The sequence below is a fragment of the Cyprinus carpio genome, chromosome B21 (assembly GCF_018340385.1).
Source record: "Cyprinus carpio isolate SPL01 chromosome B21, ASM1834038v1, whole genome shotgun sequence".
NCBI classification, from domain to species: domain Eukaryota; kingdom Metazoa; phylum Chordata; class Actinopteri; order Cypriniformes; family Cyprinidae; genus Cyprinus; species Cyprinus carpio.
In genome coordinates, this window is record NC_056617.1 from 20592129 (window position 1) to 20664217 (window position 72089).

Consider the following 72089-nt stretch of genomic DNA (forward strand, 5'->3'; position numbering starts at 1 on the left):
ACAGGAACTCACATGTACACACAATTCTTAGCTGAATTTTCTTTTCTGATATTACACATTAATGTAAGCTGAGCATTTTCTTTGATGTTCTTGTGTTTAACACAGTCAGGTTCAAATGTGGGTGCAAAAATTCCATTAAAACTCTAGCAGAGGTTTGTCAGAGCGTTGCCATTGTGCGCAAGTGAGAAATGTTAAATAAAGAAACATGGTAAAAAGATGAAAATTACTTGATTTTACTTTCAATTCCTTTTACATTCTCCAAGGTATTAACATTAAAATTTTTCATAACTTCATGTAGGACATTTCTGTACATAAATGTAAGCACTGTGGCAGTAGAAATGCAATATTTAGAAAATGTACTCTTGTACTCTTGATACTCAAGTACTTTTAAAAACAAGTACTTCAGTACTTTTACTTAAGTAGACATCTGACTGTAGTACTTTGTAGTAAAATTTAGCAAGGGGTATCTGTACTTTTACTCAAGTAATGAAGCTGTGTACTCTGTCCACCTCTGACTAAGAGACGAGTATGCTTCTTGAGCCCTGCCTGAAAAAAATACATTGCAACATCAAAGTACGTTCGTCATCTGGCCAATTTCTTGCCTCAGCAACACGTTCAAATAATACAAAAAAAGGTTCCACATATTTTTCATCAAATTTTGGAATCAGTCTCAAATTACTCACTACATCAAATTTACGCAAATCATGCTCACTTCCTGACCCATTTGTGGCTGAAATTCTTCCATCTTTTATCAAATCCAAATGATAACGTTCAAGGTCCAATTGTTGTTGTTGCAACTGAACCTTAGATAATTCGAGACGATTTGTTCTTCTAATATTTTCTCTGTAGTCGCAGCTTCAATTAACAACAGTTCTTTTTGCTGTTCAAACATCAAATGAGACATTTTAGATGTAACATTAGCAAAAGGTTCTACAAATGGTTGCGACTTTAACACATCACGTTCATTCAACTCTGCCTTTATGACAGTTTTAATATTATCTTTTAAACTCTTATCTTGGACAGATAACCTAATTTCTTAATGATCTGCAATTTCTAAAAGTTGGTCTTTAGAAAAGACATCCAAGAGATCCTCTGACGGAGCTTTAATAAACTCCTCGACAGAGGCCATAACAAAACAAGGTAAGCTTATATTTAATACATAGGTAACAAAATTTAAGTGCAATTCCCCCTGACTAAATTATAAACTAACTAAACTGAACCCTAGTCTTCATATAGTTACTTGCAGTGGGTATTTACACACTATAAACCGGACCGTCTCCTCCTGATGAGTCAGCTACAGAATCGTGTCTCCAGCAGTGCTGCTTGCTCAGGAATGGCAGCAGGTTGGTGTGAGAGCATCTGCACACACAGTGAGGACAAGACTTTTGGACAACAGCCTGGTGTCAAGAAGAGCAGCAAAGAAGCCACTTCTCTCCGAGAAAAACTTCAAGAACAGGCTATTATTCTGCAGGAAGTACAATTTTTGGACATCAGAAGATTGGTGCAAAGTCATTTTCTCTGATGAAGCTCCCTTCCGACTGTTTGGGACATCTGGAAAATCGACTGTTCGGAGAAGAAAAGCTGAACGCCTCTATGAGTCCTGTGTTGTGCCAACAGTGAAGCATACTGAGACCATCCATGTGTGGGGTTGCTTTTCAACCGAGGGAGTGGGCTCTCTCATAATTCTGCCCAAAAACACTGCCACGAATAAAGAATGGTATCAAAACATCCTGCAAGAACGACTTCTTCCAATGATCCATGATCAATTTGGTGATGGTCCGTGCATTTTCTAGCATGATGGAGCACCATGTCACAAAGCAAGAGTGATAAAGAAGTAAAATATTGATATTTTACCTCTTTAATTATTTATTTATTTTTTGCCAATAAAAGCCTTTAAAACTTATGATATGCTATACATAGTATATGCATAGTATACCCATAGAAACGTGGAAAAATAATCTACAAATACTGAAGCAGCACACTTTGCAAAACACAATTTGTGACTTTTGGCCATGATTGTTATGTATATGTGTATATACAGGTGCTGGTCATATAATTAGAATATCATCAAAAAGTTGATTTATTTCACTAATTCCATTCAAAAAGTGAAACTTGTATATTATATTTATTCATTACACACAGACTGATATATTTCAAATGTGTATTTCTTTTAATTTTGATGATTACAACTGACAACTAAGGAAAATCCCAAATTCAGTATCTCAGAAAATTTTAATATTACTTAAGACCAATACAAAGAAAGAATTTTTAGAAATCTTGGCCAACTGAAAAGTATAAACATGAAAAGTATGAGCATGTACAGCACTCAATACTTAGATGGAGCTCCTGTTGCCTGAATTACTGCAGCAATGCGGCGTGGCATGGAGTCGATCAGTCTGTGGCACTGCTCAGGTGTTATGAGAGCCCAGGTTGCTCTGATAGTGGCCTTCAGCTCTTCTGCATTCTTGAGTCTGGCATATCACATCTTCCTCTTCACAATACCCCATAGATTTTCTATGGGGTGAAGGTCAGGCGAGTTTGCTGGCCAATTAAGAACAGGGATACCATGGTCCTTAAACCAGTTACTGGAAGCTTTGGCACTGTGTGCAGGTGCCAAGTCCTGTTGGAAAATGAAATCTGCATCTCCATAAAGTTGGTCAGCAGCAGGAAGCATGAAGTGCTCTAAAACTTCCTGGTATACGGCTGCGTTGACCTTGGACCTCAGGAAACACAGTGGACCAACACCAGCAGATGACATGGCACCCCAAACCATCACTGACTGTGGAAACTTTACACTGGACCTCAAGCAACGTGGATTGTGTGCCTCTCCTCTCTTCCTCCAGACTCTGGGACCCTGATATCCAAAGGAAATGCAAAATTTACTTTCATCAGAGAACATAACTTTGGACCAATCAGCAGCAGTCCAGTCCTTTTTGAAGCGAGACTCTTCTGACGCTGTCTGTTGTTCAAGAGTGGCTTGACACAAGGAATGCTCAGCTGAAACCAATGTCTTGCATACGTCTGTGTGTAGTGGTTCTTGAAGCACTGACTCCAGCTGCAGTCCACTCTTTGTGAATCTCCCCCACATTTTTTAATGGGTTTTGTTTTCACAATCCTCTCCAGGGTGCGGTTATCCCTATTGCTTGTACATTTTTTTCTGTCACATCTTTTCCTTCCCTTCGCCTCTCTATTAATGTGCTTGGACACAGAGCTCTGTGAACAGCCAGCCTCTTTTGCAATGAACTTTTCTGTTTTCCCCTTCTTGTGCAAGGTGTCAATGGTCGTCTTTTGGACAACTGTCAAGTCAGTAGTCTTCCCCATGATTGTGTAGCCTACAGAACTAGACTGAGAGACCATTTAAAGGCTTTGCAGGTGTTTTGAGTTAATTAACTGATTAGAGTGTGGCACCAGGTGTCTTCAATATTGAACCTTTTCACAATATTCTAATTTTCTGAGATACTGAATTTGGGATTTTTCTTCGTTATTAGTTATAATCATCAAAATTAAAAGAAATAAACATTTGAAATATATCAGTCTGTGTGTAATGAATGAATATAATATACAAGTTTCTCTTTTTGACAGAAAAAATTTAAACAAACAAACCTCACCTTACACTCCAATAACATAGTCTTCTACTGTATGTATATATATATATATACATATATATATATATATATATATATATATATATATATATATACACATACAGGTATATATATATATATATATATATATATATATATATATATATATATATACATACAGGTATATATATATATATATATGCACATATACAGTGCTGGGTAGTAACTGATTACATTTAATCTTAATTCGATTCCAAAAATTAAGTACTTGTAATTAGATGATATTACATTTTAAAATACCTGTAATCAGACTACAGTTACGTTTTATTGGATACATGATTATTCACGATCACATGACATGCAGGACAACAGTCATATCTTTATTTGATTGTTGTCATTTTAAAAAGGTTTATTTTCATTTTACATTTTTATGATTCAATTATTAGCTTTTCATTTAACTCACAAACCCCCTGCAGTTCCTTTATGAACTCCAGTTTGGGAAACTTTGACAATTTAATGTTTAATGCACTTCAGTAGCACCAAATGGAATAAATTTATATATTTCCATTCTTTGTATTATTATATCAATATGGTACAAGATTATCCTATTTAAATTAATGTGATAAATGAGCCAAAAATAGTCAACAAGTAGTCTGATTATGTAAAGGATTACGTTACTAACTACTACCATTTTTGCCATGTGATTTGTAATCAGTAACGGCTACAAATGTTATCTGCCCAGCACTACACACACACACACACACACACACACACACACACACACATACTGGCATATGTGGTTTATGAGGTCATTGTGACTTTTTGATGGTTTACGGGGACACACCTTTCCCAACATCCAATCGACATGAAAGTCGTGTCAAAAAATTTCATTTGATCTACAAAAGACAAATCATGCTTCAAAAAAACAATTTCACTTTCATAACACACAGATATTAAATATGTGACATTTCACAGGCTTGCGGGGTCGGGCCAAACTGTGGTTTATGAGGACACCTGGTTTATGAGGCCACTTTTACACACAACACACAAACCTAGCCTCAATCCTGGGTTAAGGGGACTGACAAACATTAGTAACATTAGTTTGCTCTGCTACTGAAAGAAGGGTCTTCATGACAATAGCACAGCTCCTGGCTTTCCCCAACTAAACTCCTGCATAAACCAGATCAATTATAAAAAAAAAAAAAAAAAAATTTCACAAGTCATTTGTAGCCTAATTATGCAGTAAAATATTATATATGATCTGGGATTATTAAAAGAAACTGTACCTTTGAAGAACAATGTAAATGCTTGGAAATATTTAACATCTTTAATTCCATTCATTATTTGTAGCATGCCTGCCGTCCAATAATCACACATAAGTTTTGTGTTTTGTTACTTTTAATCAGAAATAAAATATCAGCTTTCAAATTCTATCAGTTTTATCACAAAATTCAAAATGTTTTTTTTTTTTTTTTCAGCCACAGAGAGACGTCAGCAAAACAGTGTCACATAAAGCTTCATTTTTAATGTTTGTTTGAAGAAATTGGTCATGGGAATGAGCAAGGAGACATGCGGAAATGCAGACTTAGAAAATGTGTACTCAATGAAATCATGATGTGGGGTGGCTTATCTTGTTACAATGTCTTGAGCAATTCAGTTCATTATTATTAGTAATTGTAGCCATTGCAGTGTGAATGTCATTGCGTGTCAGCGTGGACACCCATTGTCTACACCAGGCATAGTTCTGCCTCGTTGTAGTTTTAGTTGATGCAACAGGTGTAAATATTTATTGTAAAGTTGGACGTTGCAAAGTCTGAGATCTTTTCGTTTTAACTAATTTAATGTATTCTATTTAAAAGTGTAAGTCACTTATTGCAACTATTCATTGATTAAATTAATACAATCAATGTCAAATCTGCAATTGTGCTGATATTCAAGAAACAACACTACTGGTAGTCTCATGTTGCTTAACTAGGCTATATCAAACTATTAATTTAAAAACTCAATTTTTAATGCAGTGTTTGTTGTATATATTTCTCAGAACAAATGGTGTGACTGTTACCTGTTACTGTCACATTATTCATGATCAACTGAGGCAGTTCAGGTGTTTTTTTTTTTTGTTTGTTTTTTTTACATTGCTGATTGCTTTTTTCTCGATGCTTAACAAAACCTTAAAACCATAAAATAAAATAAAAAATCAACAGTATTAGTAAGAGAGTAAAAAACATGTTTAATAAAAATCTTTTTGATTGGGTAAAAAAAAAAAAAATTTTCACTCACAGGAATTAAAAACTTTACTTTTAAAAACAGTAAATCATTTAAGAAGACTCACTCGATGACAAAACGTTACTTGTAAAAACACAATAAGATTACATTCTAGTGCTGTCAAAAGACTAATCACGATTAATCGCATCCAAAATAAGTTTTTGTTTACATAATGAATGAGTGCGTACTGTGTATATTTATTGTGTGTGTGTGTGTATATATATATATATATATATATATATATATATATATATATACATATATACATATATGTGTATAAACATATATACAAACACGTATGTATATATAAGAAAAATAATAAAACCAAGTATATAAAAAAATGTGAAATCCTAATATAAATATATAAATGTAAATACATGTAAATATTTTCAAAATATATACTGTATCTGTGTGTATAAAGTATGTAAAAAACGTATTTTGGAATGCGATTAATTGTGATTAATCTTTTGACAGCACTTTACATTAAATTGCATTCAGAATATTGTCACTTGTGACTGGAGTAACAAAACTTTACTTCTAAAAATGTAAAGTAATTTAAATACTAATTAATAAAACTCCATGCGTTTTAAGGTTACCCCTCGGTTACGGACAAAGTCTCTAATATTTTGGACCGTCCGGTGTTGTAGGACTGGATTCTCTAAATTTTTGCAGACCTCACACTCCCTCATCGATGCCAAGCAACCTTTAGTTATGTGTTGTCTGAAGTGTCGCATAACAGCATTCACCTCAGATTTTTTCCATGGCCTTTTGGCTGTCCGTTTTCCTCTGCTAGAGACTGAAAAGAAAACAATGATAAATTGTTAGCATTACTGCCTACCATTTTTTGTGCCTTTTTGTTTAACCAGACCTGCTTCCCTGGCTGAACTAACACAAAGATTTGTGTAATTAAGTAATGTTTACTCAAATTGAGAATGATTGTGTTTGTATTTAAGAACAGGTAAGCCAACTCAAAATTAAATGGGATTGTATGCCCATATGGCTACTTCAAATGTGAAATTATGACCCGGTTTCATAGACAGGGCTTAGCCTAAACCAGGATTAGGCCACAGTTCAATTAGGACATTTAAGTCATTTTTATTAACATGCCTTAGAAAAAAACATTACTGTTGTGCATCTTAAGACAAAACAAAGACACTGACATGTTTTAGAATCAATCAGTGAAAGTTTCTTTCAGCTGAATTAGCTCAGATTTACATTTTAGTCTAGGACTAGGCTTAAGCCTTGTCTGTGAAATGGGGGATATACCTATAAACAGTTTTAAGTGTTTTTTTCCCCCATTTTTCTTTATAATTCTTTTTATTTATATGTCTAGGTCAGAGGTCACCAACTGGCGGACTCCAGTCTGAATCCGGACCGCAAAATATGTCCATGTGGACCGTGAATGCTTTTGACATAATGAAATAAATACCAAACACTAATTTCTAATAAATCAAATTTATATCAAGCATCGGTAGTTAACGTCAGCTCGGTAGAGCCGTTTGGGTGCAGTCATGCGTGCAGAGATGAGAGCAGAGAACAGTGTGCTGCGCACAGAGAGATGAAATAGATCATTACTGGAACTCAAGCCGTTTTAGTTGAAGAACCCTGATCTAGATATTACATTAATAAAATTCAAATTAAATTAGAATTTAAACCCAACTTTACCATACCATTGTTTTCAGAGAGATTTCTTTCAGTGTTTGGTCCATCAGATGTGTCCTTCGGGCACAGTTTCCTCCTTTTCAAAGGCTCTGTGGATATGGATAGGCAAATCATCGTTTTACAATGCTTTGAGGTGTATACCACTGGGCAATACTGCAGTTGTAAGATGAATGAATGGCCACTCTAAAACAATAGTCTATTGACGCTTTCCCCCGCCATTGACAAGCTATCTCATATTGCATGAGAAAACACGGGTTAGCCTATTACAGGTTACTGTGTTGTAGGTATATTACAGGGCATCTCAATAAATTAGAATGTCGTGGAAAATTTCATTTATTTCAGTAATTCAACTCAAATTGTGAAACTTGTGTATTAAATAAATTCAATGCACACAGACTGAAGTAGTTTAAGTCTTTGGTTCTTTTAATTGTGATGATTTTGGCTCACATTTAACAAAAACCCACCAATTCACTATCACAACAAATTAGAATACTTCATAAGACCAAAAAAAAAAAAAAAAACATTTTTTGTGAATTGTTGGTCTTCTGGAGAGTATGTTCATTTACTGTACATGTAGTCAATACTTGGTAGGGGCTCCTTTTGCTTTAATTACTGCCTCAATTCGGCGTGGCATGGAGGTGATCAGTTTGAGGCACTGCTGAGGTGGTATGAAGCCCAGATTTCTTTGACAGTGGCCTTCAGTTCATCTGCATTGTTTGGTCTCTTGTTTCTCATTTTCCTCTTGACAATACTCCATAGATTCTCTCTGGTGTTTAGGTCTGGTGAGTTTGCTGGCCAGTCAAGCACACCAACACCACGGTCATTTAACAACTTTTGGTGCTTTTGGCAGTGTGGGCAGGTGCCAAATCCTGCTGGAAAATGAAATCAGCATCTTCAAAAAGCTGGTCAGAAGAAGGAAGAATGAAGTGGTCCAAAATTTCTTGGTAAACACTTGCAGTGACTTTGGTTTTCAAAAAACACAATGGACCAACACCAGCAGATGACATTGCACCCCAAATCATCACAGACTGTGGAAACTTAACACTGGACTTCAAGCAACTTGGGCTATGAGCTTCTCCACCCTTCCTCCAGACTCTAGGACCTGGGTTTCCAAATGAAATACTAAACTTGCTCTCATCTGAAAAGAGGACTTTGGACAACTGGGCAACAGTCCAGTTCTTCTCCTTAGCCCAGGTAAGACGCCTCAGGAGTGGTCCATGTGGAATGATAGCACATGGGCATCTGGGGTACAGGACAGAGACTTGGGCTTACCGCACAGTGGAGTCACTACAGGTCAAGTCTAAAAGTCTATAGATCCCTACATAAGCCATGGACTTTCTTTCTCTCACTGCCGAGTATTGTATAGTGTATATCACACTCCTTGTGATAGCTACTCTTTTGCCTGTGTCATACCAGTCTGCTACTGTTTCGATCCAACCCTTGTTTTGACCATGTTTTACAATAAAGCCTTGCGAATGGATCCTGTATCAATTTTGAAGAATGTTTGTAACCAAGCAGTTTTCGGGTAACTTTAACTTGCATAGTATTTTTCCTCCTATGGAAGTCAATTGTGCCTAAACCTGCTTGGTTCTTCAAAATATATTTTGTGCTCAGCAGAACAAAGAAATGTATAAAAGGTTGAAGGCCACTGCACACATTCCGAAATTTTTGCATGCGTTTTTCCGTTTTTTCGCATTCGTCATCCTTTCCTATTAAAATGCATGCTACGGATGCGAAACTGCAGAAAATCAAACCCGATTAGGGCTGGGCTATATGGCTGAAAACTGTATCACGATATAAGTGTTTCATATCGGTCGATATTGATAATTATTGATATTTTTATGACCTATTTCAATTAAGGAGCAGGAGAAAAATAAATTACATTTAAACATTTTTATTTTAAACTTAAAGAATTAGTTCACCTCAAAACGAAAATTTCCTAATCATTTACTCACCCCCAATGCCACCCAAGATATCCATGTCTTTCTTTCTTCAGTGGAAAAGAAATTAAGTTTTTTGAGGAATCCATTTAAGTCCATTATATGACGAAAAAAAACCTGAAATGTTTTCATCAAAAAACTTAATTTCTTTATGCGACTCAGCAGAAGAATATAGTTTAATAACACAAGTGTGTGTTTACTCGTGGTTTATGAGGACACACATGACTATTGTATGCGACTCAGCAGAAGAATATAGTTTAATAACACAAGTGTGTGTTTACTCGTGGTTTTATGAGGACACACATGACTATTGTATGCGACTCAGCAGTAGACTATATTTTAATAACACAAGTGTGTGTTCACTCGTGGTGGTTTATGAGGACACACATGACTATTGTATGCGACTCAGCAGTAGACTATAGTTTAATAACACAAGTGTGTGTTTACTCGTGGTTTATGAGGACACACATGACTATTGTATGCGACTCAGCAGTAAACTATAGTTTAATAACACAAGTGTGTGTTTACTCGTGGTTTATGAGGACACACATGACTATTGTATGAGACTCAGCAGAAGAATATAGTTTAATAACACAAGTGTGTGTTTTACTCGTGGTTTATGAGGACACACATGACTATTGTATGCGACTCAGCAGTAAACTATAGTTTAATAACACAAGTGTGTGTTTACTCGTGGTTTATGAGGACACACATGACTATTGTATGCGACTCAGCAGTAGACTATAGTTTAATAACACAAGTGTGTGTTTTACTCGTGGTTCATGAGGACACATGACTATTGTATGAGACTCAGCAGTAGACTATAGTTTAATAACACAAGTGTGTGTTTTACTCGTGGTTTATGAGGACACACATGACTATTGTATGTGACTCAGCAGTAGACTATAGTTTAATAACACAAGTGTGTGTTTTACTCGTGGTTTATGAGGACACACATGACTATTGTATGTGACTCAGCAGTAGACTATAGTTTAATAACACAAGTGTGTGTTTACTCGTGGTTTATGAGGACACACATGACTATTGTATGTGACTCAGCAGTAGACTATAGTTTAATAACACAAGTGTGTGTTTACTCGTGGTTTATGAGGACACACATGACTATTGTATGCGACTCAGCAGTAGACTATAGTTTAATAACACAAGTGTGTGTTCACTCGTGGTTTATGAGGACACACATGACTATTGCATGCGGCTCAGCAGTAAACTATAGTTTAATAACACAAGTGTGTGTTTACTCCGTGGTTTATGAGGACACACATGACTATTGTATGTGACTCAGCAGTAGACTATAGTTTAATAACACAAGTGTGTGTTTACTCGTGGTTTATGAGGACACACATGACTATTGTATGCGACTCAGCAGTAAACTATAGTTTAATAACACAAGTGTGTGTTTACTCGTGGTTTATGAGGACACACATGACTATTGTATGCGACTCAGCAGAAGAATATAGTTTAATAACACAAGTGTGTGTTTACTCGTGGTTTATGAGGACACACATGACTATTGTATGCGACTCAGCAGTAGACTATAGTTTAATAACACAAGTGTGTGTTTACTCGTGGTTTATGAGGACACACATGACTATTGTATGCGACTCAGCAGTAAACTATAGTTTAATAACACAAGTGTATGTTTACTCGTGGTTTATGAGGACACACATGACTATTGTATGCGACTCAGTAGACTATAGTTTAATAACACAAGTGTGTGTGTTACTCGTGGTTTATGAGGACACACATGACTATTGTATGCGACTCAGCAGTAAACTATAGTTTAATAACACAAGTGTGTGTTTTACTCGTGGTTTATGAGGACACACATGACTATTGTATGCGACTCAGCAGTAAACTATAGTTTAATAACACAAGTGTGTGTTTACTCGTGGTTTATGAGGACACACATGACTATTGTATGAGACTCAGCAGTAGACTATAGTTTAATAACACAAGTGTGTGTTTACTCGTGGTTTATGAGGACACACATGACTATTGTATGCGACTCAGCAATAGACTATAGTTTAATAACACAAGTGTGTGTGTTTACTCGTGGTTTATGAGGACACACATGACTATTGTATGCGACTCAGCAGTAAACTATAGTTTAATAACACAAGTGTGTGTTTACTCGTGGTTTATGAAGACACACATGACTATTGTATGCGACTCAGCAGTAGACTATAGTTTAATAACACAAGTGTGTGTTTTACTCGTGGTTTATGAGGACACACATGACTATTGTATGCGACTCAGCAGTAAACTATAGTTTAATAACACAAGTGTGTGTTTACTCGTGGTTCATGAGGACACACATGACTATTGTATGAGACTCAGCAGAAGAATATAGTTTAATAACACAAGTGTGTGTTTACTCGTGGTTCATGAGGACACACATGACTATTGTATGAGACTCAGCAGTAAACTATAGTTTAATAACACAAGTGTGTGTTCACTCGTGGTTTATGAGGACACACATGACTATTGTATGCGACTCAGCAGTAGACTATAGTTTAATAACACAAGTGTGTGTTTACTCGTGGTTTATGAGGACACACATGATTATTGTATGCGACTCAGCAGCAGAAACTATAGTTTAATAACACAAGTGTGTGTTTTACTCGTGGTTTATGAGGACACACATGACTATTGTATGAGACTCAGCAGTAAACTATAGTTTAATAACACAAGTGTGTGTTTACTCGTGGTTTATGAGGACACACATGACTATTGTATGCGACTCAGCAGTAAACTATAGTTTAATAACACAAGTGTGTGTTTACTCGTGGTTTATGAGGACACACATAACTATTGTATGCGACTCAACAGTAGACTATAGTTTAATAACACAAGTGTGTGTTTACTCGTGGTTTATGAGGACACACATGACTACTGTATGCGACTCAGCAGTAAACTATAGTTTAATAACACAAGTGTGTGTTTTACTCGTGGTTTATGAGGACACACATGACTATTGTATGAGACTCAGCAGTAAACTATAGTTTAATAACACAAGTGTGTGTTTACTCGTGGTTTATGAGGACACACATGACTATTGTATGCGACTCAGCAGTAAACTATAGTTTAATAACACAAGTGTGTGTTTACTCGTGGTTTATGAGGACACACATGACTATTGTATGCGACTCAGCAGTAAACTATAGTTTAATAACACAAGTGTGTGTTCACTCGTGGTTTATGAGGACACACATGACTATTGTATGCGACTCAGCAGTAGACTATAGTTTAATAACATAAGTGTGTGTTTACTCGTGGTTTATGAGGACACACATGACTATTGTATGCCACTCAGCAGTAGACTATAGTTTAATAACACAAGTGTGTGTTTACTCGTGGTTTATGAGGACACACATGACTATTGTATGCGACTCAGCAGTAAACTATAGTTTAATAACACAAGTGTGTGTTTACTCGTGGTTTATGAGGACACACATGACTATTGTATGCGACTCAGCAGTAGACTATAGTTTAATAACACAAGTGTGTGTTTACTCGTGGTTTATGAGGACACACATGACTATTGTATGCGACACATCAAAATAATATACTTTAATAACACAAGTGTGTGTTTACTCGTGGTTTATGAGGACACACATGACTATTGTATGCGACTCAGCAGCAGTAAACTATAGTTTAATAACACAAGTGTGTGTTTACTCGTGGTTTATGAGGACACACATGACTATTGTATGCGACTCAGCAGTAGACTATAGTTTAATAACACAAGTGTGTGTTTACTCGTGGTTTATGAGGACACACATGACTATTGTAGGAGACTCAGCAATAAACTATAGTTTAATAACACAAGTGTGTGTTTACTCGTGGTTTATGAGGACACACATGACTATTGTATGCGACTCAGCAGTAGACTATAGTTTAATAACACAAGTGTGTGTTTACTCGTGGTTTATGAGGACACACATGACTATTGTATGCGACTCAGCAGTAGACTATAGTTTAATAACACAAGTGTGTGTTTACTCGTGGTTTATGAGGACACACATGACTATTGTATGTGACTCAGCAGTAGACTATAGTTTAATAACACAAGTGTGTGTGTTTACTCGTGGTTTATGAGGACACACATGACTATTGTATGCGACTCAGCAGTAGGCTATAGTTTAATAACACAAGTGTGTGTTTACTCGTGGTTTATGAGGACACACATGACTATTGTATGCGACTCAGCAGTAAACTATAGTTTAATAACACAAGTGTGTGTTTACTCGTGGTTTATGAGGACACACATGACTATTGTATGCGACTCAGCAGTAAACTATAGTTTAATAACACAAGTGTGTGTCTTACTCGTGGTTTATGAGGACACACATGACTATTGTATGCGACTCAGCAGTAGACTTTAGTTTAATAACACAAGTGTGTGTTTACTCGTGGTTTATGAGACTCAGCAGTAGACTATACACATGACTATTGTATGCGACTCAGCAGTAGCAGTAAACTATAGTTTAATAACACAAGTGTGTGTTTACTCGTGGTTTATGAGGACACAAATGACTATTGTATGTGACTCAGCAGTAGACTATAGTTTAATAACACAAGTGTGTGTTTACTCGTGGTTTATGAGGACACACATGACTATTGTATGAGACTCAGCAGTAGACTATAGTTTAATAACACAAGTGTGTGTTTTACTCGTGGTTCATGAGGACACACATGACTATTGTATGCGTCTCAGCAGTAAACTATAGTTTAATAACACAAGTGTGTGTTTTACTCGTGGTTTATGAGGACACACATGACTATTGTATGCGACTCAGCAGTAGAATATAGTTTAATAACACAAGTGTGTGTTTACTCGTGGTTCATGAGGACACACATGACTATTGTATGTGACTCAGCAGTAGACTATAGTTTAATAACACAAGTGTGTGTTTACTCGTGGTTTATGAGGACACACATGACTATTGTATGCAACTCAGCAGTAGACTATAGTTTAATAACACAAGTGTGTGTTTACTCGTGGTTTATGAGGACACACATGACTATTGTATGTGACTCAGCAGTAGACTATAGTTTAATAACACAAGTGTGTGTGTTAACTCGTGGTTTATGAGGACACAAATGACTATTGTATGCGACTCAGCAGTAGACTTTAGTTTAATAACACAAGTGTGTGTGTTTACTCGTGGTTTATGAGGACACACATGACTATTGTATGCGACTCAGCAGTAAACTATAGTTTAATAACACAAGTGTGTGTTTAACTCGTGGTTTATGAGGACACACATGACTATTGTATGAGACTCAGCAGTAGACTTTAGTTTAATAACACATTACTCGGTTTTACTCGTGGTTTATGAGGACACACATGACTATTGTATGCGACTCAGCAGTAAACTATAGTTTAATAACACAGGTGTGTGTTTACTCGTGGTTCATGAGGACACACATGACTATTGTATGTGACTCAGCAGTAAACTATAGTTTAATAACACAAGTGTGTGTTTACTCGTGTTTTATGAGGACACACATGACCTATTGCATGAGACTCAGCAGTAAACTATAGTTTAATAACACAAGTGTGTGTTTACTCGTGGTTTATGAGGACACACATGACTATTGTATGCGACTCAGCAGTAGACTATAGTTTAATAACACAAGTGTGTGTGTTAACTCGTGGTTTATGAGGACAAACATGACTATTGTATGCGACTCAGCAGTAGACTATAGTTTAATAACACAAGTGTGTGTTTACTCGTGGTTTATGAGGACACACATGACTATTGTATGAGACTCAACAGTAGACTATAGTTTAATAACACAAGTGTGTGTTACTCGTGGTTTATGAGGACACACATGACTATTGTATGTGACTCAGCAGTAAACTATAGTTTAATAACACAAGTGTGTTTGTTTACTCGTGGTTTATGAGGACACACATGACTATTGTATGTGACTCAGCAGTAGACTATAGTTTAATAACACAAGTGTGTGTTTTACTCGTGGTTTATGAGGACAAACATGACTATTGTATGTGACTCAGCAGTAGACTATAGTTTAATAACACAAGTGTGTGTTTACTCGTGGTTTATGAGGACACACATGACTATTGTATGAGACTCAGCAGAAGACTATAGTTTAATAACACAAGTGTGTGTTTACTCGTGGTTTATGAGGACACACATGACTATTGTATGCGACTCAGCAGTAAACTATAGTTTAATAACACAAGTGTGTGTTTACTCGTGGTTTATGAGGACACACATGACTATTGTATGTGACTCAGCAATAGACTATAGTTTAATAACACAAGTGTGTGTTTACTCGTGGTTTATGAGGACACACATGACTATTGTTAGCGACTCAGCAGTAGACTATAGTTTAATAACACAAGTGTGTGTTTACTCGTGGTTTATGAGGACACACATGACTATTGTATGTGACTCAGCAGTAGACTATAGTTTTAATAACACAAGTGTGTGTTTACTCGTGGTTTATGAGGACACACATGACTATTGTATGAGACTCAGCAGTAAACTATAGTTTAATAACACAAGTGTGTGTTTACTCGTGGTTTATTAAAACAAAAATGAAAATCGTAACATACTCAAAATAAGACAACACATAAATAACACAAGTGTGTGTTTACTCGTGGTTTATGAGGACACACATCACTATTGTATGCGACTCAGCAGTAAACTATAGTTTAATAACACAAGTGTGTGTTTACTCGTGGTTTATGAGGACACACATGACTATTGTATGTGACTCAGCAGTAGACTATAGTTTAATAACACAAGTGTGTGTTTACTCGTGGTTCATGAGGACACACATGACTATTGTATGCGACTCAGCAGTAGACTATAGTTTAATAACACAAGTGTGTGTTTTACTCGTGGTTTTATGAGGACACACATGACTATTGTATGTGACTCAGCAGTAGACTATAGTTTAATAACACAAGTGTTTGTTTACTCGTGGTTTATGAGGACACACATGACTATTGTATGTGACTCAGCAGTAGACTATAGTTTAATAACACAAGTGTGTGTTTACTGGTGGTTTATGAGGACACACATCACTATTGTATGCGACTCAGCAGTAGACTATAGTTTAATAACACAAGTGTGTGTTTACTCGTGGTTTATGAGGACACATGACTATTGTATGAGACTCAGCAGTAGACTATAGTTTAATAACACAAGTGTGTGTTTACTCGTGGTTTATGAGGACACACATGACTATTGTATGTGACTCAGCAGTAGACTATAGTTTAATAACACAAGTGTGTGTTTTACTCGTGTGGTTTATGAGGACACACATGACTATTGTATGAGACTCAGCAGTAAACTATAGTTTAATAACACAAGTGTGTGTTTACTCGTGGTTTTATGAGGACACACATGACTATTGTATGCGACTCAGCAGTAGACTATAGTTTAATAACACAATTGTGTGTTTACTCGTGGTTTATGAGGACACACATGACTATTGTATGCGACTCAGCAGTAGACTTTAGTTTAATAACACAAGTGTGTGTGTTTACTCGTGGTTTATGAGGACACACATGACTATTGTATGAGACTCAAGCAGTAGACTATAGTTTAATAACACAAGTGTGTGTTTACTGGTGGTTTATGAGGACACACATCACTATTGTATGCGACTCAGCAGTAGACTATAGTTTAATAACACAAGTGTGTGTGACACTCGTGGTTTATGAGGACACACATGACTATTGTATGCGACTCAGCAGTAAACTATAGTTTAATAACACAAGTGTGTGTTTACTCGTGGTTTATGAGGACACACATGACTATTGTATGCGACTCAGCAATAGACTATAGTTTAATAACACAAGTGTGTGTTTTACTCTCGTGGTTTATGAGGACACACATGACTACTGTATGTGACTCAGCAGTAGACTATAGTTTAATAACACAAGTGTGTGTTTACTCGTGGTTTATGAGGACACACATGACTATTGTATGCGACTCAGCAGTAGACTATAGTTTAATAACACAAGTGTGTGTTTACTCGTGGTTTATGAGGACACACATGACTATTGTATGAGACTCAGCAGTAAACTATAGTTTAATAACACAAGTGTGTGTTTACTCGTGGTTTATGAGGACACACATGACTATTGTATGCGACTCAGCAGTAGACTATAGTTTAATAACACAAGTGTGTGTTTACTCGTGGTTTATGAGGACACACATGACTATTGTATGCGACTCAGCAGTAGACTATAGTTTAATAACACAAGTGTGTGTTTACTCGTGGTTTATGAGGACACACATGACTATTGTATGCGACTCAGCAGTAGACTATAGTTTAATAACACAAGTGTGTGTTTTACTCGTGGTTTAAGAGGACACACATGACTATTGTATGAGACTCAGCAGAAGACTATAGTTTAATAACACAAGTGTGTGTTTACTCGTGGTTTATGAGGACACACATGACTATTGCATGCGACTCAGCAGTAGACTATAGTTTAATAACACAAGTGTGTGTTTACTCGTGGTTTATGAGGACACACATGACTATTGTATGAGACTCAGCAGTAAACTATAGTTTAATAACACAAGTGTGTGTTTACTCGTGGTTTATGAGGACACACATGACTATTGTATGCGACTCAGCAGTAAACTATAGTTTAATAACACAAGTGTGTGTTTTTACTCGTGGTTTATGAGAACACACATGACTATTGTATGTGACTCAGCAGTAGACTATAGTTTAATAACACAAGTGTGTGTTTACTCGTGGTTTATGAGGACACACATGACTACTGTATGAGACTCAGCAGTAGACTATAGTTTAATAACACAAGTGTGTGTTTACTCGTGGTTTATGAGGACACACATGACTATTGTATGTGACTCAGCAGTAGACTATAGTTTAATAACACAAGTGTGTGTTTACTCGTGGTTTATGAGGACACACATGACTATTGTATGCGACTCAGCAGAAGAATATAGTTTAATAACACAAGTGTGTGTTTACTCGTGGTTTATGAGGACACACATGACTATTGTATGTGACTCAGCAGTAAACTATAGTTTAATAACACAAGTGTGTGTTTACTCGTGGTTTATGAGGACACACATGCCTACTGTATGCGACTCATAGACTGTTAACACACAAGTGTTTTTAACAATAGTGTTTATGCTGAATCACATTTTGTAGCAATAAGAGAATTTCACTCCAGGTCATGTTATAACGAGTGAAAAACTAAATTGACAAAAGTGTTAACAAACCTCTTTAGCAGAAGTGACTTCACTTCCCGTAATGGCTGGAGCGACAGGCTCATGGACAAACTGGAAGACAAAAAAAAGAGAAAGCAGAATTAATGTGACTCAGCAGAAGAATATAGTTTAATAACACAAGTGTGTGTTTACTCGTGGTTTATGAGGACACACATGACTATTGTATGAGACTCAGCAGTAGACTATAGTTTAATAACAAAAGTGTGTGTTTACTCGTGGGTTATGAGGACACACATGACTATTGTATGCGACTCAGCAGTAGACTATAGTTTAATAACACAAGTGTGTGTTTACTCGTGGTTTATGAGGACACACATGACTATTGTATGCGACTCAGCAGTAAACTATAGTTTAATAACACAAGTGTGTGTTTACTCGTGGTTTATGAGGACACACATGACTATTGTATGTGACTCAGCAGTAAACTATAGTTTAATAACACAAGTGTGTCTTTACTCGTGGTTTATGAGGACACACATGACTATTGTATGCGGCTCAGCAGTAGACTATAGTTTAATAACACAAGTGTGTGTGTGTTTACTCGTGGTTTATGAGGACACACATGACTATTGTATGCGACTCAGCAGTAGACTATAGTTTAATAACACAAGTGTGTGTTTACTCGTGGTTTATGAGGACACACATGACTATTGTATGCGGCTCAGCAGTAAACTATAGTTTTAATAACACAAGTGTGTGTTTACTCGTGGTTTATGAGGACACACACATGACTATTGTATGTGACTCAGCAGTAGACTATAGTTTAATAACACAAGTGTGTGTTTACTGGTGGTTTATGAGGACACACATGACTATTGTATGAGACTCAGCAGTAGACTTTAGTTTAATAACACAAGTGTGTGTGTTAACTCGTGGTTTATGAGGACACACATGACTATTGTATGCGACTCAGCAGTAGACTATAGTTTAATAACACAAGTGTGTGTTTACTGGTGGTTTATGAGGACACACATGACTATTGTATGAGACTCAGCAGTAGACTATAGTTTAATAACACAAGTGTGTGTTTACTCGTGGTTTATGAGGACACACATGACTATTGTATGCGACTCAGCAATAGACTATAGTTTAATAACACAAATGTGTGTTTTTACTCGTGGTTTATGAGGACACACATGACTATTGTATGCGACTGAGCAGTAAACTATAGTTTAATAACACAAGTGTGTGTTTTACTCGTGGTTTATGAGGACACACATGACTATTGTATGTGACTCAGCAGTAGACTATAGTTTAATAACACAAGTGTGTGTTTACTCGTGGTTTATGAGGACACACATGACTATTGTATGCGACTCAGCAGTAGACTATAGTTTTAATAACACAAGTGTGTGTTTACTCGTGGTTTATGAGGACACACATGACTATTGTATGCGACTCAGCAGTAAACTATAGTTTAATAACACAAGTGTGTGTTTTACTCGTGGTTTATGAGGACACACATGACTATTGTATGAGACTCAGCAGTAAACTATAGTTTAAATAACAAAAGTGTGTTTTTACTCGTGGTTTATGAGGACACACATGACTATTGTATGCGACTCAGCAGTAGACTATAGTTTAATAACACAAGTGTGTGTTTACTCGTGGTTTATGAGGACACACATGACTATTGTATGCGACTCAGCAGTAAACTATAGTTTAATAACACAAGTGTGTGTTTTACTCGTGGTTTATGAGGACACACATAACTATTGTATGCGACTCAACAGTAGACTATAGTTTAATAACACAAGTGTGTGTTTACTCGTGGTTTATGAGGACACACATGACTATTGTATGAGACTCAGCAGTAGACTATAGTTTAATAACACAAGTGTGTGTTTACTCGTGGTTTATGAGGACACACATGACTATTGTATGCGACTCAGCAGAAGAATATAGTTTAATAACACAAGTGTGTGTTTAACTCGTGGTTTATGAGGACACACATGACTATTGTATGAGACTCAGCAGTAAACTATAGTTTAATAACACAAGTGTGTGTTTACTCGTGGTTCATGAGGACACATGACTATTGTATGAGACTCAGCAGTAAACTATAGTTTAATAACACAAGTGTGTGTTTACTCGTGGTTTATGAGGACACACATGACTATTGTATGTGACTCAGCAGTAGACTATAGTTTAATAACACAAGTGTGTGTTTTACTCGTGGTTTATGAGGACACACATGACTATTGTATGTGACTCAGCAGTAGACTATAGTTTAATAACACAAGTGTGTGTTTACTCGTGGTTTATGAGGACACACATGACTACTGTATGAGACGCAGCATTAAACTATAGTTTAATAACACAAGGTGTGTTTTTACTCGTGGTTTATGAGGACACACATGACTATTGTATGTGACTCAGCAGTAGACTATAGTTTAATAACACAAGTGTGTGTTTTACTCGTGGTTTATGAGGACACACATGACTATTGTATGCGACTCAGCAGTAAACTATAGTTTAATAACACAAGTGTGTGTTTACTCGTGGTTTATGAGGACACACATGACTATTGTATGCGACTCAGCAGTAAACTATAGTTTAATAACACAAGTGTGTGTTTACTCGTGGTTTATGAGGACACACATGACTATTGTATGTGACTCAGCAGTAAACTATAGTTTAATAACACAAGTGTGTGTTTACTGGTGGTTTATGAGGACACACATAACTATGTATGTACTGACTATTGTTTAATAACACAAGTGTGTACTGCACTCAGTAGCAATAAGAGAACATATACTAGGTCATATCACAGTGAAAAACTAAATGTGTGTTAACAAACCTCTTTAGCAGAACACATGACTTTACTTGTAGGAGGACACATGGTACGACAGGCTCATGGAATAACACAAGTGTGTGTGACTCGTGGTTTTATGAGGACACAGCATGACTATTGTATGTGACTCAGCAGTAGACTATAGTTTAATAACACAAGTGTGTGTTCACTCGTGGTTTATGAGGACACACATGACTATTGTATGCAACTCAGCAGTAGACTATAGTTTAATAACACAAGTGTGTGTTTACTCGTGGTTTATGAGGACACACATGACTATTGTATGAGACTCAGCAGTAAACTATAGTTTAATAACACAAGTGTTTGTTTACTCGTGGTTCATGAGGACACACATGACTATTGTATGTGACTCAGCAGTAGACTATAGTTTAATAACACCAGTGTGTGTTAACTCGTGGTTTATGAGGACACACATGACTATTGTATGTGACTCAGCAGTAGACTATAGTTTAATAACACAAGTGTGTGTGTTACTCGTGGTTTATGAGGACACACATGACTATTGTATGTGACTCAGCAGTAGACTATAGTTTAATAACACAAGTGTGTGTTTACTCGTGGTTTATGAGGACACACATGACTATTGTATGTGACTCAGCAGTAGACTATAGTTTAATAACACAAGTGTGTGTTTACTCGTGGTTTATGAGGACACACATGACTATTGTATGTGACTCAGCAGTAGACTATAGTTAAATAACACAAGTGTGTGTTTACTCGTGGTTTATGAGGACACACATGACTATTGTATGTGACTCAGCAGTAGACTATAGTTTAATAACACAAGTGTGTGTTTACTCGTGGTTTATGAGGACACACATGACTATTGTATGTGACTCAGCAGTAGACTATAGTTTAATAACACAAGTGTGTGTTTTACTCGTGGTTTATGAGGACACACATGACTATTGTATGCGACTCAGCAGTAGACTATAGTTTAATAACACAAGTGTGTGTGTTTACTCGTGGTTTATGAGGACACACATGACTATTGTATGTGACTCAGCAGTAGACTATAGTTTAATAACACAAGTGTGTGTTTACTCGTGGTTTATGAGGACACACATGACTATTGTATGTGACTCAGCAGTAGACTATAGTTTAATAACACAAGTGTGTGTTAACTCGTGGTTTATGAGGACACACATGACTATTGTATGTGACTCAGCAGTAGACTATAGTTTAATAACACAAGTGTGTGTTTACTCGTGGTTTATGAGGACACACATGACTATTGTATGCGACTCAGCAGTAGACTATAGTTTAATAACACAAGTGTGTGTTTACTCGTGGTTTAAGAGGACACACATGACTATTGTATGAGACTCAGCAGAAGACTATAGTTTAATAACACAAGTGTGTGTTTACTCGTGGTTTATGAGGACACACATGACTATTGTATGAGACTCAGCAGTAAACTATAGTTTAATAACACAAGTGTGTGTTTACTCGTGGTTTATGAGGACACACATGACTATTGTATGAGACTCAGCAGTAGACTATAGTTTAATAACACAAGTGTGTGTTTTACTCGTGGTTTATGAGGACACACATGACTATTGTATGAGACTCAGCAGTAAACTATAGTTTAATAACACAAGTGTGTGTTTACTCGTGGTTTATGAGGACACACATGACTACTGTATGAGACTCAGCAGTAAACTATAGTTTAATAACACAAGTGTGTGTTTACTCGTGGTTTATGAGGACACACATGACTATTGTATGCGACTCAGCAGTAGACTTTAGTTTAATAACACACAAGTGTGTGTTTACTCGTGGTTTATGAGGACACACATGACTATTGTATGCGACTCAGCAGTAAACTATAGTTTAATAACACAAGTGTGTGTTTACTCGTGGTTTATGAGGACACACATGACTATTGTATGTGACTCAGCAGTAGACTATAGTTTAATAACACAAGTGTGTACGACCCCGTGGTTTATGTGTTTACTCGTGGTTTATGAGGACACACATGACTATTGTATGCGACTCAGCAGTAGACTATAGTTTAATAACACAAGTGTGTGTTTACTCGTGGTTTATGAGGACACACATGACTATTGTATGTGACTCAGCAGTAAACTATAGTTTAATAACACAAGTGTGTGTTTACTCGTGGTTTATGAGGACACACATGACTATTGTATGAGACTCAGCAGTAGACTATAGTTTAATAACACAAGTGTGTGTTTACTCGTGGTTTATGAGGACACACATGACTATTGTATGCGACTCAGCAGTAGACTATAGTTTAATAACACAAGTGTGTGTTTAACTCGTGGTTTATGAGGACACACATGACTATTGTATGCGACTCAGCAGTAAACTATAGTTTAATAACACAAGTGTGTGTTTACTCGTGGTTTATGAGGACACACATGACTATTGTATGTGACTCAGCAGTAGACTATAGTTTAATAACACAAGTGTGTGTTTACTCGTGGTTTTATGAGGACACACATGATTATTGCATGCGACTCAGCAGTAAACTATAGTTTAATAACACAAGTGTGTGTTTACTCGTGGGTTTATGAGGACACACATGACTATTGTATGAGACTCAACAGTAAACTATAGTTTAATAACACAAGTGTGTGTGTTTACTCGTGGTTTATGAGGACACACATGACTATTGTATGTGACTCAGCAGAAGAATATAGTTTAATAACACAAGTGTGTGTTTACTCGTGGTTTATGAGGACACACATGACTATTGTATGAGACTCAGCAGTAAACTATAGTTTAATAACACAAGTGTGTGTTTACTCGTGGTTTATGAGGACACACATGACTATTGTATGCAACTCAGCAGAAGAATATAGTTTAATAACACAAGTGTGTGTTTACTCGTGGTTTATGAGGACACACATGACTATTGTATGTGACTCAGCAGTAAACTATAGTTTAATAACACAAGTGTGTGTTTACTCGTGGTTTATGAGGACACACATGACTATTGTATGCGACTCAGCAGTAGACTATAGTTTAATAACACAAGTGTGTGTTCACTCGTGGTTTATGAGGACACACATGACTATTGTATGAGACTCAGCAGTAGACTATAGTTTAATAACACAAGTGTGTGTTTACTCGTGGTTCATGAGGACACATGACTATTGTATGTGACTCAGCAGTAGACTATAGTTTAATAACACAAGTGTGTGTTTACTCGTGGTTCATGAGGACACACATGACTATTGTATGTGACTCAGCAGTAGACTATAGTTTAATAACACAAGTGTTTGTTTACTCGTGGTTCATGAGGACACACATGACTATTGTATGTGACCAAAAATTAGACTATAGTCTAATAACACAAGTGTGTGTTTACTCGTGGTTTATGAGGACACACATGACTATTGTATGTGACTCAGCAGTAGACTATAGTTTAATAACACAAGTGTGTGTTTACTCGTGGTTTATGAGGACACACATGACTATTGTATGTGACTCAGCAGTAAACTATAGTTTAATAACACAAGTGTGTGTTTACTCGTGGTTTATGAGGACACACATGACTATTGTATGTGACTCAGCAGTAAACTATAGTTTAATAAAACAAGTGTGTGTTTACTCGTGGTTTATGAGGACACACATGACTATTGTATGAGACTCAGCAGTAAACTATAGTTTAATAACACAAGTGTGTGTTTACTCGTGGTTTATGAGGACACACATGACTATTGTATGTGACTCAGCAGTAGACTATAGTTTAATAACACAAGTGTGTGTTTACTCGTGGTTTATGAGGACACACATGACTATTGTATGTGACTCAGCAGTAGACTATAGTTTAATAACACAAGTGTGTGTTTACTCGTGGTTTATGAGGACACACATGACTATTGTATGCGACTCAGCAGTAAACTATAGTTTAATAACACAAGTGTGTGTTTACTCGTGGTTTATGAGGACACACATGACTATTGTATGTGACTCAGCAGTAGACTATAGTTTAATAACACAAGTGTGTGTTTACTCGTGGTTTATGAGGACAAACATGACTATTGTATGAGACCCAGCAGAAGACTATAGTTTAATAACACAAGTGGTGTGTTTACTCGTGGTTTATGAGGACACACATGACTATTGTATGCGACTCAGCAATAGACTATAGTTTAATAACACAAGTGTGTGTTTTACTCGTGGTTTATGAGGACACACATGACTATTGTATGTGACTCAGCAGTAGACTATAGTTTAATAACACAAGTGTGTGTTTACTCGTGGTTTATGAGGACACACATGACTATTGTATGAGACTCAGCAGTAAACTATAGTTTAATAACACAAGTGTGTGTTTACTCGTGGTTTATGAGGACACACATGACTATTGTATGCGACTCAGCAGTAAACTATAGTTTAAATAACACAAGTGTGTGTTTACTCGTGGTTTATGAGGACACACATGACTATTGTATGAGACTCAGCAGTAGACTATAGTTTAATAACACAAGTGTGTGTTTACTCGTGGTTTATGAGGACACACATGACTATTGTATGTGACTCAGCAGTAGACTATAGTTTAATAACACAAGTGTGTGTTTTACTCGTGGTTTATGAGGACACACATGACTATTGTATGAGACTCAGCAGAAGAATATAGTTTAATAACACAAGTGTGTGTTTACTCGTGGTTTATGAGGACACACATGACTATTGTATGCGACTCAGCAGTAGACTATAGTTTAATAACACAAGTGTGTGTGTTTACTCGTGGTTTATGAGGACACACATGACTATTGTATGCGACTCAGCAGTAAACTATAGTTTAATAACACAAGTGTGTGTTTACTCGTGGTTTATGAGGACACACATGATTATTGTATGCGACTCAGCAGAAGAATATAGTTTAATAACACAAGTGTGTGTTTTTACTCGTGGTTTATGAGGACACACATGACTATTGTATGAGACTCAGCAGTAAACTATAGTTTAATAACACAAGTGTGTGTTTTACTCGTGGTTTATGAGGACACACATGACTATTGTATGCGACTCAGCAGTAAACTATAGTTTAATAACACAAGTGTGTGTTTTTACGTGGTTTATGAGGACACACATGACTATTGTATGCGACTCAGCAGTAAACTATAGTTTAATAACACCAAGTGTGTGTTGACTCGTGGTTTATGAGGACACACATGACTATTGTATGCGACTCAGCAGTAGACTATAGTTTAATAACACAAGTGTGTGTTTACTCGTGGTTTATGAGGACACACATGACTATTGTATGAGACTCAGCAGTAGACTATAGTTTAATAACACAAGTGTGTGTTTTACTCGTGGTTTATGAGGACACACATGACTATTGTATGTGACTCAGCAGTAGAATATAGTTTAATAACACAAGTGTGTGTTTTTACTCGTGGTTTATGAGGACACACATGACTATTGTATGTGACTCAGCAGTAGACTATAGTTTAATAACACAAGTGTGTGTTTACTCGTGGTTTATGAGGACACACATGACTATTGTATGAGACTCAGCAGTAAACTATAGTTTAATAACACAAGTGTGTGTTTACTCGTGGTTTATGAGGACACACATGACTATTGTATGCGACTCAGCAGTAAACTATAGTTTAATAACACAAGTGTGTGTTTACTCGTGGTTTATGAGGACACAAATGACTATTGTATGAGACTCAGCAGAAGACTATAGTTTAATAACCACAAGTGTGTGTTTACTCGTGGTTTATGAGGACACACATGATTATTGTATGCGACTCAGCAGTAGACTATAGTTTAATAACACAAGTGTGTGTTTACTCGTGGTTTATGAGGACACACATGACTATTGTATGAGACTCAGCAGAAGAATATAGTTTAATAACACAAGTGTGTGTTTACTCGTGGTTTATGAGGACACACATGACTATTTTATGTGACTCAGCAGTAGAATATAGTTTAATAACACAAGTGTGTGTTTTACTCGTGGTTTATGAGGACACACATGACTATTGTATGCGACTCAGCAGTAAACTATAGTTTAATAACACAAGTGTGTGTTTACTCGTGGTTTATGAGGACACACATGACTATTGTATGTGACTCAGCAGTAGAATATAGTTTAATAACACAAGTGTGTGTGTTTACTCGTGGTTTGAGGACACACATGAGGACACACATGACTATTGTATGTGACTCAGCAGTAGACTATGAGTTTAATAACACAAGTGTGTGTTTACTCGTGGTTTATGAGGACACACACGTAACTATTGTATGCGACTCAGCAGTAAACTATAGTTTAATAACACAAGTGTGTGTTTACTCGTGGTTTATGAGGACACACATGACTATTGTATGAGACTCAGCAGTAGACTATAGTTTAATAACATAAGTGTGTGTTTACTCGTGGTTTATGAGGACACACATGACTATTGTATGCGACTCAGCAGTAGACTATAGTTTAATAACACAAGTGTGTGTGTTTACTCGTGGTTTATGAGGACACACATGACTATTGTATGTGACTCAGCAGTAGACTATAGTTTAATAACACAAGTGTGTGTGTTTACTCGTGGTTTATGAGGACACACATGACTATTGTATGTGACTCAGCAGTAGACTATAGTTTAATAACACAAGTGTGTGTTTACTCGTGGTTTATGAGGACACACATGACTATTGTATGTGACTCAGCAGTAGACTATAGTTTAATAACACAAGTGTGTGTTTACTCGTGGTTTATGAGGACACACATGACTATTGTATGAGACTCAGCAGGAGACTATAGTTTAATAACACAAGAGTTTGTTTACTCGTGGTTTATGAGGACACACATGACTATTGTATGCGACTCAGCAGTAGACTATAGTTTAATAACACAAGTGTGTGTGTTAACTCGTGGTTTATGAGGACACACATGACTATTGTATGTGACTCAGCAGTAGACTATAGTTTAATAAACACAAGTGTGTGTTTACTCGTGGTTTATGAGGACACACATGACTATTGTATGTGACTCAGCAGTAGACTATAGTTTAATAACACAAGTGTGTGTTCACTCGTGGTTTATGAGGACACACATGACTATTGTATGTGACTCAGCAGTAGACTATAGTTTAATAACACAAGTGTGTGTTTTACTCGTGGTTTATGAGGACACACATGACTATTGTATGAGACTCAGCAGTAAACTATAGTTTAATAACACAAGTGTGTGTTTTACTCGTGGTTTATGAGGACACACATGACTATTGTATGTGACTCAGCAGTAGACTATAGTTTAATAACACAAGTGTGTGTTTACTCGTGGTTTATGAGGACACACATGACTATTGTATGCGACTCAGCAGTAAACTATAGTTTAATAACACAAGTGTGTGTTTACTCGTGGTTTATGAGGACACACATGACTATTGTATGCGACTCAGCAGTAGACTATAGTTTAATAACACAAGTGTGTGTTTACTCGTGGTTTATGAGGACAAACATGACTATTGTATGTGACTCAGCAGTAGACTATAGTGGTTAATAACACAAGTGTGTGTGTTTACTCGTGTTTAATAACACAAGTGGACACACATGTTTACTCGATGTATTGTATGAGACTCAGCAGTAAACTATAGTTTTAATAACACAAGTGTGTGTTCACTCGTGGTTTATGAGGACACACATGACTATTGTATACGACTCAGCAGTAAACTATAGTTTAATAACACAAGTGTGTGTGACACTCGTGGTTTATGAGGACACACATGACTATTGTATGCGACTCAGCAATAGACTATAGTTTAATAACACAAGTGTGTGTGTTTCACGCGTGGTTTATGAGGACACACATGACTATTGTATGCGACTCAGCAGTAGACTATAGTTTAATAACACAAGTGTGTGTTTACTCATGGTTTATGAGGACACACATGACTATTGTATGAGACTCAGCAGTAGACTATAGTTTAATAACACAAGTGTGTGTTTACTCGTGGTTTATGAGGACACAAGGCTTTCAGTATACTGTTAACACACAAGTGTTTTTAACAATAGTGTACTGCTGAATCACATTTTGTAGCAATAAGAGAATTTCACTCCAGGTCATGTTATAACGAGTGAAAAACTAAATTGACAAAAGTGTTAACAAACCTCTTTAGCAGAAGTGACTTCACTTCCCGTAATGGCTGGAGCGACAGGCTCATGGACAAACTGGAAGACAGAAAAAAAACTGAAATAACTGGGCTATTAGTATAAATACTTGAATATCATTTGGAAATATTCTACCTTGCACAGTTCCTGCCCACAGTAAGAACGCCATGGCAAGTCTTGTCCTCCATAATTATATGTAATCTCGTCATCTTTATTTATGTCTTTTATAGCAAATAAACAAAGATGAGGCTTTCCGCCCAGTTCAATTTTTTTTATTTTGCCATTTGACTTTTGACTGTCGTTTACTAGTCTCCCAAGAGAGCCGTCATCTAAGGAGGCATCGATGCTATATGGGAAAAAAATTTAATGTTACAAATGTTCACTAAAGTTATGCTCTAGAAATGAATACATCATTAGTAATCACTTTAACCTGCCCCAAAACTGTGTGATACTTAGTTTCAGGGTTAAGAAACACATTTTAAAAACAATCCACAGGGGTTTACATACAGTCAAATACAGGCTACTCACCAGCAGTCACGCGCCCTCCGTGTTTGAAAAAGTATGCATAATTATTATTATTAATTTTTCCCAATTTCCCTTTTTCCACTAAAGTTCCTCTGTACTCGAGAATAAAGGAACCTTGTAAGATAGGGGTTTTTGCAAACACACCCCGACCTGAATGAAATAAAAATCAACAGGAAACTGTTAAACAATTTAAACTACATAAAGGTAGGGTAGGCGATTTCATAAAGGCTAGCAATAGCAAGCTAGCTTTAAAAGCATAAGATTCCCACCCTCCCAGTATAATAATATATATAAATAAATATAGACCACTTAACTTATTGTTTGCTATCGGGATGTGAGGACACTTTCAACAAGCATATCAATGTTTTTGAACCAAATCACCTACCCTGCCTTTGACCAAAACACATTTGAAAAGTACCACTAATACAGACTAGGGCTGCACAATAAATCGAAATCACGATTTGACAGAAGCTGCAATTGTCATGTGTATTTTTCAGTGAAGCAGGGTTCTGAGATCAGCAGTAAATCTCCATCCGAAGACCAAATAAACTCCAAATACGCCCCGCAGAACAAACCCATTAAAATAATTTCAATTAAAATAAATTAAAACATTTAACTGCTTTCATTGATTCAACATTACTAATAAACACACGACTATGGCAATATATGATTTATCTGAGTTCTTATTATAATTTTCATTATAATAAAGTATATCTATAATGCAGTGATAATCGACATAGACTTTATCACTGCTTAGAATACTATGAAATATTGTGTGTCTTATTCTGTTTAAGAAGCCACATCATCTCACAGAAGGATTTATTTCAAACACTCAATTGACGTTATGAAGTGAGTTTGGAGTAAAAAACATGCTATTAAATGTGGTATTTTCAGATGGAGCAGCATTTACTACACAGAGCCACTGAGAAGCTACGCAAACAGCTGTCATTATCGCAAATGATTTCATAATCACATGATTATATCATCTGAGATTCTTTGTTTGTAGCTTGTCAGTGATCTATGGTTCTGTGTAGTAAATGCTGCTCCATTTGAAAGCAGGTGATGGAGATTTACTAGTAATCACAGAACCACTTTACTGACGAGATGTGCATGACAATCACATTCGATTAATCGTGCGGCTCAAATACAAACATACACACATCTTTTTTTTTCCACACCATTTTTTCTTTTATATATTATGAAACAAAAACAGAAAAAAACACCAACCTAATTATAAGTAATAAATTAATTTAATTAGGACTAACATTTGAGGGCAGTAGTGCCTGTGCACCTGGAGTCCTGCATTTAGATGAAACTTATGGTGTACCCACACTAGGCTGGAGCACACTTAAAGGATAAATTCACTTCCAGAACAAAAATTTTCTTATAATTTACTCACGCTCATGTCATTCAAGATGTTCATGTGTTTCTTTCTTTAGTCGCAAAGAAATTAAGGTTTTTGAGGTTAAGATTTTTTCTCCATATTGTGACTTCACTGGTGGCCAACGATCACTGCATGTGGCCAACAGATGTTTATTCTGGAAATGAAGTAGGGTCATTATGATGTGACTGGAGGGCTGGATGTAATGGCCAAAATTTATATCACAATATATTTCTTAATTTCGGTCAATACAATATTATTCCAATATCGATATAAACACTATCTGAAATTTTTTAACATTATAAATTTCTTTATCATGACTTTTGATTAATTTTAAGCATCCTCGCTAAATAAAAGTACTAATTTCTTTCCCCACAAAATAATGAAAATTATACTGACTCCAAACAACAAAAGCTTTTTATTTCAGATAAATACTGATCTTTGGATCTTTTTATTTATCAAAGAATCCTGAAAAAGAATGTACTCAACTGTTTTAAATATTGATAATCAGCAAATCAGCATATCAGCATATCAAGTGACACTGAAGACTGGAATAATGATGCTGAAAATTCAGCTGGGCATCACAGAAATAAATTATAGTTCAAAATCTATTCAAATAGAAAGCTATTTTAAATAGTACAAATATTTCAAAATTTTACTGTTTATGCTGAACTAAACATCAAAAAAAAAAAAATCTTTTATATAAAAATAAAATCCTATATATAAAAAAAAAAAAAAATTATATATAGCCAGCCATTATATATATATATATATATATATATATATATATATATATAAATATATATAGTGTAGGTTGGGGGTCAAACATGCTTGAGCAAAAAAAAAAGGATTTTGGGGGTCAAACATGCTTGAGCACGGTTCAGATCGTCTAGTGTGAGTACACCCCTATAGGCCCCTTCTTCATTGTTGTTAAATCTAAAACTAGTCTATTTTTGAAACGTATTTTACTCCATTATTGGAATATCCAAGGCATGCAAGCTGTACAGGTCACAGACTGTATTTCTGGTGGACCACTGTGTATCCTGTATAATAGAAGTTAAGTAGTTAAGAGATAGTTTATGGGAAACCAAAAAAAAAAAAAAAAACTTACCTTTGATGGGCTTAATGTATCTCCCAGTTATTATGTCTTTGTCCTTCCCCATTTTGACGTGTATTTCTGCATCTTTTAAAGGATTGAGTCCTCTGGTCTGACAACTCGGACTCACTACAAAATATCACGTCAAGTCAATCACAGATAAACAGTGTAATATTAATTAAGTGCTTAAGTGCATATTCAATATTCATATATATATATATATATATATATATATAAATATATATATATATATATATATATCAATAAATTACTATAAATCAAAAGCTAAAAATAACACTACAAAAATAAACTTTGATGTTAAATATTCACTAAAAAGATTTCATTATTAGCTATAGTTTCACAGTGGAGAGCTGCTTTATAACAGAAAATCAAGTTGTAATTCTAACTGAAAGCGACACTGAGGTGTGAGACGCTCCACACGTAAATTTTAACAGTTTGTGTGTAGCAGGCAGCATTTAGATTAGGTCGAAATGAGAACAAAATTTAATATTTGTCTATAATTTTTTATTTATTTATTTATATTTTTATCGACGTTGTTGATAATGTGAAATAATCATTTTAAACCTAACACTTTTTACATTTTCAAGAAAAAATAATTCAATTTTATTAATTAGATTGCTTAGTAATGCATTACTCCTAACACTGGCCCTGTTATTTGTTAACATTTCTCTTTAAACGCAAAGAGAAACAGCAGCAGGCAGTGGTTTGGGTGTGAAAATTGCACGCTCCAGTCTCAAGGCCGTGGCCAGGGGAACGAGAGACAAGCGTCTCCGTATTAGAGTGCACCTCAGCCGGCTAAAACCGGCGAACTCTCCCGCTCAGACCACGTAAACTCCCGTGACCGCACAGACACGACATTAGAGGAGATTGTTATTCAGATATCAATCTACTGTATTATTTGAACTTTGATAAATTAAAAAAATGAAAAAAAAAAAATATATATATGAACGACATTAGAGGAGATTGTTATTCAGATATCAATCTACTGTATTCTATCAGCAGCGCTCCTTATACTCGCCATTACTAACGTTAAAGTTTTAAGTGATTAAATGACATCAAATGAATATTTGACAACTGAAATTAACGTTGAGGAATCGCGGATTTTATGTATATAAAAAATAAAAGATATTAAGTACTTACTTTTTCACCATAGATGCTGCTGCGTTGTTCACTGAACCTCTCTTCTTGACGTACGCTGCGTGTCTGGTATTTCCAATCGCATATGGCGGGAATGTTTAATTTGGCGCCAAAGTGTGTGTAATTTGGCGCCAATGTGTATACCTTGCAATACCAATTCCCACCTACAGGGGCGCTGTTCCGAGTTTGCACATACACAACATGGTTTATGAGGACCATGTTTGTAAAGGTTATAAAAAAAGGTAGGGAGTGTCATAACAGTAAAATAGCAACATTAATTAATAAAAGCAGTAATGTAGTAAACATACAAGTATTAATAGTTATTTAAATTATTATTAGTCAATAATTATAAGAAGTTAAATTTCCCGAATTACGAGACCACTAAAATTGGTCTCATAAACCGATTGGTCTTGTAATGCTGGTATGTAAACCTGAAAATTGGTCTCATAAACCACATATGCCAACACACACACACACACACACACACTTTTGCCAACGTCACGACGATGAGCTCGGACTTTTATTTTGAAACGGTGTCGTCATCCATAGGAGACACATTATGTGAGGCTCCGCGCTACTGATAATAACAGATTGACACAGAGAGACAGCAGCTGCTGCCAGATATTCTGATATTCTTCAGTGATCGGAGTAATGGAGGCGAGCGAGGAGGCAGAGAGCGCGGCGCAGCAGCAGAATAACGCGGCGCAGAGACGCGCGGAGATCCGCAGGAGGAAGTTACTGCTGAACTCCGAGCAGCGCATGAAGAAGATCGTGGGCTTCAGTAAGAGCGACGCGGACAGCGGTGAGTCTCTGGCGACACGATTAACGCGGAGGAAAACAGCGGACTCCGCTCTGATTCAGATTCACAGCTGCATGAACAAACAGCGTCCCTCATATGATTCATGTCATGTACAGTGGGCCCCAAAAACGACTACACCTGGTGCTCCAGAATCACACGATCAGTCACCATTCACTTACATTAGATTCGGCACATAGAAATACTGCATCCGAATCATAATGTAATGTTTCCTAGTGTACCTATTACAGTGTTCTAAACTGTTTCATCCCAGGGTAATATTTTGTTTCTTGATCAGATCTGGAGAAATGTAGCACTGCATCAGTGTCTCAGCAATGGATGCTCTGCAGTGAATGGGTGCCGTCAGAATGAGAGTCCAAACAGCTGATAAAAACATCACAATAATCCACAAGTAATCCACAGCACTCCAGTCCATCAGTGAACATCTGGAGAAGACAAAAGATGAAACACATCCAGCATTAAGATGTTTTTAACTCAAATACATAGAGTCTATAATCCATAATAACACTTCCTCCAGTGAAAAAGTGTTCTGGTGTGAATCAGGAGAGAAATCCGCACAGATCAAGCAGTGTTTAAACAGCTCTAAACAAATATGTGTCTGGATTTTGATGTGAGAGACAACAGGAGATTATTGTGATGTTTTAATCAGCTGTTTGACGGCACCCATTCACTGCTGAGCATCCATTGCTGAGACAGTGATCGATATTTCGCCCCAAAATTAAAATTTTGGCATCATTTACTCATCCTCATGTCATTACAAACCTATTAGTTTGTTTATGATGTTGAACATAAAGTAAGATATTTTGAATAATGCTAGTAATCAAACAGTTGATGGTGCCCATTAGCCGCATTTCCACTGTGGGGTCAGTGCGAGCCAGGGCTTAAAACGGGCCGGACGGGGCTAATAGCTTTGGGCCAGTAGCACCGAGGCCAGAATAGCGCAGCGTTTCCACCGTCGGGCCAGAAGCTCCGCTGCGCGTCACTAAAACCCACCCTTTACACGCCTCTCAGGAACAACATCATGCAACTCCATCGTTTCACCAACAAAGAGAAGTTATCAGAAAACTAATCAGAAATATGTCACTGGAACATGCGCGATCACAAAACGAACATGATAACAGCGGCCTTTTGTTTGCATGCTTTGTTAAATTATTAAAGTTCAAAAGCATCGATGTTTTACTATAGAATAAGTGATACATTGATCATAATGAATCAGTTTATCAGGACTCAAAATTAATCACACAGAAATAAATGTATTTCTATTTTATTTATTTATTTTTAACGCTTATGAAAATAGCCTACTTATTCACATTTAGAATGATTGATAATAACTCTATTTTTATAAAAGCTCCCGAACAAAAAACATTATTATATTTTTATGATAGGCTACATGGAGCTAAACTCTCGAGACGAGACTTATGACAGATAATATAAGTTACTAAATAAATACACAATTGTAATAGAGAATAAGAAGCTGATGTCTGATTTCTTCAAGAGGTCACCATGTTTACTATGGTAATGTTAATGTCTAGCGTGCATAGTCTTTTGCATCGCTTATAAATATTTCTGCCTTGTTTAGTGATTATAATCCACATCGGATCAAATTATTTCAAACACACGCTTCTGACTGAAAGTGAGTTTTGAGTTCAACTTATTTGAAAAAGATTTTAATGCTGGTGTTATAGCTGTTAGCTTTCTGAAATGATCCGCTGCGCAGACGCTCTCTTTTTTTACAAAAGCTCAGAACAAAAACCATTATTATATTTTGATGACATGCTACGCGGAGCTAAACTCTCGAGACGAGACTTATGACAGATAATATATGTTACTAAATAAATACACAATTGTGATAGAGAATAAGAAGCTGACGTCTGATTACTCCAAGTGGTTGCATTTACCATGTTTATTATGGTAACGTTAATGTTTAGCGTGCATAGTCTTTTACATCGCTTATAAATATTTCTCTGCCTATATAACTCCTATATAACTCCGCCTATATAAATATAACTCCGCCTTTGTTCATAACCACTCCTCTAGCCCCAGCTGGCCCGCTTTGGCCCAAGGTTTTCGTCGGGCCAAAAAACCCTGGCCGTTGGCCCCGAGGAAGCCCCGACGAGGCACGATCAAGCCCCGGAAGTGACAGTGGAAACGCTACTGGCCCTGGCACGCACTAGCACGCCCGCTTTAAGCCCGACAGTGGAAACGCGGCTATTGACTTACTTAGTATTTATTTTCCTGCTATGGGAGTCAATGGGAACCAAAATTCTTCAAAATACTTTGAGTTCAAAATAAATTCATTACTTCAGAGTTTTGCCTCTAGCAGCTTGTGTTCTGCAAGTGAACGTCGCTTGATTGTTCAGCAAAAAATCACTTTCACATACTTTTACATTAACTGTTCCTCCTGGAGGAATGATCTGCCCAACTCAATCCGAGCAGCTGAGTCCTTAACATCTGCAAGAATCAGCTGAAAACTAATCTCTACCATCTTTATTTGACCCTCTAACTCTAACACTCTCTATTCTAGTTCTATTATTTTATCTATTTGTTGACTTGACTCTTTAACACTTGCTCTATATTCTGTGTCTGTTACATCTACTTGTTTATATTTTGTTTTGTGTTTTTTGTTTATATTATATATATATATATATAATATCTCAGTATCAGAATGAGCTTTATTGCCAGGTATGTTTACACATACAAGGAATTTGTTTTCGTGACAGAAGCTTCCACTGTGCAACAGAATGACAGCGACAGAACATAAAATACATAATAAAAGAATAAAAAATACAAATAAGTAGGTAAGGAATAACAATATACAAATTGACAATTATATGTGCAGGTATATTACAATAGGCAGTTTTGTATGTACAGGTATATTGTGTGCAACTTTGAAGTGTAGACTAAGTATGTGTGTTAGATAAATAAGTGTATGTGTCTGTAAATATAAATAGTGTAGTGTGTTCCACAGTTATTGTCAAGTGTTCATTAGATGGATTGCATGAGGGAAGAAACTGTTCCTGTGTCTGGTCGTTCTGGTGCTCAGTGCTCTGTAGCGTCGACCAGATGGCAACAGTTCAAACAGGGAGTGTGCTGGATGTGAGGGGTCCAGAGTGATTTTGCCAGCCCTTTTGCTCACTCTGGATAAATACAGTTCTTGAATAGAAGGGAGGGTTGTACCGATGATTCTCTCAGCAGTCCGGACTACCCTCTGTAGTCTTCTGAGGTCAGATTTAGAAGCTGAGCTGAACCAAAACAGACAGTTACTGAAGTGCAGAGGATGGATTCAATGATGGCGGCGTAGAACAGCTTCAGCAGCTCCTGTGGCAGGTTGAATTTCCTCAGCTGGCGAAGAAAGTACAACCTCTGCTGGGCCTTTTTAGCAATGGAGTCTATGTGAGTTTCCCACTTCAGGTCCTGAGAGATGGTGGTGCCCAGGAACCTGAATGACTCCACTGCAGCCACAGTGCTGTTCATGATGGTGAGTGGGGGGAGAGCAGGGGGGTTTCTCCTGAAGTCCACGATCATCTCCACTGTTTTGAGTGTGTTAAGCTCCAGGTTGTTAAGAGTGCACCAGACAGCCAGCTCTTTAACCTCCTGTCTGTAAGAAGACTCGTCACCGTCCTGAATGAGGCCGATGAGTGTGCTGTCGTCTGCAAACTTCAGGAGCTTGACAGAGAGGTCCTTAGATGAGCAATCGTTAGTGTACAGGGAGAAGAGCAGCGGGGAGGGAACGCAGCCCTGGGGAGCTCCGGTGCTGATTGTACGGGTGCTGGATGTGTATTTTCCAAAGCCTCACTAGCTGCTGCCTGTCTGTCAGGAAGCTGTTGATCCACTGACAGACAGAGGTGGACACAGAGAGCTGAGTTAGTTTGGGCAGGAGGAGATTTGGAATGATAGTGTTAAAGGCCAAGCTGAAGTCCACAAACAGGATCCTCACATAAGTCCCCGGTCTGTCTAGATGTTGCAGAACATAATGCAGTCCAATGTTTACTGCATCGTCCACAGACCTGTTTGCTCTGTAGGCAAACTGAAGAGGATCCAGTAAGGGTCCAGTAATGTCCTTCAGGTGGGCCAGCACCAGTTTTTCAAATGACTTCATGACCACAGACATTAGAGCCACAGACATGTAGTCATTTAGTCCTGTAATGTTGGATTTTTTTGGGATGGGGGTGATGGTGGAGCGTTTGAAGCATGAAGAGACTTCGCACAGCTCCAGTGTTCTGTTGAAGATCTGTGTGAAGATGGGTGCCAGCTGGTCATCGAAGGATTTCAGACAGACTGGTGTAACACAGTCTGGGCCTGGTGATTTTTTCCTTTTCTGCTTCCGGATGACCTGGCGCACCTCATCTTCACTGATCTGAATTGCAGGTGTGGGGGAGAGGGGGGTTGCAGGAGGTGTGAATGGTGAGGGCGGTTGTGTAGAGAGGTGTTCAGGGCAGGTGATGGGTGTTCTTTCAAACCTGCAGTAAAACTCGTTCAGATCGTCTGCCAGTTGTTGATTCTCCACCAGTGTTAATTTTGGCAGGCATTTTTGATTTAGTCTTAGTCTTTATCTTGAGATGAAAATGCTTAATAGTCTAAGTCACATTTTAGTCATTTGAGTCTTTCATAGTTTTAGTCCACGAAAAGTCATTAAATTTTTGTCATCTTTTAGTCCGTACTTTTAGTCAATAGTTTTAGCTGAACTGTAGTTACCAAAATTTATTTTGGTAGCTATATTATATATGTAGTCTTCAAACTAAAATAATCATTAATTTTTCTCTCTTTAGACCAAATCAATTAAGCTTATGAGAAATTTGAATCAAGGACTTGAATTTGGAAAAACCTGAATAAATTATGACAATTTTCATTTTTGGGTGAACTATCCCTTTAACAGTAGTGGAAAAAGGAGCAATTTATAAAAATACTATTTAACAAAAACATAAATATATATTCGGTACGATACCAGAAAGTAATACCTAGGGATGGCTCGATACCATAATTTTGGCTTCGGTATGATACCAAAAAGTAATACCACGGTATCAATACTAAATCGATACCATAGGTGGCAAATAACCAGCCTCAAAAAATAAGTGAACTGAAAACTAAAAAAAAAAAAAAAAAGGAGGATAATAAAAGTGAATCATCGTCATTTATAGTATTTAATAATCTTGGTTAATGTTAGGTATGTGTTTAGTAATGTTTACACACTAAACATGTATTAGTGGCCTACATTTATCTTTTATAAAAAATCATTGACCTAGATATATAAGTGCTGTAATCAGTGTTGTGCAAGTTACTTCCAAACTGAAATACATTATAGATTACTTGTTACTGTCATTTAAAAGTAATTCCTTTCCTTACAATATTACTGTCTCAGAATTGTAATGCGTTACATTACTCCTGTATTACTTTTGAGTTACTTCCACCAAAATAACAACAGAAGCAGACCTGCCAACCTTGGAGAGTTTTTTTGAGTACCATCAGCGTGGTGGGAGGGGTTGTTTATTTATTTTGCTATTTAGTTGTTTTTATGCTATTTAAAAAAAAAAAAGAGAAAAACTAAAGTACACTTTAAAAACTCCAGTACACTTCTGTATAGGGCTGGGCGATATGAGCAAAAATCTCTCTATTTTTTGTCTGATTTGTGTTATATGGTAGCCTATATCTTGGCATTTTGTCTTTGGATTAAACTAATGGGGTGAATGTAAGTATGTAGGCATATATTATGTACAAAAAAGGGGTTAAAATCACATTTCATTGTAACATTGCTATATATATATATATATATATATATATATATATATATATATATATATATATATATATATATATATATTTTTATTTTTTTTTTTTTTTTTTTAAAGCAGAAGTTAAAGTTAAAAATGAAAAGTACAAAAAAGCACAGACTGAGTAAAAAGGCTGATTTGATTACCCCGTTACACTTTACAGTTAGTGCTATCATACAAATACACTTACTTATAGGTTTTAAAAATTCTACATGTCACATTTATCATCCAACTACAATTATTTCAGCAAAATTTATATTTTAGTCAGTTATTGCACTCCCATTTCATTGAGCGCTGTCTGTTTGGTGCGCATGAGCTCGGCGGCGTTCGTTCTAAATGTCTGTGGAGATTAGCGGAGAATCAATAAAGCAGAAACTCATGCACTTCTGACAGCAAAATGGAAATATTTCCATTGGTTTTTTTAACATTTACAGATGGAGAATATACCTGTGCATTGAAAGTTATGCACTAAGGAAAACAGCACATCTCAAACACGTCTCTCAAACAGCGCGTCTCTGTCAGCCTCACACGCAGCCTTTCTGTCAGAGCATCTGACGCGGCGAGCGCGAGCCGCTTTGAACTGAAACTATAGGCTACTAGGAGAGAAATAAAAAGCAGAAATTATTTAAATGCAAAACAAACACCACAAGCAGCTATTGACGGATCACGAACAGGAACTAGAACCTATTTGCTTCATTTTTGATTCGTTAATGTCTTGCGGTCTTACTGTTTTTTTTTCTCTTTTCTTTGAACAATTAAATTTTGGGCTAAAAGTGTGTTGTAATGCAAGCGTTACTGAACATGTACCGAGTAAAAATATTACTGAAAATTGTTAAGTAATGCCTTACACTACTGCGTTACAGCCCTATAGTAATATGTTACTGTAATGCACTACTTTTGTAATGCGTTACTCCCAACACTGGCTGTAATGCTGTTGATGAGTTATAATTTTTTTTTTCAAGTGTTATTCTAACAGTCAAAGTAATATTCAAAAATCACGTTATTATTTCTCTCTCTCCCTCAGAATGTTTTTCAGATTTCAGACTCAGATAGGCAAAGAAAAAGCTTTAAATATAAATCTCTCTCTCTCTCGGCTGCTTCATGTTAGCGGTCAACAATGTGGCAGAAACATTCCCTTCATATTATTGATACTAAAATTAATATAGCAAAACTGCCAAAATGTCACTGGTTCTAGCGTCACATGTTTGAGCTTTCGTGTTTACTGCGTCACATCTTATGTTTGTGCGTTGATCAGTTGTGAATAAAAGTTCAAATTAAGTCTGAATTTATGAATGATGCACTAACCTGTCGATCTCTTAATTCTCGGAAAAGATCAGGATGAAAATCTATGGGGTATTGTGAAGAGGAAGATGCGATATGCCAGAACCAACAATGCAGAAGAGCTGAAGGCCACTATCAGAGCAACCTGGGCTCTCATAACACCTGAACAGTTACACATTATAATTCAAACAATATAGGGATTTGCGGTATACCGGAACTAGAAAAATACCGTTATCTATTATATTTCAAACGGTACAATATCATAATTTTGGTCAAATCAGTATTTCATGCGCTGCTGTTCCGAAGTTCACCTGTAGGTGGCAGTGCTTCTCAAATTGATGCAAAACCGGTAAACCTGAAGAACAACGCCATTGCTCAATCAGATGAAACTCTATTAACGCGCCGGCAACTAATAAATCCAGAGAGCAGTAGAAGTGAAATATGGCATTACTTTACATACAAAACAGATGATAAAGGTGAACGAACTAACCACAGGATTCAGCACATCAAATCTTGCTAACTTGCTCAATTGTGTGTTCATCCTGATCTTGTCCGAGAATTAAGAGATCGACAGGTTAGTGCATCATTCATAAATTCAGACTTAATTTAAACTTTTATTCACAACTGATCAACGCACAAACATAAGATGTGACGCAGTAAACACGAAAGCTCAAACATGTGACGCTAGAACCAGTGACATTTTGGCAGTTTTGCTATATTAATTTTAGCATCAATAATACAAAAGAAACATATATACAAAATTATATACCAATAACATTAATCACCTATAATAATAATAAATAATAAATAATAATGTGAGTAATTAACAGCACTAACTGAGTCTGAAATCTGAAAAACATTCTGAGGGAGAGAGAAATAATAACGTGATTTTGAATATTACTTTGACTGTTAGAATAACACTTGAAAAAAAAATTATAACTCATCAACAGCATTACAGCCAGTGTTGGGAGTAACGCATTACAAAAGTAGTGCATTACAGTAACATATTACTATAGGGCTGTAACGCAGTAGTGTAAGGCATTACTTAACAATTTTCAGTAATATTTTACTCGGTACATGTTCAGTAACGCTTGCATTACAATACACTTTTAGCCCAAAATTGAATTGTTCAAAGAAAAGAGAAAAAAAAACAGTAAGACCGCAAGACATTAACGAATCAAAAATGAAGCAAATAGGTTCTAGTTCCTGTTCGTGATCCGTCAATAGCTGCTTGTGGTGTTTGTTTTGCATTTAAATAATTTCTGCGTTTTATTTCTCTCCTAGTAGCCTATAGTTTCAGTTCAAAGCGGCTCGCGCTCGCCGCGTCAGATGCTCTGACAGAAAGGCTGCGTGTGAGGCTGACAGAGACGCGCTGTTTGAGAGAGACGTGTTTGAGATGTGCTGTTTTCCTTAGTGCATAACTTACAATGCACAGGTATATTCTCCATCTGTAAATGTTAAAAGACCAATGGAAATATTTCCATTTTGCTGTCAGAAGTGCATGAGTTTCTGCTTTATCGATTCTCCGCTAATCTCCACAGACTTCATTTAGAACGAGCGCCGCCGCGCGCATGCGCACCAATCAGACAGAGCTCAATGAAATAGGAGCGCAATAACTCTGACTAAAGTATACATTTTGCTGAAATATTTGTAGTTGGACGATAAATGTGACATGTAGAATTTTAAACCTATAAGTAAGTGTATTTGTATGATAGCACTAACTGTAAAGTGTAATGGGGTAATCAAAACAGCCTTTTTACTCAGTCTGTGCTTTTTAATACTTTTCATTTTTAACTTTAACTTCTGCTTTAAAAAAAAAAAAAAATTTTTATATATATATTATATATATATATATATATATATATATATATATATATATATATATATATATATATATATATATATATATATATATATAGCAATGTTACAATGAAATGTGATTTTAACCCTTTTTTGTACATAATATATGCCTACATACTTACATTCACCTTATTAGTTTAATCCAAAGACAAAATGCCAAGATATAGGCTAACATATACCACAAATCAGACAAAAAATAGAGAGATTTTTGCTCATATCGCCCAGCCCTATACAGAAGTGTACTGGAGTTTTAAACTGTACTGTAGTTTTTCTCTTTTTTTTTAAATAGCATACAAACAACTAAATAGCAAAATAAATAAACAACCCCTCCCACCACGCTGATGGTACTCAAAAAAACTCTCCAAGGTTGGCAGGTCTGCTTCTGTTGTTATTTTGGTGGAAGTAACTCAAAAGTAATACAGGAGTAATGTAACGCATTACAATTCTGAGACAGTAATATTGTAAGGAAAGGAATTACTTTTAAATGACAGTAACAAGTAATCTATAATGTATTACAGTTTGGAAGTAACTTGCACAACACTGATTACAGCACTTATATATCTAGGTCAATGATTATTTATAAAAGATAAATGTAGGCTACTAATACATGTTTAGTGTGTAAACATTACTAAACACATACCTAACATTAACCAAGATTATTAAATACTATAAATGACGATGATTCACTTTTATTATCCTCCTTTTTTTTTTTTTAGTTTTCAGTTCACTTATTTTTTGAGGCTGGTTATTTTCCACCTATGGTATCGATTTAGTATTGATACCGAGGTATTACTTTCTGGTATCGTACCGAAGCCAAAATTATGGTATCGAGCCATCCCTAGTCTGCTATCTGATTAAATGCAAATGTAGCTATTGCTGTAAGTTGCTCCCTCACAGACTCATGTGTTTGCCAGCAGCCAGAGTCCTGGAGCCGCGTCTGCAGCTGGATCTGGACGGGATGGAGGCCTGCTCCTCCAAGAGGCTGTCGGAGTCTCCGGGGAGCGTCTCAGATGAAGCGGTGGCTGAGGATGTCCGGCAGAGGCTGGCAACAGACGAACGCTCTGCGTCTCCTCGCAGGGGTCTCCAGAAGTGCCTGTCCCGCTTCGACGACGCCATGAAGCTGCGAGGACAGCTGTCCGCAGAGAAGACGGCTCAGGACGGCAGCGGCGAGGAGGAGCTGGACTCGTTCTGTCTCTTCCGGCTCGTCTGCAGCGTCGCTCTGGCCGTTTTCGTCCGCATCTTTGTCTGCCAGTATCTGGTGAGTGCTGCGCAGACGCAGACGCAGACGCAGGTGTGGGATTCTGTTCACCCTGACTCCCTCTCTTGTGTTTTCGCAGTCCATCTTCGCACCGTTCCTCACTCTGGAGCTGGGCTTCATGGGATTGCACAAATACTTCCCAAAGGTTTGTCTCTGTTTTGGCACTGATAAAGTAAGTGAAACTGTAAAACACTTTCCACAGATACTGTGCAGTGCTATATTTGTCCATTACTTTTTGTGATGAACTGATCATAAGATAAATATGTGTCCAGACCTGACTGTGAGTTTGATAAAACATATTTCCAGCCCCGTAAGGAGAGATGCAGCTGCGTCACTGATCCAGCACCTATTTTATTTTGGTGTGAGAGACAAAGTGAAAGTTTATAGAGGTTAAAGATGCTATTAAACTACTGTATGTAATTCCGAATATAATGTGTTTTGGGTAAGTTACAACTAAAAATGTTTTTGGTAACTTTATTTTAAGGTGTCCTTGTTTCATGTTACATGCACTAATAACAATAAATTATGCATAATTACAAACCCTAAGCCAAATCCTAACCCTAACCACATTGTAAGTAAGTAGTTAATTAATATTACTCAGTACGTAAATGTATAATTACACTGTAACAAGCACACCTTAAAGGGTTAGTTCACTCAGAAATGAAAATTAGCCCATAAATTATTCACCCTCAAGTCATCCTAGGTGTATATGACTTTTTTCTTTCAGACGAATCCAGTCAGAGTTATATAAAAAATTGTCCTGGCTATTCCTAGCTCTGTCATGGCACTCAGCGGGTGTTGCATGCATCAGTTCAAAAGAAGTTAAAAAGCACCCATCCATAAAAAAAGTGCCTCACACGGCTCCGGAGGCCAGTCCCAACAAAAAAAACAACAAATCGACTATATCAAAAATACAATAAAATTACATCAACAAAATAATTTTACACAACACAACAAACATAACATTAAAATAAAAAAAAAACCATTTCCATTTGTCATTGCATTCCACTTGCGCCTGTGTCTTTTGCAGCTTCTCGTACATAACGTGGTATAGTCATGAGGTGCTCGTTCAAAAATGCTTCTATAAAAAGTTTCATCTGCAGATATGGTCTTGTTTAGCGATCTGTGCCTTTGTGCATACGGACATCTGGCTGCTAAGTAGTGATAGTGTTTTTCAGCAATAGTGTGAACCCTTAATTTACAGAGAAAAGAAGTTCAGGGAAAAAATCTGTAGATGGAAAAATCTCCATACAGGTTATTTGTGAATTTTTCTTTTTTCTACTTGTTACTTTGCAGGGGTTTTTTTTAGAAAAAATTTTGTTTATTCAAGTTGTTTAACTTATCTAATATTTTGACTTAATTTCCATGATAAATATTCTTAAGAATTAAAAGTTTGTTGTCATTTGAAAGTGTGTAGGCCCTTATATTATGATTATATATTCAGTGGCATAAAATGGTCTTAAAATGACAGTAATATTGTTTATAGCATTTATTTCTAGAGTAATATATCTCACAACAAAAAGTTGTTATAGTGACAGGCCTACTGGCGGGTGAACAAAGTCCTCCTGTAGCGAATCATTGCGTTTTTGTAAAAAAAATAACCATTTTTAAACTATAATAATCACGTTAATGTAGCTTGTCCTCACTGTTGTAAATGGAAGCAGTTCCGGACTGATGACATACTGAGGTCAGCGAAACCCAGCGGAGAGATCAAAACAAAACAAAGGTCACTAATTATAAGTACAAAACGAGGATTTGCAAAGAAGAATGTCGGAGGATTTCGATATAAGCCAAGAGGAGGCTGGTTTTCCTTTAAGTAAGGAAACTTTGCTTCTTTTGATCAAACGCTGTAAAACAAACGCTGGTTTTCTCGAGACTCACTTGCGCATGCGCAGCGCTGACCTCCAAACGTCATGATCCCGGAGCTGCTTCTGTGTACAACTGTGAGCGCAAGCTAGATAAAAGTGATTATTACGTTTTAAATATGGATATTTTTCTTACAAAAACACATTGCTTCACTACAGGAGGACTTTGTTCACCCCCCGGAGCAGTGTGAGACATTTTTTATTAAGGATGGGCGCTTTTTCAACTTTTTTTTGACTGTTTAACTTCTTCTTTTAAAGCATGCAACACCCACTGAGCGCCATGAAACAGCTTGAAAGATCAAGGACTATTTTTAATATAACTCCGACTGGATTCGTCTGAAAGAAGAAAGTCATATACACCTAGGATGCGTTGGATGAGTAATTTATGGGCTAATTTTCATTTTTGGGTGAACTAACCCTTTAATATAAAGTCTAATTACATTTTTGTTATTTGAAACAAGGTAAATATTAAGTGAAATAAATTTAAATATTTTAAATATAAAAAAAAAAACAATTACTTTATTTTGGCTAGTTGCCTTGGAAACAAGTTTAGTTTAACTTAAAGTACTTAAAAATCACTACTACTGAAACAAAAACAAATGAAAACTATATCAACTTAAAAAAAAAAAATTAAAAAAAAATGTACAATTAAAAAGAAAAATCTAAAAACAAAAACTAATTAATACTATTAATTAATGAAAACCATAACAATAACTCAATGATACTAAAATAATACTGCCTTATAATGTCTGACTTTACCAGTAAATATTATATCATACTAAATGTTATATTATAACAGTAGACTGATATAATGAAAACATGAAATAATCTTTTAAAAACATTTCAAATGTACAGACTATAATCAGTGACAGTGTGCAGGGTATTCTGTATGTTCAGTGAAGCAGAATTCTGATTATTTGCTGCTTTGTGCATGAGAGATCAGGATCAAAATTTCAGAAATTAGTCAAAGATATGTAGAGGTAATTGTGCTTTTACTGGCACTGATTACATGAGAATGTTATTATGGGTGGAATCCCACTCCAGAACAACACAAAACTGCTTTGTGCTGTGAAGATCAGAACAGAAGTCTTGTGAAATCTGCTGGGACTGATGGATTGGAGAATCATCAGTCTATAAGTGTGTTTCTCAGTGTTTCAGAGCGCTTCTATGTAGAGTCAGTGTTTTGTGTGTGGTGGGCTCCTCAGGTGGAGAAGAAGAGCCAGACCACGATGCTGACGGCCGCGCTCCTGTTGTCAGGGATCCCCGCAGAAGTCATCAACCGCTCCATGGACACGTACAGGAAGATGAGCGACGTCTTCTCCGACCTCTGTATCTACTTCTTCACCTTCATCATGTGTCATGAGCTGCTACTGATCTTTGGGTGCGACGCGTCCTGAGGATCCAACGCTTCTTCTTCTTCTGTTACCCATCAGGCCATGAGAGTGTACAGCTCCCGCATCTCAGCCGACATACTGTTCCTCATTTTAACGTCCTCCTCCAGTCTTATTTCATGTAGTGTTCATCAGTTAGAGATGTTCATGTTGACCACTGTGAAACTAGTGAAGATCTGAGCAGAGAGCCCTGATACTATAATATCAAACGAAACTCATGTCTGCATCATATTTCACGCCAAAATAAAGAAAATCAAGCCTGTTTTTTAAATAATAATTCAAATGAACATTAGCTGAAAACGTGTTCACCGTCAGACCATTCAAGATTAGGGTGAGTTTGTTTCTTCATCAGGTTTGTAGAAATGTAGCACTGCATCAGTGTCTCAGCAATGGATGCTCTGCAGTGAATGGGTGCTGTCAGAATGAGAGTCCAAACAGCTGATAAAAACATCACCATAATACACAAGTAATCCACAGCACTCCAGTCCATCAGTGAACATCTGGAGAAGACAAAAGATGAAACACATCCAGCATTAAGATGTTTTTAACTCAAATACACAGAGTCTATAATCCATAATAACACTTCCTCCAGTGAAAAAGTGTTCTGGTGTGAATCAGGAGAGAAATCTGCACAGATTAAGCACCGTTTACAAGCCAAAACAGCTCTAAAAACAACAACAACAACAAAAAAACATCTTGATAGATTACTTGTGGATTATTGTGATGTTTTTATCAACTGTTTGGACTCTCATTCTGACGGCACCCATTCACTGCAGAGCATCCATTGCTGAGACACTGATGCAGTGCTACATTTCTCCAGATCTGATGAAGAAACAAACTCCTCCTGATCTGGAATGAACTGAGGGTGAGCACATTCTCATTTTTAGCTGAATTATTTCTTTCAGTTATTTCCCATCATGACATGATCCAGTTCACCCTCATCCATCTTCTCATTTCTGATATGAATCTCAACAGCTCCTCTTCTCCTTTCTTTAATGTTGGAGTGGAATATGATGCAGGTTTCATGAGATTTGCTCTTTTGTTGTTTGTCCAGCAGTGACTCAACAAAACCAGCCTAATCTTACTTGATTTGTTAACGAAGCCGTGAGCTGATCACTAAAGGAACCCCAGATTCTCTTCTTTTTCTGTCACGCTTTCCTTGCTGTGGTTCTGATCGTCTGCAGTCTTCTTCATCGTGAGCTGATGTTGTGAGTGTTTTTGTTTCACGCTGCTCTTGTATTTAGAGACGTTAGTGTTATAGAGCTGCTCAAACTCAAGTTTACCAGACATTATTCATGCTGATCTGCATGATCTGTGATCTATTGATTTCTATTTAATTTAATGTAAATGCCGTTATGTTCTGCCGTTTTGGACGGGAGATGAACTTCATGGTTTGTAAGTGATACTCCAGTAGCAAGTTGTTTCTGATCATGTTTACATAATGCTGTAACACTGATTTCTAATGTACGACTGTTTTTGTTTTTCTCAGTAATATGAGATGAGGTAAGAACTTCAATGATTGTAATAATATATTTGATTACATACCGGTTGGAGGGAGAAGCTACTGCTAAAACAATAAAAACATCAGTGTGTCCTTCTGACTGATCCATATGTCTGCCCAAATCCACAGAAATTGAGAAACTTCGGGTCTAATGTTCACTTAGCGCTTTTTTATTACCTTTTTTCTCCCACATATTGTAGAAATCATCCTAAATTAGACATCATTCAAAAGTTTAAACACTGTGAGAAAACATTTGAAACCAGACACCACGGAAGTCCTGCTGTAAATACTTCTATCAGGCTCCTCCCCCTAGTGGGGGGTTCAAGTGGCATATTAAAAAAAATTACCTCAGTGTTTTGTAATTAAAACTTTTACTAATCTTGACAAAACATACATCTGTCCGAAAGGTCTGTAAGTTTCAATATTTGCTTGTTTATTTTGTGATGGAAGTAATTGTGACCTAAATGTGTATATTTGTGACCGGAAAATGCATTTTAAAAAGTTCAGTGGAGTTTGGGTGACATCTGTTGGCTATTTTTGGTATAGCGGCTAAATAAAATTCTCACAGGAACCTCACTTCAAATTTGGGACATTGCTCAGTTCTACATATGGCTTTGAGTACAGCAAATACTGATTCCACACTGTTTTTTAAAATGTTTATTTTATATGAAATAAACAATTTTAAGTATAGTAAAAATCCTAAGACATCTCTAGAAAGAGACCAACCAAAGTGTTAATGAATCCCATCCATTTAAGTTCAGATTTGTATTTAGATAAAGTAATAAAGGAACAAATCATTTCAACTTTTAATGTTACCTGTTTTAATTAAACGTACTTAAAAATGTAGCTGAATTTCATATAAATGTAAAAAAAAAATAAAAAAAACAGCTAAAAAACATAAATTGCCATGAGTTACTGATCATATAATTATTTTATCTTTATTTTTTTTTTACGTAAAATGCTCATTCTTTATTTCAGAAACTACTACTACGGTTTTCAATTTCAGAAATTACATCACTAGTAAAACTGAATTCTTGATATCAAAAAATATTAAATCACTCTTTGGAATACATTTTTGATATCAGAAAACTGATCTGCATAATCTGTACAGAACTGCCAACCTTGGAAAAATCTTGAAAATAATGGAGCTAATGGAACTAGTCATATATTATAAGAAAAAGTTCAACACACACTTGTGGTCTTCATCCTCACTTGAACACTCGGGGGAAGTCGTGGCCTAGTGGTTAGAGAGTTTGACTCCTAACCGGGTGTGTGTTCACGGGGTGTGTGTGTTCACTGTTGTGTGTATGCACTTTGGATGGGTTAAATGCAGAGCAGCAATTCTGAGTATCGGTCACCATATTTGGCTGTATGTCATGTCACTTTTCACTTTCAAATACAGGAAATATGTGATAGAAGTAGCCTAGTCAAGTGGTCAAGTGCAAAGACCACAAGTGTGGGTGTTTGGACAAGGCATGGGGCCATTTCTCAATACCAAGTATGCAATGTTTGGACTTTTGTCCTCAGTAGTTTGGAGTTCGCCAGTTCGACTCAGGAGTGCTAACTCTTGGGGATGGGAGGACGCAAGTCCGGTAATTCTGCAAATGGAACAGCAGCATACTTGATAATGTCAACGTCTTGGCTACTCTGGTTATCCACACTGTATGCATTTACAGTAAGACGAAATATGATATCAAATGCCACTGCCTCTTTTAAACATATTAATAGCCGCAAAAATGTAGTTCAGGGAATGTACATACATTACAGTGAAACAAAATATTATATCAAACAGCATTGACGCTTTTCTGTTTCATTTAAAATATTAATAGTCTCACAAAAATGTGGTTCATGCAATGAGTACGCATTACAATAAAACAAAATGATATCAAACACCACTGCCTTGTCCTTTTCTTCAAAATATAAACCATAACCCTCTTTTCATTTTCATTTTAAAAATGTAAAATATATTAATATGTGGTATAGGTAGTATGTGCACATATACTTTGATTATCTTTACTGTATAGCCTATAATAAAATGAAATATGACAAGCACAACTCTGCCTTTTTGTTAAATGTCAGTTTTAATGAACAATAATAGCCATTATAAAAGAATAAGTTTAAAGTATAAGAGACTTCTGTAATAGGAAATAAAGACAAGAGCAAACAATTCGGTCAAATGTATGCAACAAAGTCAGTGGTGTATTACCATTAATAAATAAATAATTTATGAAACATTTCTTTGTGCTCAGCCAAAACGATATGACCTGAAAGAAATAATAGATTCATGAGACCAAAGATTGCCTGTTAAGCCCGGGACACACCAAGCTGATGATCGGCCGTTTGCCATCGTTGGGCCGACAGCAAGTGACGGTTGGGCTGGTTTGTTTGGTGAGTTCCACTCGTCGGCCTCACATCGGCGGCAGTTTGTCAGATTCAACATGTTGGGGACGTTGGGCCGTCGGGGTGAGGAAGAGCTCTGATTGGATGTTCAGTTTAGCGAACGAGTTAAAGCAAAAGTGATGAAAACAAGCATGTGAATGAAAGCAGTACAGACAAAAGGCTGTTTAAATGTAATGTGAGCTTTCCCAATCATTCTAATATGCAAATGTTTTCAAAAAAAGCATGAGCTGCTTAAAATGATTAAAGTTATTAATGTTACTGATATTTTTTTTAAATGGTAAGCAAGCACTGCTTTGTTTACATTTCTTAAATCTGCGTTTATCTCATATATCTTTGTTTCGGTTTCTCCTTTTGAATGACGAATTTAAACTATTAATAGCTGCTGATATGAACAGCTCGTTCCTCTCACGCATATGCAGAACGCACATCTTAGTTTGCAGTCGTCCGTAGTCTGTGTGGTGTGTTCCAGTGCAGCTTTTTGGTCTGACGCTGCTGACGCGAGGCGACAACACCATCGGCTTTCGTTGCCGCTAGTTCTTTGAAGTAGGCTTGGTGTGTCCCGGCCTATAGATATAGGATACCCAAAATGAATTATATCTCATGTTTAACCACTACAGAGACATCAGAGCCAGTGGCGTATGTCAGAAGGACTAGCCGAGGCTGATATCGGCAGATACATGAGCGCATAGAGCTCACGTCTCTGAAAGTGGCGAAGCAAATTTTCAAATAGGCGCTATCTTTATAAATAAACCGCAGATTTGAGTTTTAAACAAGTGCATTCTTGCCTGAAATTCTCTTAGAACTGCATTTCTTGACACAATAACATTAATATTTTTAAAATTATGTGGGCTTTCTCCTTCGCCATTAACGCTTGCTGGTTGGTGCGAAATGCTTTCTGGGATACCAGGCTGTCTCAAGTTCGCACAAGGCCCTGTCCCAAATGGAACACTTCATGTGCACTTTCGGCCTTCTGGACTTACAATGGCCACCGTGTGCGCGTGTCCGTTTAGTCCATGAGACCGTAGTGTGTCCCATTTGTCATTTTAGTGTTCAAAAGGGTGCTCTCCAAAATGGGGCGTGAACTCCAAAAGTGGACAAAATCTTCAAAATGGGCCGGGGTCTCCTCGCGCAAAGACTTTCACCATAGGCTCTGGCTTTAACCAATTGTTATTGACTTACAATTTTAAAATAAAACTTTATATGTTAAACATTGTTTGTAGTTGATCTAAAATAAAATTTGCTATATAAATAAATATTCTCCACGAGAGCAGAGCCCAAAGCTCTTGGCCAGTGGTGTTTGGACTGGAGTTTGAACCTCTGCTTAAATATATAAACGGGAATCACCCATGAGCTCTCCTGTAAGCCATCTTAGCGCAGCGCAAGGGAAAGATTTTACTCTATCGCTTTGTTTTAAGCAACGGGGGCGTCCTGGGACTCGAAATTCACAGGGTAGGAGGGAGTAGTGATGCTGGGTGCAACTAAAAGGTGCCATTGTCCGGTGAGGTCCGGTTGGGGAGTTATGGAACGATCTCATATCGCATAATCTTATTAACGGTTTATCTCCTGAACTGCATCTTTCTTTACCACACTATTCAGCGCCAACCCCAACGTGCAGTCAATTTCACTGGTTACGGTTAGGGTCAGGTGTGGGGTAGGTTTAGGGCTTAGCATTTTTTGTAATATAGTGTAGGAAATCAACACTTTAATTGACAAAACCAATAAAATCTTTAGAATCAACTGTGGGATGGAGTTTGCACTGAAGTGGATTGGGGGAAAAAATCTGCATGCGTGTCATGTGCCTGTCTGTCAATGGGAGGAAGCCACACCCCATTTTGGAGTTTATGCCCCCATTTGGAGATCTCCAGGCTGCACATTTACATTTACATTTAATCATTTAGCAGACGCTTTTATCCAAAGAGACTTACAAATGAGAACAATAGAAGCAATCAGACCAACGAGAAAAGAGTATACAAGTGCCATGACAAGTCGCAGTTAGTCTAGCACAGAACCCGTAGTAAGGGTTTTTTTTTTTTTTTGTTTTTTTCAAGAATAGGATAGACAAGAAAAGGTAAGTGCTAGTATTAGTTGGTCAAATGCTGGTGAAAAAGATGGGTCTTTAGATGTTTTTTGAAAATGAGTAAAGACTCGGATGTTCGAATTGAGATTGGGAGGTCATTCCACCAGCTGGGCACAGTCCAGGAAAAGGTCCATGAGAATGATTTTGAACCTCTTTGGGATGTCTCCGCAGCAGACCTCTACCCGACAGTCAAAGCGGCATTACGTCACAACAGTGCAGACTCAGAGGAAGACCGCAAGGGATTAGGGTGTGATTTGGGACAGGGCCCAAGTCACCTCTGGATGCATCCTTGATAAAAGGGGCAGAGCAAGAACACATCCGGGGATTTGAACTGTACTTGGCTAGATGTGAACTTTAAACTGGAACAGTACTTGGGCGACGACTGATGACGCTTCACAAGTCCACAAGAACACAAGTACAGACAAGAACACATATTGAGAAACAGCCTGGGTTGTGACTGAGGCCAAGATGGACGGAAGTGGAGTAGAGTCTGGAAGTGATTTGGATTTGGAGGATGTAGATGGTGGGGGGAAATGAACGAAACAAAAGTAGTAAGTGGACTTTAGTAGAAAAGCGGAAAAGAAGAAAAGATTGGAGCCAAACATTGGGAACAGAAAGTGAGAGAGAATGTCATCAGCTGAGAAAAAGAAAGGAGGAGTTTAAGGTATTAGTGAAGATTATCATGAATATGGAAATTGTGAGGAAGATGTGAAACCTAAATGCTGCAATTGCGGGGGAGAACACAGTGCAGGGTATGAAGGTTGTCAGATCAGGAAATATTCGGTAAAAGTTCAAAATGTTAAGATAACGGAAGGATTAACATATGCGGAGGCAATCAAGAAAGTTCAGATGAGAGAAAAAAAGGATTCAGCAGAAGAAACAGTTGCAGACTCGAGAGGGAAAAATGAGTATCCGAATCAGGGAAAAAAATGACAGTAAGTTCATGACTGATAAGTTGGCATTTGTTATGTTCATCATAGAAGTAGTCTGCTCGGCACAGACTGAGAGTAGAACTGAAGGAACAAGAATAATCTTAAGAGCGGCAGAAAAGTATCTGAATGTAGAAGGAATAATAGTAGAACAGATAAATGAGAAACTGAAAATGCATGCTACTAAACCCCAGGCAGTATATGGAGGTTAATGATGGTATTTTTAATCTTGCAGTGGAATGCAAGAAGTTTAATATCAAATAGACAAGAATTCAAAAAATGTATTGATGATTTTAAGGTTAAACCTCAAATAATATAGGTACAATAATTGTGGTTAAAGTCTAATTCAAGCTTTGTGGTTAAAGGATATGAAGCAGTACGCAAAGATAGGAATGAAGGAAATGGAGGGGAAGTAATAACATTCATTAAATTAGGAGTAGCATATAGGGACGTTAAAGTGAATGAGGAATACGAATCAGTAATGATTGATGTAAGAACTGGTAATCAGAATATAAGATTTATTAATTTTTATAATCTATGTAAAAGATTAAATAAAGATTTGCTGAAAAATATTGGAGGAGAATGTAATTTAAACAGTGTGGTGTGGTGATTTTAATGCTCACAGTACTTTGTGGGAAAGTGCAAATAATTACCAAAATGGGAATGTGATAGAACAAATGTTAGACTGTAGTGACCTAGTGTGCCTAAATAACGGGAGTATAACAAGATTAGATGTAGTTAGAGGAAGTAATTCAGTTTTAGATTTAACAACTGTCTCTAATTATTTAGCCAGGCAATGTGAATGGGGAGTTTTAGATCATAGTAATATGGGAAGTGATCATTATCCTATAAAATGTAGTAAAGGAATAGAAACTGAAGTATGCCAAGAGGAGAAAATTCCTAGATGGAGGTTTAAAGCTGCAGATTGAGATAAATTCAAAGATGGATGTGAAGGTAAAATGATAAGTACAAAATTTAATTTTGAAGATGTAGAGGATGTGAATAATAAAATAAATATGATTGTGTAGTGCAGCACAAGAGATAATAGGGAAAAATAAATGGGCAAGAATGAAAAAGGCTGTACCATGGTGGATAGAAAAATGTAGTGAAGTAATTAAAACCAAAAACAGATCTTTAAGAAAAGTAAAAAATAAAATAAAATACATTATTTTGATGATTTTATAATTTATACGAGAAGCTTTTGTTAAGGCTCATAGTAATAATAATATATCGGAAAGTATGAAAATACAGAGGGAACAAATTTTGAGAGAGAATCCTAATGTGTTGGTGTTACAACCCAGGCTCTAGGGATGCAACATAAAGGACACAAAACAAAAGTATGCCAATCAAAATAAGTTTATTTACTAACAAAAGGGAAAAAAAGGGGACTGAAGAAGCAGAAACACTGCTACTGCAGTGCTAGCTGCTAAACGAGAGAGAGAGAGAGCAAGAGCATGTGTCCTAGATTTAAAGTGACTCCCTTCAGGTGGATCCAATTAACCTGTTAATTGCAGGAGAGCGACCAGGGAAACTGCAATGAAACACAGATTAAAACACTCCCACACAACACTCCCATCCTTAAAACCTTGCTATAGAGTAACCCAGTGATTCTCAACTGGTGGGTCGCGACCCAAAAGTGGGTCGCAGACCTGTTTTGGGTGGGTCTCGGTAAGCTGGTCAAAAAAAAAAAAAAAAATTATATGTGCGTCTCATGTTTGATTGGTCTTTTATTTTAAAAAGGGTTTATTTTGACAGGCATTCGTCAGAGACGTGCAGTAGTTTACTATGGTAGCCATGGTAACCATCGCCATGGTAACCATCCTGTGTTGTTTTGACATTCAGATTCGAGATGGCGAAGCGCAAATATGACCCAAACTATTTAAAAAATGGATTTTCGTACATTGAGGATAAAAATGGACAGAAACCCCAGTGTGTGCTTTGTAGTGAAGTGCTTGCCAATGAGAGCATGAAACCGTCCAAACTGAAGCGCCATTTAGAAACAAAACATCCCGCATCGAAATACAAGCCGGTGAACTTTTTTCAAAGACGTCTCCAGGAGCTGAGGGCATCACAAAAGTGTCTGACAGCGTCTTGCTCCAAACAAGAACAAGCTCTTCGGGCATCTTACCTATTAGCTCACCGCATTGCAAAGGCCAAGAAACCCCACACAGTAGCCAAAGAGCTCATTTTACCTGCTGCAATGGATATGGTAAGAGAGGTGCTGGATCAGTCAGCGGCGGATAAACTGATAACCATACCACTTTCCAATGATACCATAGCTCGGCGGATTGAAGACATGTCTGGTAACATAAAACAACAGACCACAGCCCGCATCCAGGCAAGCCCTTACTACGCCTTACAGATGGACGAATTGACAGATATCGCTAACCATGACATTTTATTGGTTTATGTGAGGCATGTGTGGGACGGTGATTTGCAAGAACAATTTCTCTGCAGCAGAGACCTCCCTACCACTACAAAAGCAGAGGACATTTTTAAACACCCTGGACTTGTATTTGAGCTCACTAGGCCTCAGTTGGGAATATTGTGTGGGAATCACCACTGATGGAGCTGCCTCTATGACCGGGAAACATTCCGGTGTGGTGAAGCGAATTCTGGAGAGGGCACCTAACACGACATGGAACCACTGCTTTTTGCACCGAGAAGCGCTGGCAGCTAAGAATATGGTACCTTTCCTTGATGAAGCTTTAACAAATGTCATCAAAGTGGTGAACCACATAAAACGGAGTGCAAAAAGTAGCCGTTGCTTTTCACATCTGTGTAAAGACCTGGGCTCTGAGCACATGCAGGTGCTGTATCACTCAGAAGTCCACTGGCTGTCGAGGGGCAAGGTGTTGTCATGCTTTTACGAACTTAAAACAGAAATCGCCACATTCCTCTCAGAGACTAACTCCCCGTACGCAGAACTGTTTGACAACGAAATGTGGCTTGTACGAGTTGCAAAATTGCTGTGTTCAAGAAAAAGATCTCACTGTGGCTAAATCATTTATCCAAAGACAGACTGGACATGTTTCCCAACTCTTGCTATGAAGCACAGCAGCTGGACAGTGCGGCCAAAAATAACTTGAAACAAACTTTAAGGGCGCATCTCACTAAACTTCAAGCTCGGTTTGACGACTACTTCCCAGAGAAACAAACAACCATGGACTGGATACGCGACCCCTTCAGTATCAATGTGGAAAACATCACGTTGCCAAGCAACGAAGAGCATCAGCTGGTGGACCTGTCATGTGACCTGACGCTGAAAAAGAGATTTGGTGAAGTAAGCCTTTCCCACTTCTGGTGCAGCGATGTGATGACTGAGTATCCATCCCTCGCCACTTCAGCAGTCAAAACGATCTTACCATTCAGCACAACCTATTTGTGTGAAAGTGGCTTCTCTACCTTGGTCCAGCTCAAGTCAAAGCAGAGAAACAGGTTGGACACTGAGCATGATCTGAGAGTAACTCTGTCTACTGTCACCCCAGACTTTGAAACTCTTATCAAGAGTAAAGCACATCCCCAATTGTCTCATTAACTTCCACAAATGACCTGGTTAGGTGAAAACTTTATTTTGAGCGATTTTGACATTGATTTTATTCACTTTTGTACATGCAGTTGTCATGGTCCTCCTTAGTTTCTTATTAATTTGCTCATAATGCAGTGAAAATATCTTGTTTTGTGGCCTTGTTTATTTTGAGTGATTTTGACATTGATTTTATTCACTTTTGTACATGCAGTTATCATGGTCCTCCTTAGTTTCTTATTAATTTGCTCTGAATAGAGTAAAAATATCTTGTTATGTGGCCTTATTTATTTAACTTTTGTATATGCGGTTGTCAGGGTCCAGTTACTTATTAAGCTCTGAAATGCACATTGTACGGGATAATATATGTATGTATGTAGGGTTATGTTTTTAAAAAGATGATATGAGTGTTTTCAACAGTTATTTTTGAATAAATAAATTTTGTTGGTTGAATTCTGAAAAAGTGGGTCGCGACTTAATGACCATGGGAAAATGTGGGTCCCAGGGTGGGACCAGTTGAGAACCCCTGGAATAACCTATGGCAAAGTCAACAAGTACATAAACAATAGACAAACACAAGCACTTACGACCTTGACAGAGCATCCGCCAAAACGTTATCCTTCCCACGAATGTGGCAGGCTGTAAGATCATATCCCTGCAAAAACAGACTCCATCGCCTCAGAGTGTTTGTCACCAAACATTACATTATGGGTCAAGATAAACTCATCTGCTAAGATTGCAGCTTGTTCTAAAGTCACTGCCTTCTGCTCATTCAAATAAACAGAAGCAACCTCAGGCAGACAGTTTTTAAATTCCTCAAGCAAAATGAGTTGTCTAAGATGTTCCTTACTTTCCACCTTCTGAGATGTACACCACCGATCAAACAGATTCTCCTTCTGTTTTGCAAACTCAACATAAGTGTCATGAGCATACTTTGTACAACTTCGAAAGCGCTGGCGGTAAGCTTCAGGCACCAGCTCATATGCCTTCAAAATAGCTGTTTTAACCTCATCATAATTAGCACTCTTCTCAAGACTTAGAGCGGAATAAGCTTCCTGAGCTCTACCCACCAAGATACTTTGTAAAAGCAAAGTCCACATAGTTCTAGGCCACTTTGACGTGGTTGCCACCCTTTCAAAATGAGAAAAATCTCAACAGCTTTCTCAGAAAAAGGAGGTACTAACTTAATGTCTACCAACATCAAATAGAGAGGTATCACCTCTTGGAGTTAAAGCAGCAGCTTTTAATTCCAACTCTTTAAGAGACAGTTCATGTGCAAGGAGCATTTCTTTCTCTCTTATTTTTATATTAACATCTAGCTGCTTCTCCTGAAAAGCTAGCTCTCTGAGACTAAGCTCAATTGCAGCTTCAGACAAAGGAGCAGTCATGGATTGTGGGGAAACCCGCTTAACTTTTAAGACACCATTGTCAATCAAAACACTTCTAATGATTTCCTTCATTAGAACTATCCTTCAGTCGCTTCTCACTACTTGTAATGGGAATATCATAAGACAACTGCAAAAGTTGATCCTTTGTAAAAACCTCAAGTAACTCTTCTGAAGGTTCCTTTAGGAAGTCTTCTAAAGAAGCAATTACTAACTCAACACTAACTACCCTTACGTAGTAACTACTTCCTACACAGAAGTTCAACCAACTCGACAGGTCCAATAGCACACAGCTACAAAAGTAACAAATAGCAGCAAAAATACTCCCAAACAAAGCTTTTAAAGCTTTCAACAACAGTAGAACTAACCCAAACACAGAAGATTACTTACCCCAAGCAATCACAAATATCCAAAGGCGATATACTGGGCATTAGTCTACACTAAAGTCCACAAAGGAACTTCTCACAAACACTACTAACACTTTAAAGTTAGGATCATGGACCAAATAAACACAAAAGTGCCTCAAAATGCTTAACTCACCTAACTTACGCATCCCTCTTCCACTACAAAGTGAGCATGGTTGCTGAGCCCAAAACATAACGAAACACATGAGATACACCCGGATTCCTGCCTAACACTTCTAAATCCTATCTATTTTCTGAGGTGTACCGGGCACGAGGCGACTTTAAAAGCAGAAACTCAGCAACTGTGAACCAATTAATCAATGGTCACAGTTCTGAAATGCTTACCCCCGACAGAGAACAAGTCTCCACCCAGAATAACCTCGAAAATAAAAAAGGAAAAATAACAAAAGATGTTAACCGATGGAAGGACTGAATTATCAATCCAGCTGGAACTCTCACCCTTCCTAACCGGGAAAACTCATGCACACTTTATTCAAAAATACTCAAACAACCATACTCACCAAATGCTCACAACCAAAAGGAATAAAAAAAACAGTCCCCAAAATATCAAAAGAAACAAGTCTTTTTACAAACCAAATTGGACGAGCCCCCATTATGTTACAACCCTGGCTCTAGGGATGCAACATAAAGGACACAAAACAAAAGTATGCCAATCAAAATAAGTTTATTTAATAACAAAAGGGAAAAAAAAAGGGGCTGAAGAAGCAGAAACAGTGCTAGCTGCTAAACGAGAGAGAGAGCAAGAGCATGTGTCCTAGATTTAAAGTGACTCCCTTCAGGTGGATCCAATTAACCTGTTAATTGCAGGAGAGCGACCAGGGAAACTGCAATGAAACACAGATTAAAACACTCCCACATAACAGTTGGTTCGAAAAGTGCCATCTGGATGCACATTGGTTATAGATTTTACAGTGTATGAACTGAAGCAGGTGTTACACAGGATGAAACATACATCGCCAGGAAAAGATGAAATATGTTATGAAATGATAAAACATCTTTCAGATGTATCTCTGAACATTATTTTAAAGCTTTTTAATAAGATATGGGAGTTAGAAAAACTCCCTACCTGTTGGAAACACGGAGTGATAATTCCAATTGGAAAGCATCACTCAAAAGCATCAAATTATAGACTAATATCTTTAACATTTAATTTGATAATATGTCTAGAATCTGACATTAGAAAGGCAATAGTGAATAAGGAGGTGTTGGTAGGTGTGTTCTTTGATGTGGAAAAAGCCTATGATATGCTGTTAAGATAGACTTTTAGTTAAATTAGACAAGATGAGAATAAAATGATGGTGCCTTGTTGAAAAGGGGAAGAAATGTAGTATATGTGAAAAGTAGTATGCAGAGAGCAGTTAATGAAGTGGAAAAATGGGTAAATACGTAGAGTTTGAAGACTATCAGTACGAAAAAAAAAACTAAAATGATATGTTTCTCAAAAAAGAAGAAATCACCAAATATTATATAATAAAGTATTAATCCAGACTCAAAACTCATCTGTTTAGCTAATGAGCACTGTGTATGTCTGAACAGATTGCACTGTATTTTATGTATTGCACTGTATTTTATGCAATCCGAAATTATATTTTATGTCATTATATTATAATCATTTTCTATTTTTAATTGTCTTAAAATAATTTTTATTTTTGTTTTATTTTTGTGATTTTTTTTTTATGATTATTTTACTTTTATGTAAACCACTTTGAATTACCATTGTGTACAAGATTTGCAATATAAATAAACTTGCCTTGCCTTGCCTTGCCTAAAGATTTATGGTCAAATGTTTGAGCACGTAACAGAAATTAGGTTCCCTGGAGTATGGATGGACTCAAAGCTAACTTTTGCATCACATATTAAGAAAGTAATAGATAAATGTAAAAATGAATAAATATTTTCGGATGTTTGGCAGGAGTAGATTGGGGTGCAACCCTGGCAGGCATTGAAAAGAGTATATTGTGCAATGATTGTACCTATGATTGATTATGGCAGCATTGTATATACAGGTGCATCTCGATAAATTAGAATGTCGTGGAAAAGTTCATTTATTTAAGCAATTCAACCCAAATTGTGAAACTTGTGTATTAAAAAAAAATAATGCACACAGACTAAAGTAGTTTTAAGTCTTTGGTTCTTTTAATTGTGATGATTTTGGCTCAAATGTAACAAAAACCCACCAATTCACAACAAATTAGAATATGGTGACATGCCAGTCAGCTAATCAACTCAAAACACCTGCAAAGGTTTCCTGAGCCTTCAAAATGGTCTCTCAGTTTGGTTCACTAGACTACATAATCATGGGGAAGACTGCTGATCTGACAGTTGTCCAGAAGACAATCATTGACACCCTTCACAAAGAGGGTAAGCCACAAACATTCACTGCCAAAGAAGCTGGCCGTTCACAGAGTGCTGTATCCAAGTATGTTAACAGAAAGTTGAGTTGTAACCGCACTGGGTAGTTCGTTAACGTTAGCTCAAATGATATATAGGGAATTTTAATAATTAATCAGGAATATGATTAATATATATAAATCTCATGTGACAGTTACATTAAAATTATTGAAGATGAAAAATAGGTCAATTGTATATATCAATAACTCATTACTCAAGGCACTGTAATTTACTCATTAATATGTCAATATTCCATTCTTCATATCAATTAACGTGATATCTTTTACTGGGAATTAATGCAAATCAAACAGTGGTTTGTCCAGCAAACAGCCGTAAGATTAAGATCAACTTTCAATAAAGTTATCACTTCTTATAATTCCAGGAAAAATAGTTTCTGGCCATGAAACCATTCTCCTGTCCGTATAAAATTTAGGTTACTGAAAAGTAACAAATAAGCTTTGTAGCTAAGATCAAACATTTCATTGACTTCGTGATGTGAGCATTTTAGACAAAAACAATAATGAATATATATTGGATTTTAATAATTGAACTAATAATACATCAAACTACGATTCACTCAGAGTAAATATGCATATAACAATACAAACAGTAAAAACAAATACAAGACAAAACGGATAACAAATGAGAGAGAGGGAGAGTGAAAGGGTGAGCGAGAGAAGGTGAGAGAGAAAGAGGCGAGATGAATGATCGCCCAGTATGGCAAAAATCACATACAGTAACCTTTTGAAAGACAACGAGGAATCAGATCACCTTGAAAAAGGGAATAGACAACCTTAAGCAGCGTTTAAATCTCTATAGAAAATAATACTTTGTGGGTCTCTTTGTGCCTGCCTAAGACGAGCGTGGGTGTGTCGTTGTTTTTGAGCTGGGCGTGTTCTCTCGTGTCTTCCGGGGCGAGCAGACTCGCGCGAAGTTTCAAAAGTTCAACGAACATGGAGTTACCAAAGAAATGATTCAGAGTTCGTCTCCCTCGTGTAGGGAGAGGCGAATATGAGAATAAAACTTAGTAAAGAAAAGAAAAGAAAAACGGAGATGAGAGCTCCCTAAGGAGCCATCGAAACAGACGTTCTCTCAGACGAAGTGCTCGGAGACGAAGTGCCACGAGAACTCTCTGTGTCAATCTCTTATGGAGCGACTGGGTTGATGGGTCAATGAACGTCCACGATCTTAAGCGGGAAAAAGTTCCTTTGTCTCTGGGGAGACACCCACTCGAGTGAGTTATGGTGTTGTCAGAATTCAGCAGTTATATTCCAGCAAGATGGTAATTCCAGAATTATACATTTTACTGTAATTTCCTATGTATGAGAAGGAATAAAAGGTTCAGTCAAAGCAAGACGGTTAAACAGATACCAAGAATGACAGGTAAAGGTAGGAGAAACATAAAGTTACATTCATATGCAGAATTACACACATTTAAAGTTTGACATTTTGCAGATACTCCAATTTGATATGGAAGACATCTAAGTACAAAAAGGAAATACAGTCAATACATTTAGAATACATTTACTTTCCTTTTTCCTTACAAGAATTCCTAGCGAGCTGGGCTTTTTCTGTTTCTCCCAGTTGGGTCATAAAGTTTTATGACCTGGTCAGGAATTTAAACCCAGCCATGCTGGCACCAGGACGGTCATTCAGCTTGCAGAGAGTTTGATTTACCTGCATGAGTTCAGGGGCTAAAAGCTTTGGGTTTTAGCCAAGGAATGTACATTGTTTTAGATTCAATGAGCCATGATTCATTAATTCAGAACCAATGAAAGAATGAACTGCTCATACGCTACAGAGTGGAGAAGAAAGCAAAATCAATTCAAGAATTTGAGTGAACTTCACAAGGAATGGACTGAGGCTGGGGTCAAGGCATCAAGAGCCACCACACACAGACGGGTCAAGGAATTTGGCTACAGTTGTTGTATTCCTCTTGTTAAGCCACTCCTGAACCACAGACAACGTCAGAGGCGTCTTACCTGGGCTAAGGAGAAGAAGAACTGGACTGTTGCCCAGTGGTCCAAAGTCCTCTTTTCAGATGAGAGCAAGTATTGTATTTCATTTGGAAACCAAGGTCCTAGAGTCTGGAGGAAGGGTGGAGAAGCTCATAGCCCAAGTTGCTTGAAGTCCAGTGTTAAGTTTCCACAGTCTGTGATGATTTGGGGTGCAATGTCATCTGCTGGTGTTGGTCCACTGTGTTTTTTGAAAACCAAAGTCACTGCACCCGTTTACCAAGAAATCTTGGAGCACTTCATGCTTCCTTCTGCTGACCAGCTTTTTGAAGATGCTGATTTCATTTTCCAGCAGGATTTGGCACCTCCCAACACTGCCAAAAGCACCCAGAGTTGGTTAAATGACCATGGTGTTGGTGTGCTTGACTGGCCAGCAAACTCACCAGACCTGAACCTCACAGAGAGAATCTATGGAGTATTGTCAAGAGGAAGATGAGAAACAAGAGACCAAAAAATGCAGATGAGCTGAAGGCCACTGTCAAAGAAACCTGGGCTTCCATACCACCTCAGCAGTGCCACAAACTGATCACCTCCATGCCACGCCGAATTGAGGCAGTAATTAAAGAAAAAGGAGCCCCTACCAAGTATTGAGTAATATACAGTACATGTACAATGTAATGTGTTTTTTTTTGGCCTTATGAAGTATTCTAATTTGTTGAGATAGTGAATTGGTGGGTTTTTGTTAAATGTGAGCCAAAATAATAAAAATTAAAAGAACCAAAGACTTCAAAATACATTTTGCTCCAAAAATAACAAAAATTACGACTTTATTCAGGATTGTCTTCTCTTCCGAGTCTGTTGTGAACGCGACTGCTGTGACTGTTAACGTATGACGCTGCTGATGTGTTCTCTGGTGCACCCAATAACAAAGAAAACACGTCAGCAGCGTTGTACATCATAAGAGGCATCACTGCAGTGTTGTGAACGCGCTCATAACAGACCCGGAAGAGAAGAAAATGCTGAATAAAATCATAATTTTTGTTATTTTTTGGAGCAAAATGTATTTTCGATGCTTCAATAAATTCTAACGGACCCTCTGATGTCACATGGACTACTTTGATAATGTTTTTATTACGTTTCTGGACATGGACAGTATACAGTACATACATTTTCAATGGAGGGACAGAAAGCTCTCGGACTAAATCTAAAATATCTTAAACTGTGTTCCGAAGATGAATGGAGGTCTTACGGGTTTGGAACGATATGAGGGTGAGTCATTAATGACATCATTTTCATTTTTGGCTGAACTAACCCTTTAAGTTTAAGATGGCATACTGGTGTTCTGTAAGGGGGCATTGTGAGGGACCGAGAAGTCAGAAACAAGGAACACAAGCTTTCCACTGAAAGATGGGTTTATATTTGAACCCACCCAACAAAAACATCTTTACAAACTCATAAATCTTAACACACAACAAAATAAACCAACAAACAAAAAGGAAATGAGGTCAAACATTCAGACAGAAAACAAGGCAAGGCAAGGCAAGTTTATTTATATAGCACATTTCGTACACAATGGTAATTCAAAGTGCTTTACATAAAAGAAAGTAAAATAATCATGAAGAAAAATAATAACAAAAATAAAACAAGCAATTTTGTTGGAAATTATTTAAAAATTGACTTATTTAAAATGAATTTAAAACAGTTAAAAATAGAAAATGATTTTACATAAAATAGAGTGAAAACGAAAAAATACAGTGTAATCAGTTCGGACATCGCACAGTGCTCATGCAATAAATGCACAGCTAAACAGATGAGTTTTGAGTCTAGATTTAAATGTGACTAATGTTTTAGCTAGTGGTGGGCATAGATTATTTTTTTAAATCTAGATTAATCTCACTGTAATCTTGGAATTAATCTAGATTAATCTAGATTAAAATGGCTAATTTGAAGTAAATCTTTGAGAACGGGTTTCTCAAGCCAGGTGGCACATTAGACCAGGGGCTCATCTCCTGTTTCCAAAATACATCACAAACTGCTTGAGAAAGCTGTTCTATTATGATAATTGGTGATGAAAATAAATTATGTTCAATAAGATGTACTTGTTAGTATTGATAGAGCTGTGCTGACTGGCTTGCCTTGGTTGCACTCAAACATAGTAGTTTGACGACGACTCTTCCCCTGCGCTACATCAGTGTTTGGCCTGGCATCTTCCACATTAGCTAAGGGATGCTTTGCGTTTAGGTGGTACTTGAGACTGGAAGAACTCCTACAGGAAACTAATTCCGCATTGCACAAGGTGCAAACAACCTACGCCTGTTTCACACATACTCCATCTGCAGTTGCGTATTTTTTACGCACCCATGTTAACGGATTCCAGCGTTCACGCGGTTGTGGTCAGTCAGTGCGTTCCAGGAGCAGTGCGTCTGCAGCAGTGCAGCGATCGTTTATGTACCGAGTCTATTTTTGCTGTGCTGCATGCGCTGAATTAAAATGACAGCACATTGTTCACGGTAGAAAATGAACATGGATTGACACGGAAATGCAGTAATTTCACAATAATGCTACTAATTAAAGCCTACATTTCAGATGCAACACATAGGTTTTTGGCTAGGTTTAAAACAAGAAAAAGAGCACCTTTAGATAAATGAGGCAACATAATATATGCACTTTTATGGTAGCAGAAAAACAAAGTTCATGAACCGTGCAATTGCTTGTAATAAAATATTAAAATGCAAAAGGCACGAGAGTCGACTGTTTCTGCTAGTGGTGTTTTAATTTTAAATATTTGCTATATCCTAACAAGAAAAGTAGGCTAATTGTTGTGTTTAAATGTTTTGCCGCTTGCTTGAGCAGCTTACCTAGAAGTCAAATTCATGAATAATATTTATAATTTATTGAGTTTAAACTAATATGATTATGAAAGATTGTTACTGTTCTGTGATGAAAGAGTATCACAATGCTGAAAATGATTTTTTATTTTTATTTTTACATGATCTGAAATATAAAATAGTGATTAAATGTTGTTTTTGTGGACTAAACAGCCGCAGATAAGTAGCGGAGTTCAAACGCGTCCTGTGTGAAAGCACAATGAGTCCGTGCTGCTTCTGCACCACACACACACGGACTGCATACGCACTGCAGACAGAGTATGTATGAAACAGGCGTGAGTCTTGTCGACGTTTCAATTGGGAAGCTTAAAATATTTTTTCCCCCTGAAACAAACCCGGCGGGTTCATAGCTTCATCCATGTTAGCACATCACATTTGATGTGGTAATTTCAGAGCAGGCATACACACAGGTTCGAAAACTCGTTCTCGCCCCCTACAGTGCAATTCAGCTAGGTAGCCTATACATCCACGCTAAAACATCAAGGTGAAATCATCATAGCTTGTGTAGTATAGACCCAGCTCCCAACCCAACTTTGAGAATAGATTAACGGCGATATTTTTTTTATCGCCTGATAAGAGTCTCACGTTAACGCAGCACGTTAACGCCGATAACGGCCCACCACTAGTTTTAGCACATCTGATCTCTTCTGGAAGCTGATTCCAACTGTGGGTGGCATAGTAACTAAAGGCGGACTCCCCTTGTTTTATGTGAACCCTTGGTATTTCTAACTGACTCAATCCTAATGATCTGAGTGGTCTGTTAGGTTTATATTCAGTAAATATATCTGCAATATATTTTGGTCCTAGGTCACTGAGTGATTTATAAATGAGTAAAAGTACTTTAAAATCAATCCTAAATGTAACTGGAAGCCAGTGTAAGGACCTGAGGACTGGTGTGATATGCTCAGATTTCTGGTTCTAGTCAGAATTCTGACAGCAGCGTTCTGGATGAGCTGCAGCTGTCTAATGGTCTTTTTGGGAAGGCCGGTGAGGAGACCATTACAGTAGTCCACCCTGCTGGTGATAAAGGCATGAACAAGTTTCTCTAAGTCTTGACTTGAAACAAAACATCTAATTTCTGCAATGTTTTTTTAGATGATAGTATGCTGATTTAGTTACTGCTTTGACATGACTACTGAAACTAAGGTCTGTCTCCAGAATCACACCAAGATTCCTGACTTGATTTTTAGTTCATTTCTGCAATAACTATCCAAATGCAATAACTTCAGTTTTTTCCTTGTTTAACTGAAGAAAGTTCTGGCTCATCCAACTATTAATTTCATCAATACATTGGCAGAGGGAGTTAATGGGGCTGTAGTCATTTGGCGATAAGGCTAGGTAAATCTGTGTATCATCAGCATAGCTGTGATAGGCAATTTGGTTCTTTCTCATTATCTGACTTAGTGGGAGAATATACAGGCTAAACAAGAGCGGTGCAAGAATTGAGCCTTGTGGGACTCCGCATGTCATGGACGTCCACTTAGACTTATACTCTCCTATATTCACATAATAACCTCGCCCTTCTAAGTATGACCTGAACCATTTGAGTACCATCCCAGAAAGCCCGTCCAAGTTTTCCAGTCTCTCTAGTAGTATGTTATGATCGACAGTGGGCTCTAGAGAGAGAGGAGGGCGCTGCACAGTGGCGACCAGCAGTACAGTCGGTCTGTCTCGTCTTTTTGTTTGTTTGATTAGTTGTTTGTTGCGATCATTGTAATCTTTATCGGTATAAACCATCATTAGATGTACTGTCTAACAGACCATTATTATAGTCACTATGAGTCGCATATGGGAGCTGGCTTTAATAGTTGGGTCGATACTGTTTGTCATCAGCGTGGCAAGTGAACCGGCCAGCAACACGGAGGCCCTAACCCTAACCCTACAACAGAGACTTTCTCTTAAAACTGACCGCCTACGCAGGCTATTGGAATCATAACGATGTAAACATACCCACGGAGATAAAAAGAACGGTCAATGACAAGGAATACAAGAGGAAACGAGGGAAGAGGGGAGGAGTTCGCCAAAGACTCAAGAAGAGGAAAACAAAAGTGCCACTTCCAACTATCATTCTCTCTAACGTACAATCGCTAAAAAGAAAAGCAGATGAGTTGCGAGTAAACACTCGTTACCTGCATGAATGTAGGGAAGCCTGTATCTTAGCCTTCTCTGAAACTTGGCTTAATGATACTGTGACAGACTCTGAAGTTTGTCCTGAAGCATTTAGTTTAGTACGTTTGGATCCATGCAGCATGGCTACAGGCAAGGAACACGGAGGGGGTGTGTGTGTCATGATAAACGACAGATGCAGGAACATACAAAGCATGCTTGTGTTTATGAATGTAACTTAACTTCCGTTCATGAATATCTGCTCTGGTGTAAATATTTTGAATGTGTTATACCCCGTCATTGGTGTTTGCAATCGTCTGAGGTGTAAATGTATCAAGCTGTAAATATAATTGATAATATGTGTGCTTTGTGGTCATTGTGTTCTTTTCTCCCTATAGATTACTACTAGTATAAGTGACCATCACAATAATGTAGTTTATTTGTGTAAAAAGCATTCTTACTTTTTTTTATTTCAGATATGAGGATAACAGTGCAAAAGAACCTGCTGCAAAGCGAGCCAATGGCTAATTTTTAGGGAAGGGAACATGGAAAGTCAGAGAAAATTTTAGATGTGTTGTTGGTGATTAAATTATTACCGACATTAAAACATGTTATCAGTGGTGGAAAGAGTACTAAGAAATTGTACTAAAGTAAAGCATTGATACTTAAGGAATAATTTACTTGAGAACAAGTAAAAGTCCTGAAAAATAATATGACTTGAGTAAGAGTAAAAAAGTAGTTTGCTGAAAAACTACTCAAGTTACCATGTTACAAAGTACTTTAGTATTATTTTTTAATTTTTACCCAAAATTAGACAATGTGGGCATTATGGAGCAGGGTTAACCCTAGCCCTCATGTACTTTAATGTCTGTTTCACAAGTGAGACCCAGGAAATCCCTTATGGACAAATGCATCAAATATCACTACAGCTGAATAACATGCAGATAGAGATGCTTTGACTGATGAAACGTGGAAGACATTAAAGATGTATGTGGTGCTTAGGAAGTGAGTTCATGCCAAATCAGAAGTCATTCCTACGAACATATCACTTCCCAGTCCAGTCCAGTCTACTTCCACCTCATCAGCTTACTAATAAACCACCTGCTCCACCAATTACCCTGGTTTAGCCTCTTACCACAGAGCACTTAATTAATAAGAGCTTGTAATTTACTCTTTACTAGCTTAATTACCAAACCTTAACATCCACCACCTTCTCTTTTACCTGTGAGACAGCTCTGTCCCTGGATTTGCCCTTATTGTGTGGCTCATGTTGTGTTTGTGGGTTCTGGATGTTAATTAAGATGCTCAGCAGTTGTAGAGTTACATTTGTGACAATAATAATAATAATAATTATAATTATTATTATTATAATTAAAGGCACTGTAGGTTGTTAGTAATCACTTTATTTTATTTTAAACATATTTCCATGGAACTTGTCCCATAAATGTAAATGCAGCTCAGCATGCTTTCCAGGAATTTTGCATTAGAAACCATTTAATGCAACAGGTCTCAATGAGATTAGCTAAACAAAATTTGTTGGTAACCGTAATCAGATAATTACAGTAAATGGTAAAATATCATAATTCAATCATCAGCATGAATCATCTGAAAACTGAAGAAAGTTTACAATAACAGCAAGAATGTATGTGTAAAAAGCTACAAACTGTGCTATAAAGTCAAATAATAATGTATACATCTGTAAAATAAACTCGTATAATACCTACATATCCAAACATGTTTTTCTCAAAGCTCAATCATATTTAGAGTCTTTAGAGAATAAGTGCTGCATTAAAAGCCCTGATGGCTGGATGATAATCATTAATCCTCCTGTTCTGTTAAATTACATAAGTGTTTTTTTTAATTTTAGAGCAATACTACAGAGCTCTAAAGTCTCTACACATGATCATGAATCCTCCATCTGGTGGTTATAACAACGACGATGGAGGGAATAAAAGGAGATGGAGGATTTGAGATGCCTCCAACATCCCTGTTCTGCTTCACATGTACACACACAGTCATTTTAATAACAACTAAACTTCCACTTGTTATTAGGCTCAGCTTTAAATTTTAGTTACAGACATGTAGCTGAGTGCATGAATCTTTATGTTGGAAATTAGCATTTTCTTTTTGAGTAAAATGGATCATTTTGAGGAGGGTTGCCAAAGTCAGAGTTTTCAGTTTTGGAACGTTGTTATGGTAGAAAAAACAAGCCCATGGGTGGGGTTTTTTGGGGGTGTGGGAAAGTAAAAAAAAAAAAAAAAAAAAAAAAAAAAACCAACCAAAGGCCAAGATCTTGTTTAAAAGTAAATAATCAGAATTAAAGCTAATACATTTCCCAAAAACCCACTGGGCTATGGCAGACAAAGGGAAAGTGTAATGTATGGAAAATGTATGAAGCCATTTCTGAACAGGTTGGGAGAGAAAAACATGATTACGGAGAGGATAACAGGTGTAACAGGCAATGG

At 37.1% G+C, this 72089-nt stretch overlaps 2 protein-coding genes and 1 long non-coding RNA gene across 7 annotated transcripts in view; 1 reads left to right on the forward strand and 2 right to left on the reverse strand.

Moving 5' to 3' along the window:
- Positions 1-6234: 6234 nt before the first annotated feature.
- LOC122141243 lies at positions 6235-34279 on the reverse strand. 3 transcript variants are annotated; one of them, XR_006157625.1, is made up of 6 exons: positions 33805-34279; positions 32659-32772; positions 29642-29701; positions 18721-18780; positions 7520-7600; positions 6235-6645 (listed from the first exon to the last, which is right to left on the reverse strand). It is a non-coding gene; the product is annotated as an uncharacterized LOC122141243 (long non-coding RNA). The 3 variants fall into 3 exon arrangements; XR_006157626.1 differs by lacking the exons at positions 32659-32772; positions 33805-34279 and adding exons at positions 29777-29987; positions 30170-30508; XR_006157624.1 differs by lacking the exons at positions 32659-32772; positions 33805-34279 and adding an exon at positions 29777-30504.
- A 51-nt stretch (positions 34280-34330) lies between these two features.
- LOC122141244 (guided entry of tail-anchored proteins factor CAMLG-like) lies at positions 34331-48413 on the forward strand. Of its 3 annotated transcripts, none has more exons than XM_042747910.1 (4): positions 34331-34603; positions 44442-44785; positions 44865-44957; positions 47856-48413. In XM_042747910.1, the coding sequence occupies exons 1-4, from the start codon at positions 34453-34455 to the stop codon at positions 48045-48047; spliced, it is 780 nt and encodes a 259-aa protein (XP_042603844.1). In that variant the 5' UTR covers positions 34331-34452; the 3' UTR covers positions 48048-48413. The 3 variants fall into 3 exon arrangements, with proteins under 3 accessions (XP_042603844.1, XP_042603845.1, XP_042603846.1); XM_042747911.1 differs by having other exon boundaries at positions 44445-44785; positions 47856-48412; XM_042747912.1 differs by having other exon boundaries at positions 34334-34603; positions 44865-44930; positions 47856-48410.
- A 22598-nt stretch (positions 48414-71011) lies between these two features.
- LOC122141291 overlaps positions 71012-72089 on the reverse strand; it is a 3240-nt gene continuing 2162 nt past the window's right edge. The window contains exon 4 of the mRNA XM_042748262.1: positions 71012-72089. This exon is cut by the window's right edge and continues 901 nt beyond it. The gene's annotated coding sequence lies outside the window, so the exon portion shown is untranslated.

Bases quoted from the DNA above. Each gene is read 5' to 3' on its own strand.
- LOC122141244 (XM_042747910.1), top strand. From the start codon at position 34,453: ATGGAGGCGAGCGAGGAGGCAGAGAGCGCGGCGCAGCAGCAGAATAAC. The intron at 44,786-44,864 runs GTGAGTGCTGCG...GTGTTTTCGCAG, and splicing joins TCTTTGTCTGCCAGTATCTG to TCCATCTTCGCACCGTTCCT. The intron at 44,958-47,855 runs GTAAGTGAAACT...TGGGCTCCTCAG, and splicing joins TCTGTTTTGGCACTGATAAA to GTGGAGAAGAAGAGCCAGAC.